Source organism: Arachis ipaensis, chromosome B1, assembly GCF_059453495.1.
Source record: "Arachis ipaensis isolate K30076 ecotype BB chromosome B1, ASM5945349v1, whole genome shotgun sequence".
Classification (NCBI taxonomy): Eukaryota; Viridiplantae; Streptophyta; class Magnoliopsida; order Fabales; family Fabaceae; genus Arachis; species Arachis ipaensis.
Genome location: NC_142436.1, coordinates 19,943,030 through 20,015,118, shown reverse-complemented (window position 1 = coordinate 20,015,118; position 72,089 = coordinate 19,943,030). Strand labels below are relative to the sequence as shown.

General features: G+C 35.2%; 1 protein-coding gene across 3 annotated transcripts; it reads right to left on the bottom strand.

Moving 5' to 3' along the window:
• Positions 1-37,801: 37,801 nt before the first annotated feature.
• Positions 37,802-45,599, bottom strand: LOC107626974 (SEC-C motif-containing protein / OTU-like cysteine protease family protein). Of its 3 annotated transcripts, none has more exons than XM_016329870.3 (12): positions 45,385-45,599; positions 44,388-44,494; positions 43,484-43,559; positions 42,059-42,208; positions 41,537-41,598; positions 40,924-41,008; positions 40,693-40,842; positions 40,283-40,400; positions 39,919-40,043; positions 39,706-39,806; positions 39,211-39,475; positions 37,802-38,031 (listed from the first exon to the last, which is right to left on the bottom strand). In XM_016329870.3, the coding sequence occupies exons 1-11, from the start codon at positions 45,439-45,441 to the stop codon at positions 39,346-39,348; spliced, it is 1,161 nt and encodes a 386-aa protein (XP_016185356.1). In that variant the 5' UTR covers positions 45,442-45,599; the 3' UTR covers positions 37,802-38,031; positions 39,211-39,345. The 3 variants fall into 3 exon arrangements, with proteins under 3 accessions (XP_016185356.1, XP_088357346.1, XP_088357347.1); XM_088501220.1 differs by having other exon boundaries at positions 39,706-39,803; positions 45,385-45,580; XM_088501221.1 differs by lacking the exon at positions 45,385-45,599 and having other exon boundaries at positions 44,404-44,421.
• Positions 45,600-72,089: the final 26,490 nt, after the last annotated feature.

Here is a 72,089-nt window from a genome sequence, read left to right as displayed (position 1 = left end):
TGTTGATTGAGGTTTAATTGTCGGTTTAGATCTATACTTCGATGAAATTATTTTTGTGAAATTCTATAGCGACATTATTCCGCCGTCAAGTTTTTGGCACCATTGCCGGAGAATTACAAATGTGTGCCTTATTATTGGTTATTGTGAATATTGTGAATATGTTTGCCTTTTACTTCTTTGTTAGTTGTTGCTAATTTTAGGAGTTTATTTTCATTATTTCTTGTTAGTATTTGATTTTATTTTCTATTGCTATTATCTATTCTCATCCTTTTGGCTATGAGTGTTGTTCTAACTATGTTGTAGGAGATGGAAATTACAATGAGAACATGCATCAAGGATGGAACAATCAAAGGTGGGAGGAGCCATATGCTTATGATCAACCATCTTGGCAACAACCTCCTCCGATGCACTATGAGCAAGAACCACCCCCTTGATGTATTCCCATCCAATGGCTATGGTGGACCTCCTTATGATTATCAATAACCACCACCATATGCCTATCGACCCCCTCCTCAATATATCCCTCAACCATACTCACAAGCCCCATACCACCAAACACCTTCATATGATCCTAATCCTTACACACCACACCAACCACCATATGAGCCATACTTAGAACCACAATAATTCCAATACCTTTACTCCCAAGAACCACCTCAATATACACCACCTCCATACCCTTATCAAGATGAAACCACCTTCCTATCATGAACCCTTCCTCCCAAGCAATGAACCCTCATATCCACTCCAATCTCCAATAGATGACACCCTTGGTCTTATTCTTTAAGGGCAAAGAGAGATGCAAAGGACGACACTAGAACTCATGGCTACCTTGACCGAGGTAGTAAATAATTTAGCCTCCCTACGCTTCAACACTCAAAGTACCCCCATGGCTGCATGTGGAGAATCTAATGAGGAGCGTAGCATGAAGGAGAGATTAGAAACTCCGATGAAAAATGAGGAATGTGACTTTATATTGGAACAATTGGAGGAAGCCCTAATTGTTAAAGAGAAAGAAGTGGTTGAAGACTTACGAGATGCGAAACCTCCATGCGAATCTAGAGTTGTAGAGTATTCCTCCAAGAAGCTTGAAATTGATATTGATGAGGATAGTGCACAACCTCTAAGGCATGTTCCCTATGAAGAGTTGGACGGAATAGATCAAGAGGCAAGTTCTCTTGGTGATGATGATCATGAATCAAGTCCTCCAAGTGATGAATTTGCATCCGCAAGTGAACTCTTTGAGTTTGAAGAACCTTCTCCGATGAAATTGAAAGCAACGTTGAGGTGGATTTCTGTCAACTTCCGGTTTATGACTTTAGTGACGGAGAAAAGTTGGGGGAACTTAGTGAAAAAATGATTGAAATTGAAGCATTATGTCAAGAGGTGAAAATCCTTCGAAAAGGTTGGACGGGAGTGGAATTAACTGCGTCAAGATCATTGGAGACTTCTCTACCTAGGTCACCATCTACTCCTTCATTTGAGTGGGTAAAACTTGTTTCTCTTAGCTTTATTGTCCCACTTGAGTATGATATGCTTAAAACGGATGGTCAACTTAGGAGGTTTTGTGGAATAAAGCATGAGAGAAGGATATTTAGTAGTTGGCATTGCAAATAAAGACTCATTATGGTTGAGACTTCAAGGATTAGATGCAAGGGTTGGTATAGTTCTCCATTGATTGGGTCTAGGAGGATGTCTTGGTGTTCATATGGGAATTCTATGTGCTTGACACTTAGAGGAAATTATGATGATCAACTTGAAGATGGGTGTAGAAACAAAGTTTGGGATCCCAGCATATGTAATGAGGATCAATTTTGGGAGCTCCGAGCTTGTGGAGAACTTCACTAAGGTTTGGTGCACTTGCATGGAAACTCTCGCAATCATTTGAAGTCCAAGCATTGGTGGAAGTTTGAGGATGAATTCAAGCACAAGAATCCTTAATTAGAGCCCTCCATAAGTCCAACTTAAGGACAATAAATAAAAGTACTAGGTGGGAGACACCCCACCATGGTAACATCCTTTCATTTTTCTTTTTTGTTTAAATTGGCAATAAGTTGAATTCTCATTTTTAGTTAGGTTTATTTAGTTTACGTTGTGATTTAGCTTGTTTATTAACATTTGGCATTGCTTTGGTAGCTTGTTAGTTTCTCATAAAAAAAAAAGGCACCCCACGCATGCGCGTGAGCGACGCGTACGCGTCGCTGGGATGCTGCTGCTGCTTGGTACAAAAACCAGAGAGTTGTGATGGAACCGTGCGAGTGCTGTGCGAGGAGCACGATGCACCTCCACACATACGCGTGACTGACGCGTACGTGTCATCTTCTCTTTTCTGATTCTCACGCGTACGCGTCGACTCCTCATTCTGCTATCCACGCGTGCGCGTGGAAAAACGCTTACGCGTCACTTCTCTTCTCCTGTTTCTTTCTGCTTTCTTCTCTCCTTCTTCTTTCTTTCTACCTTTCTTCTTCTTCATTCCTTTAACTATTCATTTTTATTCCATTTCATTTTCTTTTGTCTATTGCATTTGCATCCTTTCATTCATTCCATTTTAACCTTGTGCTTGTTCTTATTTTCATTTTAAAGTTTTCTATCATTCCATTGGTGTTGAATTTTGTTACTCAACTGTTGAATATTTCTTGCATTGTTTTGGTGCCTCGTGACTTGTTTCATATTGATTGGGTGATAAATTTTTTAGGTCAATGCTTAATCTCTATAGATACTTGTGTTCTTTGTGCATTGATATGAACTCACACTGTCTTTCATGACCCACTCTTTCCTATTTAAAGTTGATGCTTCCGAGTGTTATCTTCATGCCATTTACTTATGCTTAAACTTTACTCTTGCATCAAGTGTTAGTTGATATGCCATTCGTTTATATTGCTTTCTCACTTACATGTTGTAGCCACCACGTAGTTGAGAACCCCACTTTTATTCGGTATTAGCCACCACCCATATTTTATTTGCTTTGATATTTTGGACTTAATCTTCCATCTTTTCTCCCCTTTCAGGCTGGACACCAAGAAAGGAAAGGAAAAGCTTCTGAATGGGGCGACAAACAAGTTCCTCCGCACAATCCTTCGAAGGAGCTCATCAGTTGTAGCAACCCCCCTAATCCACTTTGCTCTTCTTTGCATGCACCGAGGACGATGAAATATTTAAGTGTGGGGAGGTCGAGACCGACTTTCGTGGGTAACTACTTCCTTCTCCAACACCAATTCTTAATCTTCTTTGTTAGTTAGTTGTTGCATTGCATGATATGTTGCGTGATATGTTGCATGTGTAGTTAGTTGCTTGCATTTAAGTACTGTTTGGTTGAAGTGATGATTTCTTTTCCAAGAAACTATTTTAGAGCATCTCACTAATTTGAATTAAAATTTTTGAGCTTGCTTGAAGAAATTTGTTTTGGAACATAGTTTTAGAGCTAGAACACACAAACCTAGTGAGATTTTGAGCCTATTTGATTGGTTGTGTAACACCCTACCATACAAAGTCTTATGCTTAAGTCATAATTCAGAGATGGCAAGGTATTACGACCTCTAAAACAAAAATTTAGTACGTATAGTAGTATGAATAATTGATTATAACTAGGAGCCTTTGTAGAAAAAGGGGTAAACGAAAACCGTAACTCGAACGCGCAACACTCCGATCGATAACGTAACGAGCAAAGGATAAGCTAACGCAAGATCATATATATAAAGAGTGTCAAAAACGGGAATATCAAGACTCAAAATCCGGCTGCGAAGATAACCGGTCCGAGCATAATAATATATACATATAATAAAATAAGGAAACCCCAAAGGAAACCCAAAGGGACACAAATACATACAACCTATTCTCCAAAATCCCCTCTAGAAGGAGTCATCACAGTTTGTATTATTTAATGGAGATAAAAGTATCTAAACAAGATATATAAACCAAAACAGAGTCCCGAGAACAAAGGATCTTCGCTAATCCAGAAGTCTCCAGCATGCCTCAACGAGAAGCCTCGCGTCCTGCATCTGAAAACCACAAAATCCGCATGGGTGAGAACCAGAGGTCCCCAGCACGGTAACAGCTTCCACATATATAATACATAATAATAGAGGAAAGCCAAAGGCAATCCTAGAACTTCCTCCAGATAATATCAAAGCTTATAAACAAGCTAAACTATATAAGGGTATCTGACTAAAGATTCTTCAGTCTAACTAATACTTCCCTTTCCAATTCCTTCAAACCTCCCAACCACCAGCAGGAGTATATTATAGCAAACACAGTTATATCAGACAAAGAATATACAAATAGGAGCAGTTAAGACATTTAGACAATTAGCAAGTAATATGCAGTCAAATAGGCAATCTCAAACAATTCACATAGTATGCATATGATGAATGCCTGTCCCTAGTGGCTGATGATATCATCTGTCGGTTATAGAGCCAACCCGACAAGTCCTGGTAGCTAACCATTGGACTGTCCCTCTGTCGCGCATCCCCAACTCGAGTTATACTCGTTATAAACTTGATCATAAACATGATCCATATCCATCACCCTCACTGGTGAATATTTCGGGGGCGAGCTCATCCGGGTCTTTCACAGTGCCCGGCCACACTTACGACATAGGGTCAACAGAGTCTCGAGCCTCCACCTGGAGCACGTGGTGGCTAGCCACTGCTTCCTCCCAGGGATCTCGTGCCTCTGATAGTGGAAGTGCAAATCTCAATTATCAATAATTCAGCATAAGCATGCATGAATTCTCATCCATGGATCAACATCCATATCAGCCATCCGGCTCACGGTTCAGTCCAGAACCAGCCAATATTCATATTATACACAGCCTTTCCGGCTCACGGTTAAATCCATAACCAGTCGTTTCATTAGCAATTATAGCCTTTCGGCCCATGGCTTAACAAGCACTTCCACCACCATCCTCCGCATCTCACATAATCATCTTGATCCTCATTGATCATTCATTTTTCCCTTGCTTCACTCGCAAGTTACCTCATTCACTAGCCCCTTTTTAATAGCTAGGCATGTCATAATGATTTAAGACATAAATGGTGAGATCGGAGGCTTAGAAGTATGAGATTTGGCTTTTAAAACTCAAAAATCAACTTTGGGATGAAAACAGGGCCACGCGTACGCGCACTCCACGCGCACGCGTGGATGGCGCTTTCTCGAAGAACGGCGCGTACGCACCAAGTGCGCCTATGCGCGAGGGGTCATTCTGCTAAAAATTTTCTAAGTTAAAAGCTGCAGAATTTACAGATTCAAACCCCAATCTTCCGACGGACATAACTTCCTCATTTTAAATCGTTTTTCACTCGTTCTTCGAACGGCATGGACATCCCGGATCCAATTTCATTTCTAAACAGATTTGGCACAAATCAGAGATCCGTAGTCCAAGTTATGTCCCGTCAAAGTATGCCCAAAAACCATGTTTTCATACAAAACCACAAGGTGCCATTTTCAAAACAAGCCACTTTCAACTCTTTTCAAAATCAATCAAGCATGCCAATTTCAATCCTTCTCTTTGAAATCATTCAAAATGTACCAAAATCAACAACAAGCCATCCTCAACTCACACATTGACACTTTACCAAGGTTTCCAAAACCACATCCAACCATTTTAACACTTCTCAATCAAATGGCTAAAGGACAAACACAATATCATGTCATACATCCTTCCTCATCCCAATTTCCAATAATACCATTTCCAATTAACCATCATTATACATAATCAACATCATACTCACCATCAACATGGTACCACCCATCAATTCAACCTCAATCATCCATCAAGCATATATCACAACACGCATTTCTCATATTTCACACAATCAAGGCATCAATATTCATAATCACATATATGAACACATCATATATTTCAACCATTCAACAACACCAACAATTCAATGCCTATCTTAGGGCCTCTAGCCTAAGTATTTCCTACCACATTACATATTAGATACGGGAAACTAAAACCATACCTTAGCCGATTCCCCAAGCTCAACCGGAGCACTTCCAAACCACTTGTCCACAAGCTCTCAAGGTATCAACACCTCCAAGAACAGATTTTATCACACAAAACCCTCTTCCAAGCTTTCCAAAATCACCAATCAAGCTCCAATATTCACATATACACAACCTAAGCCACAATCATCATACCCATACACAACATCTCAAAACCCAAACATCATAGAACAACAAAATCACACTAGGGTTGAGAATCTTACCACACCCAAGGTCCAAGGAGACAACATTAACCTTCTCCTTCAAGAGAGTTGGGTCCTATAACATCAAAGAACCCAAAATCTCAACATTTTACCCATGAAACTCGAAAATAAGGGCTGGAATTTCGAACAGAAACACGTGGCTTACCTCAAGATTAGTTGTATGGGTTTTGTAGAGCTCTCCGCGGTGAACGCGTGGCCGCAAACGGAGCGGCAATCGGAGCTCTAGATCAAAAGTTATGGTGGTTTGAAGATCAAGTGAGAGAAAGAACTTGAGAGAGTGTTCTTCCTCCCCTCTCTTCAATTTCAGCGTGTTTGAGTGTGTTGTGAGGAGAGAGAGTGCTGAAAACTAGGGTTTTGGTTTAGTTATGTTGGGCCAAGGGCCCACTTTGGGTCCGGTTGGCCCGGTTTGGCCCGTTCGGTCCAATCTTGGTCCGATTTCTATAAAATTGGTACCGAAATTCTCGTCTCAATTTCCTCTATCACATTTAGCCATAAAAATAACATTTTTGGCTTTCTAGAATAAATTCTCATTTATGGGTTAATTAGCCGTTAATTAACTGGGTCTTACATTCTACCCACCTAATTGGGAATTTTGCCCACAAAATTCAAATGCAATTACCTGAGAATAAGTGCGGATAATCCGTTCGCATCTCCGACTCAAGTTCCCAAGTGTGTTCCTCAACACCGCCTCGACTCCAAGCCACTTTGACTAATGAAACCTCTTTTCCACGCAACCGTTTGATACTAGTATCATCAATTCTGACTGGAGCCACTGGAAGCGTCAAATCTTCTCTTAACTGAACCGATTCGGGTTCTAACACATGGCTAGCATCAGGAGTGTACTTTCGAAGCTGCGACACGTGAAATACGTCGTGCAGGTTTGAAAGATGGGGTGGTAAAGCCACCCGATACGCCACTGGCCCAATCCTCTCCAAGGTCTGAAATGGACCAATGTATCGAGGATTCAACTTCTTTTCTTTAATCGCTCTACCTACTCCTGTGGTCGGAGTAACTTTCAGGAAAACATGATCTCCTGCCTCAAATTCTAAGGGCTTCCGCCTTTGATCGGCGTAACTCTTTTGACGACTCTGCGCCGTAAGCATCCTATCTCGGATCTTCTTGACTTGTTCAGTGGTCTCAGCTATCATTTCCGGCCCCAACAAGCCTTTCTCTCCAGCTTCATACCAACATAGTGGAGATTGACATTTTCTCCCATACAAAGCCTCATACGGAGCCATTCCGATGCTCGCATGGTAACTATTATTGTATGCAAACTCTACTAACGGCATATACCGATCCCAACTCGCTGGTTGGTCCAAAACACAAGCTCTCAACATATCCTCTAGTGTTTGGATCGTCCTCTCGGATTGACCATCTGTTTGAGGATGGTACGCTGTACTCAAGCTTAATCGAGTTCCAAAAGCTTTCTGAAATGCACCCCAGAACCTCGAAGTGAAACGAGGATCTCTATCAGAGATTATAGTAGCAGGTACACCATGGAGTCTCACAATCTCCTTTATGTATAACCGAGCTAGCTCCTCAAGGGTGTAAGTCATCCGAACGGGTAAAAAGTGAGCTGACTTCGTCAGTCGGTCCAGATCACCCAGATAGCATCAAAACCATCCCTAGTCCTTGGCAATCCCGACACAAAGTCCATTGCAATACTTTCCCACTTCCATTGCGGAACCTCTAAGGGTTGCAACATCCCGGAAGGTCTTTGATGTTCAATCTTTACCTTTTGACAAGTTAAGCACTTTGAAACATATTCCGCCACATCATTCTTCATACCCGGCCACCAAAACATCGCCTTTAAATCATGGTACATCTTAGTACTTCCCGGGTGAATGGAGAATCCGCTTTTATGTGCCTCCTTTAAGATATCTTGCCTCAAAGTGCCAACATCCGGCACCATGATCCTACCCTTGAATCTCCATAACCCATCTTTCTCTTCCGACACTCTCCACTGTTTTCCTTGCTCGATAGCCGGTAACACCTTCCATAACGCTTCATCATTTTCATGAGCCTTTAGGAGTTCGGACTTAAAGTCGCTCGAGATTTCTAATCGGCTCAAACACAAGGTTCCAGATACTTCTCGAGCACCAATTTTTAGACTCTCGAATCCCTTGAGCAACTTCTCCTCTTGAAGCATCATCCAAGATGCATATAACGACTTTCGACTTAACGCATCCGCCACTATATTCGCCTTTCTAGGATGGTAATTTAACTCAAAGTCGTAGTCCTTCAACAATTCCATCCACCTTCTCTGCCTCATATTAAGCTCTTTCTGATCAAAGAGATACTTCAAGCTCTTATGATCAGAGAAAACTTGGAACTTAACCCCATAGAGATAATGCCTCCACACCTTCAAGGCAAACACAACCGCAGCGAGTTCCAAATCGTGCGTAGGGTAACTAACTTCATGAGGTCTCAACTGTCGTGAGGCATACGCCACCACATTATGGTGCTGCATCAGCACGCACCCTAGGCCCTTTAACGATGCATCACAGTACACCTCAAAAGGCTCGTTCGGCTCAGGTAACACTAACACATGTGCAGTGGTCAACTTTTTCTTCAATGTCTGAAAGCTCTCCTCGCACTCAGGAGTCCAAACAAACGGAGTGTCTTTGCGAGTTAACTTTGTCAACGGCAAAGCTAATTGCGAAAAGCCTTTGATGAACCTTCGGTAATAGCCAGCTAAACCCAGAAAACTCCTTATCTCAGTTACTGTGGTTGGTTGCTTCCATTCCATCACAGCCTCCACCTTAGTTGGATCTACGGCTATTCCCCTCTTACTCACCACGTGACCCAAAAACTTTACCTCATCCTTCCAAAACTCACACTTAGACAATTTCGCATAGAGTTTCTTCTCCTTTAAAATTTGCAACACGGTTCGCAAGTGTTCCGCATGCTCTTCTTCGGTCTTGGAGTAAATCAGTATGTCGTCAATGAAGACAACAACGAATTTATCCAGAAACGGACGGAATACTCTATTCATGTAATCCATAAACACTGCAGGAGCATTCGTCAACCCAAAAGACATCATAGTATACTCGTAATGACCATAACGAGTCCTGAAAGCGGTCTTAGGGATATCCTCACCCCTTACCCTTATTTGGTGATAACCGGATCGCAAATCGATCTTAGAGAAAACCCCAGCTCCTTGTAACTGATCCATGAGATCATCAATCCTTGGCAATGGGTACTTATTCTTTATAGTGACCTTGTTCAGCTACCTGTAATCCACACAGAGCTGCATACTTCCATCTTTTTTCTTTACCAGTAACACTGGAGCACCCCACGGGGAAACACTTGGTCGGATAAAGTTCTTACCCAACAATTCCTCTAACTGAGACTTTAGCTCGGCCATCTCTAACGGTGACATCCTATAAGGAGCACTTGAGATTGGTCCCGCCCCAGGCACCAACTCAATAGCAAACTCGACCTCTCGGTTAGGTGGAAATTCCTCAATATCATCGGGAAACACTTCCGGAAACTCACACACCACCGGAATCTGATCCAACTTTTGATCATCACCCGAAACACCAGCGGTTAACAACAGGATACCCTGACATTCGATTCCAGAACAGTTCACCATCATCGAATTCAAGTAATAATTATTCACCACGACCGGCCCTTCTGTATCTTCCGGCATAAAGTACACCAACTTTGTAGAACAATCAAGCAGGACATGGTTCTCAGATAACCAGTCCAATCCCAAGATAAGATCAAGACCGATCATCGGTAAGCAGATTAAATTATGGACAAAATCACGCTGCTTGAACCTGAACGAAACTTTCGGGCATCCTAGCCTAGTTACCATGGCCTCATGGGTAGCATTATACACTTTTAAGTCATAACCTAAGGTTACGATCTTCAATCTTAACTCATGGGCTTTCTCAAATGCAATAAATGAATGTGATGCTCCCGAATCAAATAAAGCATTTAAAGTTTGACCAGCCATTTCACAGTTACCTCGAATGAGTGTCTCGGATCCCTCTGCACCCACAGCTGAGGTGGTGAACACCCGACCCGTCTGTTGTGCTTTCCCAGCACCTTGCTTTTGCTTCTCTGGACAACTTGTGGCTTTATGCCCCGCTTTTCCACAATTGTAGCACAAACCCCATCCGGCTTTGCATGGTGCTCCCGGATGGTGACTTCCACACCTAGTACAAGCTTGATCATTCTGAGGCTGCTTCCCAAACCTTTTCCATTGGGAGTTGTTGTTGTTGGGCCTCCTAAAAGAACCTCCCCTCTTGAAGGGCGGACCTCTAGGTGCAAAGCTCTTCCCTCGATTTTGTGAAAATGATCCTTTGTGACTCCCTTTCTCAGTGGCTGCCCTCTTCACACACTCTTCAGCAACCCTACACTTGTTCACCAACTCGGAGAAAGTCCTAATCTCCATTGACCCCACCGAACCGAAAATATCACTCCGGAGTCCTCCTTCGTACTTAACACACTTCCATTCCTCATATTCCACCGGAGTCCCTTGACACATACGAGAGAATCTGAACAGCTCCTCAAACTTGTCAGTATACTCAGATACGGACATAGTACCCTGCTTCAGCTACAATAATTCAAGCTCCTTGGCCGTCCTAGCAGAAGTCGGAAAGTACTTCTTATAGAACTCCTCTTGGAAGACATCCCAGGTGATATAATCATCACCCTGCTGCAGAAGGCGTCGGATTCCTTGCCACCAATGCGACGCTTCCCCAGTGAGCAAATAGGTAGCGAACTCTACACGCTGCCTTTCAGGCACCACCTGCGCTTGCAATGCTCGTTCCATGGCCTGAAACCATGTATCGGCTTCAGTCGGGCTAGTAGTTCCCTTGAACTTCGGTGGATTAACCTTCAAAAAGTTCGCCAGTGTCATCGGACCCTAAACTCCACCTCCGTCATTACCATGGTTGTTCATCTGTTGACCAAGAGCCTCAGCAGTGGCTTGCATAGCAGCAGCCATGTTCTCTAACGCAGTCATAAAGTTCACCGGATCATTAGGGTTAGTCTCCGACACACGAGTATTAGTACGACCTCTCTCACGACCTCTACCGCGTCCACGAGGCGCCATTTGGTTCCTATACACACCAAACAATCGATATTAAGTTGATCAGTCTCAATATCGGAAGTTCAGTGCTTCAAAGTCCCAAATGCATGCTCATGAACGTTTATGCCAATTATATCAAGCAGATATACTAGTAGCACATAACACACACACAAAGAATGCACAGAAGCATAGTCAGTCCATTCCTCAGGCTCTACAGGAACGAACTGCTCTGATACCATAATGTAACACCCTACCATACAAAGTCTTATGCTTAAGTCATAATTCAGAGATGGCAAGGTATTACGACCTCTAAAACAAAAATTTAGTACGTATAGTAGTATGAATAATTGATTATAACTAGGAGCCTTTGTAGAAAAAGGGGTAAACGAAAACCGTAACTCGAACGCGCAACACTCCGATCGATAACGTAACGAGCAAAGGATAAGCTAACGCAAGATCATATATATAAAGAGTGTCAAAAACGGGAATATCAAGACTCAAAATCCGGCTGCGAAGATAACCGGTCCGAGCATAATAATATATACATATAATAAAATAAGGAAACCCCAAAGGAAACCCAAAGGGACACAAATACATACAACCTATTCTCCAAAATCCCCTCTAGAAGGAGTCATCACAGTTTGTATTATTTAATGGAGATAAAAGTATCTAAACAAGATATATAAACCAAAACAGAGTCCCGAGAACAAAGGATCTTCGCTAATCCAGAAGTCTCCAGCATGCCTCAACGAGAAGCCTCGCGTCCTGCATCTGAAAACCACAAAATCCGCATGGGTGAGAACCAGAGGTCCCCAGCACGGTAACAGCTTCCACATATATAATACATAATAATAGAGGAAAGCCAAAGGCAATCCTAGAACTTCCTCCAGATAATATCAAAGCTTATAAACAAGCTAAACTATATAAGGGTATCTGACTAAAGATTCTTCAGTCTAACTAATACTTCCCTTTCCAATTCCTTCAAACCTCCCAACCACCAGCAGGAGTATATTATAGCAAACACAGTTATATCAGACAAAGAATATACAAATAGGAGCAGTTAAGACATTTAGACAATTAGCAAGTAATATGCAGTCAAATAGGCAATCTCAAACAATTCACATAGTATGCATATGATGAATGCCTGTCCCTAGTGGCTGATGATATCATCTGTCGGTTATAGAGCCAACCCGACAAGTCCTGGTAGCTAACCATTGGACTGTCCCTCTGTCGCGCATCCCCAACTCGAGTTATACTCGTTATAAACTTGATCATAAACATGATCCATATCCATCACCCTCACTGGTGAATATTTCGGGGGCGAGCTCATCCGGGTCTTTCACAGTGCCCGGCCACACTTACGACATAGGGTCAACAGAGTCTCGAGCCTCCACCTGGAGCACGTGGTGGCTAGCCACTGCTTCCTCCCAGGGATCTCGTGCCTCTGATAGTGGAAGTGCAAATCTCAATTATCAATAATTCAGCATAAGCATGCATGAATTCTCATCCATGGATCAACATCCATATCAGCCATCCGGCTCACGGTTCAGTCCAGAACCAGCCAATATTCATATTATACACAGCCTTTCCGGCTCACGGTTAAATCCATAACCAGTCGTTTCATTAGCAATTATAGCCTTTCGGCCCATGGCTTAACAAGCACTTCCACCACCATCCTCCGCATCTCACATAATCATCTTGATCCTCATTGATCATTCATTTTTCCCTTGCTTCACTCGCAAGTTACCTCATTCACTAGCCCCTTTTTAATAGCTAGGCATGTCATAATGATTTAAGACATAAATGGTGAGATCGGAGGCTTAGAAGTATGAGATTTGGCTTTTAAAACTCAAAAATCAACTTTGGGATGAAAACAGGGCCACGCGTACGCGCACTCCACGCGCACGCGTGGATGGCGCTTTCTCGAAGAACGGCGCGTACGCACCAAGTGCGCCTATGCGCGAGGGGTCATTCTGCTAAAAATTTTCTAAGTTAAAAGCTGCAGAATTTACAGATTCAAACCCCAATCTTCCGACGGACATAACTTCCTCATTTTAAATCGTTTTTCACTCGTTCTTCGAACGGCATGGACATCCCGGATCCAATTTCATTTCTAAACAGATTTGGCACAAATCAGAGATCCGTAGTCCAAGTTATGTCCCGTCAAAGTATGCCCAAAAACCATATTTTCATACAAAACCACAAGGTGCCATTTTCAAAACAAGCCACTTTCAACTCTTTTCAAAATCAATCAAACATGCCAATTTCAATCCTTCTCTTTGAAATCATTCAAAATGTACCAAAATCAACAACAAGCCATCCTCAACTCACACATTGACACTTTACCAAGGTTTCCAAAACCACATCCAACCATTTTAACACTTCTCAATCAAATGGCTAAAGGACAAACACAATATCATGTCATACATCCTTCCTCATCCCAATTTCCAATAATACCATTTCCAATTAACCATCATTATACATAATCAACATCATACTCACCATCAACATGGTACCACCCATCAATTCAACCTCAATCATCCATCAAGCATATATCACAACACGCATTTCTCATATTTCACACAATCAAGGCATCAATATTCATAATCACATATATGAACACATCATATATTTCAACCATTCAACAACACCAACAATTCAATGCCTATCTTAGGGCCTCTAGCCTAAGTATTTCCTACCACATTACATATTAGATACGGGAAACTAAAACCATACCTTAGCCGATTCCCCAAGCTCAACCGGAGCACTTCCAAACCACTTGTCCACAAGCTCTCAAGGTATCAACACCTCCAAGAACAGATTTTATCACACAAAACCCTCTTCCAAGCTTTCCAAAATCACCAATCAAGCTCCAATATTCACATATACACAACCTAAGCCACAATCATCATACCCATACACAACATCTCAAAACCCAAACATCATAGAACAACAAAATCACACTAGGGTTGAGAATCTTACCACACCCAAGGTCCAAGGAGACAACATTAACCTTCTCCTTCAAGAGAGTTGGGTCCTATAACATCAAAGAACCCAAAATCTCAACATTTTACCCATGAAACTCGAAAATAAGGGCTGGAATTTCGAACAGAAACACGTGGCTTACCTCAAGATTAGTTGTATGGGTTTTGTAGAGCTCTCCGCGGTGAACGCGTGGCCGCAAACGGAGCGGCAATCGGAGCTCTAGATCAAAAGTTATGGTGGTTTGAAGATCAAGTGAGAGAAAGAACTTGAGAGAGTGTTCTTCCTCCCCTCTCTTCAATTTCAGCGTGTTTGAGTGTGTTGTGAGGAGAGAGAGTGCTGAAAACTAGGGTTTTGGTTTAGTTATGTTGGGCCAAGGGCCCACTTTGGGTCCGGTTGGCCCGGTTTGGCCCGTTCGGTCCAATCTTGGTCCGATTTCTATAAAATTGGTACCGAAATTCTCGTCTCAATTTCCTCTATCACATTTAGCCATAAAAATAACATTTTTGGCTTTCTAGAATAAATTCTCATTTATGGGTTAATTAGCCGTTAATTAACTGGGTCTTACATTCTACCCACCTAATTGGAAATTTTGCCCACAAAATTCAAATGCAATTACCTGAGAATAAGTGCGGATAATCCGTTCGCATCTCCGACTCAAGTTCCCAAGTGTGTTCCTCAACACCGCCTCGACTCCAAGCCACTTTGACTAATGAAACCTCTTTTCCACGCAACCGTTTGATACTAGTATCATCAATTCTGACTGGAGCCACTGGAAGCGTCAAATCTTCTCTTAACTGAACCGATTCGGGTTCTAACACATGGCTAGCATCAGGAGTGTACTTTCGAAGCTGCGACACGTGAAATACGTCGTGCAGGTTTGAAAGATGGGGTGGTAAAGCCACCCGATACGCCACTGGCCCAATCCTCTCCAAGGTCTGAAATGGACCAATGTATCGAGGATTCAACTTCTTTTCTTTAATCGCTCTACCTACTCCTGTGGTCGGAGTAACTTTCAGGAAAACATGATCTCCTGCCTCAAATTCTAAGGGCTTCCGCCTTTGATCGGCGTAACTCTTTTGACGACTCTGCGCCGTAAGCATCCTATCTCGGATCTTCTTGACTTGTTCAGTGGTCTCAGCTATCATTTCCGGCCCCAACAAGCCTTTCTCTCCAGCTTCATACCAACATAGTGGAGATTGACATTTTCTCCCATACAAAGCCTCATACGGAGCCATTCCGATGCTCGCATGGTAACTATTATTTTATGCAAACTCTACTAACGGCATATACCGATCCCAACTCGCTGGTTGGTCCAAAACACAAGCTCTCAACATATCCTCTAGTGTTTGGATCGTCCTCTCGGATTGACCATCTGTTTGAGGATGGTACGCTGTACTCAAGCTTAATCGAGTTCCAAAAGCTTTCTGAAATGCACCCCAGAACCTCGAAGTGAAACGAGGATCTCTATCAGAGATTATAGTAGCAGGTACACCATGGAGTCTCACAATCTCCTTTATGTATAACCGAGCTAGCTCCTCAAGGGTGTAAGTCATCCGAACGGGTAAAAAGTGAGCTGACTTCGTCAGTCGGTCCAGATCACCCAGATAGCATCAAAACCATCCCTAGTCCTTGGCAATCCCGACACAAAGTCCATTGCAATACTTTCCCACTTCCATTGCGGAACCTCTAAGGGTTGCAACATCCCGGAAGGTCTTTGATGTTCAATCTTTACCTTTTGACAAGTTAAGCACTTTGAAACATATTCCGCCACATCATTCTTCATACCCGGCCACCAAAACATCGCCTTTAAATCATGGTACATCTTAGTACTTCCCGGGTGAATGGAGAATCCGCTTTTATGTGCCTCCTTTAAGATATCTTGCCTCAAAGTGCCAACATCCGGCACCATGATCCTACCCTTGAATCTCCATAACCCATCTTTCTCTTCCGACACTCTCCACTGTTTTCCTTGCTCGATAGCCGGTAACACCTTCCATAACGCTTCATCATTTTCATGAGCCTTTAGGAGTTCGGACTTAAAGTCGCTCGAGATTTCTAATCGGCTCAAACACAAGGTTCCAGATACTTCTCGAGCACCAATTTTTAGACTCTCGAATCCCTTGAGCAACTTCTCCTCTTGAAGCATCATCCAAGATGCATATAACGACTTTCGACTTAACGCATCCGCCACTATATTCGCCTTTCCAGGATGGTAATTTAACTCAAAGTCGTAGTCCTTCAACAATTCCATCCACCTTCTCTGCCTCATATTAAGCTCTTTCTGATCAAAGAGATACTTCAAGCTCTTATGATCAGAGAAAACTTGGAACTTAACCCCATAGAGATAATGCCTCCACACCTTCAAGGCAAACACAACCGCAGCGAGTTCCAAATCGTGCGTAGGGTAACTAACTTCATGAGGTCTCAACTGTCGTGAGGCATACGCCACCACATTATGGTGCTGCATCAGCACGCACCCTAGGCCCTTTAACGATGCATCACAGTACACCTCAAAAGGCTCGTTCGGCTCAGGTAACACTAACACATGTGCAGTGGTCAACTTTTTCTTCAATGTCTGAAAGCTCTCCTCGCACTCAGGAGTCCAAACAAACGGAGTGTCTTTGCGAGTTAACTTTGTCAACGGCAAAGCTAATTGCGAAAAGCCTTTGATGAACCTTCGGTAATAGCCAGCTAAACCCAGAAAACTCCTTATCTCAGTTACTGTGGTTGGTTGCTTCCATTCCATCACAGCCTCCACCTTAGTTGGATCTACGGCTATTCCCCTCTTACTCACCACGTGACCCAAAAACTTTACCTCATCCTTCCAAAACTCACACTTAGACAATTTCGCATAGAGTTTCTTCTCCTTTAAAATTTGCAACACGGTTCGCAAGTGTTCCGCATGCTCTTCTTCGGTCTTGGAGTAAATCAGTATGTCGTCAATGAAGACAACAACGAATTTATCCAGAAACGGACGGAATACTCTATTCATGTAATCCATAAACACTGCAGGAGCATTCGTCAACCCAAAAGACATCATAGTATACTCGTAATGACCATAACGAGTCCTGAAAGCGGTCTTAGGGATATCCTCACCCCTTACCCTTATTTGGTGATAACCGGATCGCAAATCGATCTTAGAGAAAACCCCAGCTCCTTGTAACTGATCCATGAGATCATCAATCCTTGGCAATGGGTACTTATTCTTTATAGTGACCTTGTTCAGCTACCTGTAATCCACACAGAGCTGCATACTTCCATCTTTTTTCTTTACCAGTAACACTGGAGCACCCCACGGGGAAACACTTGGTCGGATAAAGTTCTTACCCAACAATTCCTCTAACTGAGACTTTAGCTCGGCCATCTCTAACGGTGACATCCTATAAGGAGCACTTGAGATTGGTCCCGCCCCAGGCACCAACTCAATAGCAAACTCGACCTCTCGGTTAGGTGGAAATTCCTCAATATCATCGGGAAACACTTCCGGAAACTCACACACCACCGGAATCTGATCCAACTTTTGATCATCACCCGAAACACCAGCGGTTAACAACAGGATACCCTGACATTCGATTCCAGAACAGTTCACCATCATCGAATTCAAGTAATAATTATTCACCACGACCGGCCCTTCTGTATCTTCCGGCATAAAGTACACCAACTTTGTAGAACAATCAAGCAGGACATGGTTCTCAGATAACCAGTCCAATCCCAAGATAAGATCAAGACCGATCATCGGTAAGCAGATTAAATTATGGACAAAATCACGCTGCTTGAACCTGAACGAAACTTTCGGGCATCCTAGCCTAGTTACCATGGCCTCATGGGTAGCATTATACACTTTTAAGTCATAACCTAAGGTTACGATCTTCAATCTTAACTCATGGGCTTTCTCAAATGCAATAAATGAATGTGATGCTCCCGAATCAAATAAAGCATTTAAAGTTTGACCAGCCATTTCACAGTTACCTCGAATGAGTGTCTCGGATCCCTCTGCACCCACAGCTGAGGTGGTGAACACCCGACCCGTCTGTTGTGCTTTCCCAGCACCTTGCTTTTGCTTCTCTGGACAACTTGTGGCTTTATGCCCCGCTTTTCCACAATTGTAGCACAAACCCCATCCGGCTTTGCATGGTGCTCCCGGATGGTGACTTCCACACCTAGTACAAGCTTGATCATTCTGAGGCTGCTTCCCAAACCTTTTCCATTGGGAGTTGTTGTTGTTGGGCCTCCTAAAAGAACCTCCCCTCTTAAAGGGCGGACCTCTAGGTGCAAAGCTCTTCCCTCGATTTTGTGAAAATGATCCTTTGTGACTCCCTTTCTCAGTGGCTGCCCTCTTCACACACTCTTCAGCAACCCTACACTTGTTCACCAACTCGGAGAAAGTCCTAATCTCCATTGACCCCACCGAACCGAAAATATCACTCCGGAGTCCTCCTTCGTACTTAACACACTTCCATTCCTCATATTCCACCGGAGTCCCTTGACACATACGAGAGAATCTGAACAGCTCCTCAAACTTGTCAGTATACTCAGATACGGACATAGTACCCTGCTTCAGCTACAATAATTCAAGCTCCTTGGCCGTCCTAGCAGAAGTCGGAAAGTACTTCTTATAGAACTCCTCTTGGAAGACATCCCAGGTGATATAATCATCACCCTGCTGCAGAAGGCGTCGGATTCCTTGCCACCAATGCGACGCTTCCCCAGTGAGCAAATAGGTAGCGAACTCTACACGCTGCCTTTCAGGCACCACCTGCGCTTGCAATGCTCGTTCCATGGCCTGAAACCATGTATCGGCTTCAGTCGGGCTAGTAGTTCCCTTGAACTTCGGTGGATTAACCTTCAAAAAGTTCGCCAGTGTCATCGGACCCTAAACTCCACCTCCGTCATTACCATGGTTGTTCATCTGTTGACCAAGAGCCTCAGCAGTGGCTTGCATAGCAGCAGCCATGTTCTCTAACGCAGTCATAAAGTTCACCGGATCATTAGGGTTAGTCTCCGACACACGAGTATTAGTACGACCTCTCTCACGACCTCTACCGCGTCCACGAGGCGCCATTTGGTTCCTATACACACCAAACAATCGATATTAAGTTGATCAGTCTCAATATCGGAAGTTCAGTGCTTCAAAGTCCCAAATGCATGCTCATGAACGTTTATGCCAATTATATCAAGCAGATATACTAGTAGCACATAACACACACACAAAGAATGCACAGAAGCATAGTCAGTCCATTCCTCAGGCTCTACAGGAACGAACTGCTCTGATACCATAATGTAACACCCTACCATACAAAGTCTTATGCTTAAGTCATAATTCAGAGATGGCAAGGTATTACGACCTCTAAAACAAAAATTTAGTACGTATAGTAGTATGAATAATTGATTATAACTAGGAGCCTTTGTAGAAAAAGGGGTAAACGAAAACCGTAACTCGAACGCGCAACACTCCGATCGATAACGTAACGAGCAAAGGATAAGCTAACGCAAGATCATATATATAAAGAGTGTCAAAAACGGGAATATCAAGACTCAAAATCCGGCTGCGAAGATAACCGGTCCGAGCATAATAATATATACATATAATAAAATAAGGAAACCCCAAAGGAAACCCAAAGGGACACAAATACATACAACCTATTCTCCAAAATCCCCTCTAGAAGGAGTCATCACAGTTTGTATTATTTAATGGAGATAAAAGTATCTAAACAAGATATATAAACCAAAACAGAGTCCCGAGAACAAAGGATCTTCGCTAATCCAGAAGTCTCCAGCATGCCTCAACGAGAAGCCTCGCGTCCTGCATCTGAAAACCACAAAATCCGCATGGGTGAGAACCAGAGGTCCCCAGCACGGTAACAGCTTCCACATATATAATACATAATAATAGAGGAAAGCCAAAGGCAATCCTAGAACTTCCTCCAGATAATATCAAAGCTTATAAACAAGCTAAACTATATAAGGGTATCTGACTAAAGATTCTTCAGTCTAACTAATACTTCCCTTTCCAATTCCTTCAAACCTCCCAACCACCAGCAGGAGTATATTATAGCAAACACAGTTATATCAGACAAAGAATATACAAATAGGAGCAGTTAAGACATTTAGACAATTAGCAAGTAATATGCAGTCAAATAGGCAATCTCAAACAATTCACATAGTATGCATATGATGAATGCCTGTCCCTAGTGGCTGATGATATCATCTGTCGGTTATAGAGCCAACCCGACAAGTCCTGGTAGCTAACCATTGGACTGTCCCTCTGTCGCGCATCCCCAACTCGAGTTATACTCGTTATAAACTTGATCATAAACATGATCCATATCCATCACCCTCACTGGTGAATATTTCGGGGGCGAGCTCATCCGGGTCTTTCACAGTGCCCGGCCACACTTACGACATAGGGTCAACAGAGTCTCGAGCCTCCACCTGGAGCACGTGGTGGCTAGCCACTGCTTCCTCCCAGGGATCTCGTGCCTCTGATAGTGGAAGTGCAAATCTCAATTATCAATAATTCAGCATAAGCATGCATGAATTCTCATCCATGGATCAACATCCATATCAGCCATCCGGCTCACGGTTCAGTCCAGAACCAGCCAATATTCATATTATACACAGCCTTTCCGGCTCACGGTTAAATCCATAACCAGTCGTTTCATTAGCAATTATAGCCTTTCGGCCCATGGCTTAACAAGCACTTCCACCACCATCCTCCGCATCTCACATAATCATCTTGATCCTCATTGATCATTCATTTTTCCCTTGCTTCACTCGCAAGTTACCTCATTCACTAGCCCCTTTTTAATAGCTAGGCATGTCATAATGATTTAAGACATAAATGGTGAGATCGGAGGCTTAGAAGTATGAGATTTGGCTTTTAAAACTCAAAAATCAACTTTGGGATGAAAACAGGGCCACGCGTACGCGCACTCCACGCGCACGCGTGGATGGCGCTTTCTCGAAGAACGGCGCGTACGCACCAAGTGCGCCTATGCGCGAGGGGTCATTCTGCTAAAAATTTTCTAAGTTAAAAGCTGCAGAATTTACAGATTCAAACCCCAATCTTCCGACGGACATAACTTCCTCATTTTAAATCGTTTTTCACTCGTTCTTCGAACGGCATGGACATCCCGGATCCAATTTCATTTCTAAACAGATTTGGCACAAATCAGAGATCCGTAGTCCAAGTTATGTCCCGTCAAAGTATGCCCAAAAACCATGTTTTCATACAAAACCACAAGGTGCCATTTTCAAAACAAGCCACTTTCAACTCTTTTCAAAATCAATCAAACATGCCAATTTCAATCCTTCTCTTTGAAATCATTCAAAATGTACCAAAATCAACAACAAGCCATCCTCAACTCACACATTGACACTTTACCAAGGTTTCCAAAACCACATCCAACCATTTTAACACTTCTCAATCAAATGGCTAAAGGACAAACACAATATCATGTCATACATCCTTCCTCATCCCAATTTCCAATAATACCATTTCCAATTAACCATCATTATACATAATCAACATCATACTCACCATCAACATGGTACCACCCATCAATTCAACCTCAATCATCCATCAAGCATATATCACAACACGCATTTCTCATATTTCACACAATCAAGGCATCAATATTCATAATCACATATATGAACACATCATATATTTCAACCATTCAACAACACCAACAATTCAATGCCTATCTTAGGGCCTCTAGCCTAAGTATTTCCTACCACATTACATATTAGATACGGGAAACTAAAACCATACCTTAGCCGATTCCCCAAGCTCAACCGGAGCACTTCCAAACCACTTGTCCACAAGCTCTCAAGGTATCAACACCTCCAAGAACAGATTTTATCACACAAAACCCTCTTCCAAGCTTTCCAAAATCACCAATCAAGCTCCAATATTCACATATACACAACCTAAGCCACAATCATCATACCCATACACAACATCTCAAAACCCAAACATCATAGAACAACAAAATCACACTAGGGTTGAGAATCTTACCACACCCAAGGTCCAAGGAGACAACATTAACCTTCTCCTTCAAGAGAGTTGGGTCCTATAACATCAAAGAACCCAAAATCTCAACATTTTACCCATGAAACTCGAAAATAAGGGCTGGAATTTCGAACAGAAACACGTGGCTTACCTCAAGATTAGTTGTATGGGTTTTGTAGAGCTCTCCGCGGTGAACGCGTGGCCGCAAACGGAGCGGCAATCGGAGCTCTAGATCAAAAGTTATGGTGGTTTGAAGATCAAGTGAGAGAAAGAACTTGAGAGAGTGTTCTTCCTCCCCTCTCTTCAATTTCAGCGTGTTTGAGTGTGTTGTGAGGAGAGAGAGTGCTGAAAACTAGGGTTTTGGTTTAGTTATGTTGGGCCAAGGGCCCACTTTGGGTCCGGTTGGCCCGGTTTGGCCCGTTCGGTCCAATCTTGGTCCGATTTCTATAAAATTGGTACCGAAATTCTCGTCTCAATTTCCTCTATCACATTTAGCCATAAAAATAACATTTTTGGCTTTCTAGAATAAATTCTCATTTATGGGTTAATTAGCCGTTAATTAACTGGGTCTTACAGGTTGCATCTTATCAACCAATATTTTATTTTGGTGTGTGTTGTTCTCTCTAAGATTGTGATCTTTGTCTTGCTTGATTCTATATGTCCATTGTTTGATGTATTCATGCACTTATGTGATTGAGACCTTTGTTTCACAAAGCTCACATACCCATATGGCCTTACCATTTCATCATCCTTTGCAAACCAATGTTGAGCCTATTTTACCCCATTTGTTCTCTATTTTAGCACATCATTAACTCTAAGCGGAAAATAATAAGTGTCTTTAATTTGAATCCTTGGTTAGCTTGGACTAGTGAGAGTGTGCATAATTTAAGTGTGGGAAAATTGGGTTTGGGAACGTTTAGTTTGGAAATTGGGTATTATATATTTTTGTGAAAATGTGAAAAAGGTAGTTGAGCACATGTTCATGCATTCAATACCTTAATCATATGCATTGAGAAAAACAAAAGAAAAAAAAAAACCAAAAACAAAAGAAAGATAAAAAGAAGAAAGCAATAAAAAGGACAAAATGCCCCAAAGTAAGTGGTGATAGCAATGCATATGTATTATACTCAAATTTGGGATGCATGAATATGTGGCAAAAGATAGTCAATGGGTAGTTAGGTTTTGCTTTGTAATTACATGGAGTGTCATAGGTTAGGTGGGAAGTTTAGGTTAATCAAGGATTTGGATTTTAGTCCACTTAACGAAATACATTCCTACCTTGGCCTTTACCCCATTACAACCCATGAAAAGACCTCTTAATATGTGTATTCATGCATTAAATTTTTGTTGATTAAGAAGAGAAAGGCTTAGAAAGCAAGATTTATAAAGAATTGAAAGAATCAACCCGAAAACACTTGAGCGATTAGAGCGGATACACTTCTAGTGAGGGTTCGATGCTCAATTCTTTGTTCCCAGCTTTCACGAGCTTTCTTCTTGTAAGTATGTTTGTACTTCATTTTGTGATTTGAATTAGTGTAATTATTTAATCATCATATTATTTTAGCCCTACATGTTCATATATGTTCTTGGAGGTTGATTCATTTTTAACCAAGTAGGTAAAAGCATTTTGCATTTAGTTGCATATAGATAGGTTGCATTTAATAAATCCTACCATCCCTCTTCACCCCTTTATAGATTCTCTTGAGCTTAGCATGAGGACATGCTAATGTTTAAGTGTGAGGAGATTGATAAACCACTATTTAATGGTATATTTTGGATTGAATTGAGTGGATTTTATCAACTATTCTCACACTTATTCATGTAAATTGCATGTTTTTAAGTTTTCTTCCTAATTTTGTGCTATGATTGAAAACATGCTTCCTAGGCCTTAAAATTGCTAATTTTTAATCCTCTTTTATTACCATTCGATACTGTGATATGTGCGTTAAGTAATTTCAGGGTTTATAAGGCAGGAATGGCTTAGAGGATGCAAAGGAAGCATGCAAAAGTGGAAGGAACACAAAGAATTGAAGATTTGAGAAGCTAGTACCGACGCGTACGCATGGCTGAGGCGTGCACGTGACCAAGTGCGTCATCTACTATGCGTACGTGTGACCTTGCGTATAGTTAAACGACGCGTACGCGTGACGAGCGTCACGTGCTGCACTAAAGTGAATAGGCTGGGGGCGATTTCAGAGCTCATTTCTGGCCCAGTTTTGAGCCCAGTACGCAGATTACAGGCTGGAAAGTAGAGCTGATTCATTCATTCATACACACTTTAGTTAGATGTAGAATTCTAGAGAGAGAGGCTCTCCCCTCTCTCTAGGTTTTAGGGTTTCTTCTTTCAATTTCTTCTTAGATTTAGATTTAATTCTTGTTTTCATTTACATTTTCTTGCAACCTATTGTTCCTGCACCTTTGTCCTTTAATTCTACTTGTTATTTCCTTCATTTTGTTGCCTTTATGTTATGCACTTTTGCTACTCTTGATCTTTATTAATGCAATTTATATTTTCATGTTATTATTGCTTTTTTTAGTTGTTATTGTTCATTTCTTGCAATTGGTAGCTATTAGATTTTATTATTGTTGCAATTTAACATGTTTTAAAATAGATTTTTGTGTTCTTGGCTTGGATTTAGTAATTCAGAGACTCTTGAATTGTCAAAGTCTCTTGTTGATTGGTGATTGAAATTTGCTAGTTGGCTTGATCTTCACTAAAGCTAATCTTTGGTTAGGATTTGTGAACTTAAGTTGATTTTGCTCACTTGACTTTCCTTCAATAGTTAGAGGTTAACTAAGTGAGAGCAAAAGGCAATTACCATCACAATTGACGATGATAATGAGGATAGGAATTCTAATTCTTAACCCTTGCTAGGACTTTTCTTAATTGTTATTTCATTTTCTCGTTATTTACATTCCTTATTCAACATTCAAAAAATCCCAAAAATATTTTCCCACAACCAATAATAAGTACACTTCCCTGCAATTTCTTTAAGAGACGGCCCGAGATTTAAATACTTCGGTTATTTTTATTGGTTTGCATTGGAAAAACATATTAAACATTGATTGAGGTTTAATTGTCGGTTTAGATCTATACTTTGACGAAATTATTTTTGTCAATTTTATACCGACATTATTCCTCCGTCACTAATCTAGCACAAACACAACCTCAGCTTACCTTTCCATCTGTAGGAGTTCCTAGTCTCGACGATGAAGTGGTGGAAGGTTTGAAAGAGGAGTTCGTTCTTTAAATTAGGGCAATCGACCTCAGTGCCAACTTTATGGTTGCCTAGATCATGTGGTTCAAACCTATTTCCATATATTTGACCCTAATTTTCAAGCCTATGAAACTAGTTTCCCTTCACAACAGCCTGTGTATCCTTACTCTAACAACCAACCACCGCCACCATCATCACAATTTCATCAACGACGAGCTTACTTCTCCAACCCTATCCTAATCAAGAATCTGTGTGGTTCCTAGATTCGGGAGCAAGCCACCATGTGACAAAAGATTCCTTCATTTTACAGAATTCAACCCCTTCAACTCCAAATTTTGATCAATTGTTTGTAGGTAATGGCCAAGGTGCAAAAATTTTTGCTCACAGACAATCTATTTTTTGTGATAAAAATTGTAAAATCAAGTTTTAATTAAACAAATTACTTCATGTTCCTCAAATTATATAGAATTTATTAAGTGGCTCCCAATTTGCTTTAGACAATCAGGTATAGAATTCTGACCTTATGATTGTATTGTCCGTGACCAGAATTTTCGAGAAGTTCTTCTCTAAGGCAAAGCTAAAAATGGAATATACTCCTTTAATAATCTATTTGTTCCTATTTTTGATAGACCTTTAGTACGTAGTTCTTTGAATAATTCAATTCTTTGTAGTACAAATAGTACAGAACCCCCTGCTAAGACAACATTTGTAGCCCAAAACAATAAGAATGTAATCATTGACCTTTGGCATAAATGTTTGGGTCACAGTTCAATGCAAATTGTCATTCTGTTTTGAAAATGTGTGGTATTTCTGCTCTATTTGATTCTAATCTTGTACAAATATGTGAACACTGCACTATGGGTAACATGCATCAATTGTCTTTTGCTAAATCTAAATCTGTTTATACTGCACCTTTAGATTTAGTTTTTGTTGATATTTGGAAACCAGCCGCTTTGCTTTCTAGGAATGGATATAGGTACTATTATATCATTTGCTGATACTCATACGAAATGCATTACTATTTTTTTGCTAAGTCATGAATCACAATCTTTACAAGCCTTGAAAAACTACAAGGTTTTTATGGAAACACAATCTCGACTAAAGCTTAAAGCTCTACAATCTGATGGAGGTATGGAATTTAGGTCCCAATATTTCACTCAATTCTTAATTGAACATGGTATTATGCATAAAATGTTATGTCCTCACACACATCAGCAACAACGCAGTATGGAAAGATGACACAGGCATATCATAGAAATATGACTATCACTATTAACTACTGCTGCATTACCAATGCAGTTTTAGGAATATTCATTCACTTCTACAGTGTTTATTATTAATAGACTACCTAGTTCTACCTTAAAGAATATATCCTCTTTTGAAACTTTATTTGATAAACTACCAGATTACCAGAATTTATAAATTTTTGGGTGTGCTTGTTTGTCCTATTTAAGACTATATAACAAAGTTAAGTTTGATTTTAAATCAGAAACATGCTTATTTCTTGGCTATGACAATAACTATAAGGGATACAAGTGTATGACAAAAGATGGTAAAATTCACTTCTCTCGACATGTTATATTTGATGAAACTGATTTTCTATATCTTTTTCTTTTCAATAATAAAACCACAGCAGCAGATACTGATATTTCTAACACCTCCCCAAGATTCACTTTTAGCACTTTATCCACATTACAACCCCCTCTTCCTGATCATAATAGACCTTCCTATACTATACCTCCTACAGCAATTCAGGACTCTTCCACATCACCTACCACCCTTGAATCACAATCCTTTGATGTTAACTTTGCTAATACCAGTACCAGACAGCATTCTCCTATTCCAATTTCTGGCCTTGAAGTGTATTTACCCTTTGACCATACTACCAGTACTGCTAATACCACATCTATCAATACTCATAAGATGTTGACAAGATCAAAAACCAAAAAATCAAAGACCTCAAGCTCTAGCTACTACCATTGCAGAATCTTATGATTTGATTAATAACACTCCCAAGAATATTAAGCAAGCTCTTTAGTGCTCACACTGGAAGACTGTTATGGATGCTGAAATTCAAGCTTTAACAAGATATAAAACTTGGGATCTAGTTGACTTACCTGTTGACAAAACCATTATAGGTTCCAAATGGGTTTTTGCAATCAAAAGGGACCCTTCAGGTAACATTATCAAGTATAAAGCTAGGGTAATTTCCAAGAGTTTTTTGCAGGTTTAAGGCATCGATTATGGTCAGATATACAGTCCAATGGTGAGATCAATTACAGTAAGGATTCTACTTACTATTGCTTTATCTCTTGGATGGACCTTAAGGCAGTTCGATTTTGATAATGCCTTCCTTAATGGCATTCTTGAGGAAGAGGTATACATGTCTTCACCAGGCTATCCAGTTGGTAACACATCATAGGTTTGCAAACTAAATAAATCAATTTATGGTTTGAAGTAAGCTCCAAGAGCTTGGTTCAATACATTGACTGCAACTCTATCAAAAATTCAGATTTTCTAGGACCAAAAGTGATATTTTCCTTTTTGTGAAACACACTCCTACTTTCACAACCTTTCTTTTGGCATATGTAGATGATATTGTTGTCACGATAGTGACAGTGATAAAGCAGCTAAACTAATTTCTTGTTTAAATAATATCTTTCTACTAAAAGATCTTGGTAAACTTAGCTACTTTCTAAGGTTAGAATTTTTGTATCTAACATATGGATCTATTATAGTCTCTCAACAAAAGTATGCTAGAGACCTGCTCCGAAAAGCTGAGAAGGAAGCTAAAAATTCAATCCCAACCCCAATGGTTTCAACTCTTAAACTCACATCCAGTAGTGCTGATCATTTTCAAAATCTAACCCAGTATAGAGAAATTGTGGAATCTCTGCAATACTTGACTATTTCTAGACCAGACCTTACTTTCTCGGTCAACAAAGTCTCTCAATATATGCATGCACCAATTGAACATTGGAAGGCTGTGAAACAAATTCTAAGATATGTGGCAGGTATAGTATCAACAGGCATTCAATTTCAGAAATGTACTAATTCCAGATTGCTTGCTTTTACAGATTCGGATTGGGAAGGGGATTTAGAAGATAGAAAATCAATTACTGGCTACTATACTTAGGAAGCAATCTTGTGTCATGGAGAAGCAATAAGCAAGCCAAGGTTAGCCGCAGTAGAATACAGGAGCATGGCAGCAACTCAGTCAGAATTGATATCTATCCAACAACTCTTAAAGGAACTTAGAGCTCAACAACCAATAGCACCAACAATATACTGTGATAATCAAAGCGCTTGTTCATTGGCTGCTAATCCAATACTTCACACAAGATGCAAACATATGGAAATTGACCTGCACTGTCTCAAGGAAATGGTGAATTGAAAAGAGCTTTATGTCCTTCATATACCCTCCATAGATCAAATTGGTGACATTTTCACTGAACCACTTTTAGCACCCTTATTCCACAAGTTTAGAGACAAATTTAGAGTGGTTCTTCAACCCACTACTATGTTTGAGGGGGGCTATAATTGAGTATAAATAGAAAGTTATAGAATTAAACTAACCTTTCAATTCTGTTATTCTGTTATTTTTCTATTTCTGTTTCTGCTTCCCTGATTGGTACCTATTACACTGCTAGTACATGTATCCTCTATATATAAGTAATGTTGCATCTCAGTCTAAAAATGTGTACAATACTCTAACTCAGTGAATAAAGTTCTATTCTCTTTTCTCTCTAGTCACAGTTTTTGCACCAATGCATAAACTAATCTTCATGCACCCAGTTCTTGCTTCAAGTTCAATTGTTAACGTAACTACTAAAATGTCACACTGATTTGACTAATTAACTTATTCTTTGAATGGTTTGCTAACTGATTCTCAATTAACTAGATTGAACCGTTAATTCAATCAAATTCTCAAAACCATGCCAAATAAGTTAAATGCAAAAAGTGTTGTAACATAAATAAATAAGAAAGAAAAATAGATATAAAATAAAGAAGCGTAAATAGATAACTTTAGTATGTGTGTGTGTGTGTGCGTGTGTGTGTGTGTGTGTGTGTGTAGCAACTTATTTGTAAAAGAGAAAGAAAGGAACAGTATATGAAGAAAGAGAGAGTGATTTTATTATTACTATTGTGTGTTATTAACGGAGGCCTAACCTCCTATTTATACACATACAAAATGTTATATTTTCAACATTATTAAATTCATTCTCTCTTGAGAATAGACATCCACATAATCAACCTTATCACAGCACTCCTCCTTGGATGTCCATTTAGGATTATGCCTCGTTAAAACCTTACTAAAGAAAAATCCAATGGGAAAAAATTTTAGTGAAGAAAAAAGAGTACAAAATTCTTTGTGATAGGGATTGCCTCATTAAAAACCTTGTCAAGAAAAATCCAATGAAAAAAACCTGACCAAGGGGAAAAGAGTACAGTCTTCCCCTCTTGTCGACATCATTTAATATCTCAAAATCATCGCATCCCAATCTGATGTACCAATTTTTCAGATTATCGCTTTAGCGGATCTGTTGGACATCAATTGTTCTTTGATTTTGAAGATCATGAGTGAAGAAGAATTTGGAAGAAATATGCTTTGTTCTGTCACCTTTGATGTATCTACCCTTAAGTTGAGCAATGCATGCTGTATTATCTTCAAATAAGACAGTTGGAGCTATCTTATGGTCAGTCAGTCCACATGATGACAGAATATATTGGATCAAACTCCTGAGCCAAAAACACTCGCGACTTGCTTCATGTAACGCTAGTATTTCAGCATGATTAGAGGATGTTGCTGCTATCGTCTGTTTCATGGTTTCCATGATATAACTGTACTGCCATATGTGAATAAGTATCCTGTTTGAGATGCCCCTTTTTGTAGATTAGACAAGTATCCTGCATCTGCATAGCCAACTAGTTGTGACTTGGATTCATATGGATAAAGCAATCTCATATCAACTGTTCCATGAAGATATCAAAAGATTTATTTGATTCCATTCCAATGTCTTCTGGTTGGAGAGGAACTATATCTTGCTAGTAAATTCACAGCAAATGATATATCAGGTCGTGTATTATTAGCAAGATACATTAGCGCTCCAATGGCACTAAGATATGGTACTTCATGACCAAGGATATCTTCATTTTCTTCTTTAGGACGGAATTGATCATTTTTCATATCTAAAGATCTTATGATCATTGGGGTACTTAATAGATGTGACTTATCCATATAAAATCTCTTCAAGATCTTTTCTGTGTATGTTGTTTGATGAATAAAGATCCCATTTTTTGTATGCTCAATCTGCAGGCCGAGACAAAATTTAGTCTTTCCAAGATCTTTCATCTCAAACTCTTCTTTTAGAGCTTTTATAATTGTTGGAATCTCTTCAGGGGTTCCAATGATATTTAAATCATCAACATGCACAACAATTATAATGAATCCAAATGCAGATTTCTTTATGAAAGCATATGGACAGATATCATCATTCTTGAATTCGTTTTTTGCTAGATACTTAGTAAAACAATTATACCACATTTGTCCAGATTGTTTTAGACCATATAAAGATCTTTGCAATTTGACTGAGTATAACCCTTGCGAATATTCATTGGATGGTTTAGATAACTTTAGTCCTTCAGGGACTTTCATATAGATATACGATCTAATTATTCGTATAAATAGACTGTTACCACATCCATTAAATGCATATGTATTTTATGGTATGCGGATAAACTGACCAAATAACGCAATGTTATTGCATCCACTATAGGGAAATATGTTTCTTCAAAATCTATACCAGGCCTTTGTGAAAAACCTTGTGCCACAAGTCAAGCTTTGTAGCGTACAACTTCATTTTTCTCATTTTCTTTTCTCACAAATACCCACCTGTATCCAACAGGTTTTACATCTTCTGGTGTATGGACTACAGGTCCAAAGACTTCACGTTTTGCAAGTGAGTCTAACTCAGCCTTCATAGCTTCTTCCTATTTTGGCCAATCATTCCTTTGTCGACATTCTTCGACTGTTCTTGGCTCAAGATCCTTACTTTCATGCATGATATTTAATGTCACATTATATGCAAATATTTCATTGATAATTGTCTTATTTTGGTCCTATTTTTCTCCTATAAACACATAATTTATCGAGATCTCATCATTTTTGCAATTTTCAAGTACCTGAATGTCTTCTGGCATCAAAACTATATCAGAATTTTGGACAATTGCAGGTTTCTTTACTATGTCTTTTTCAATAGAAATAGTATTTATCTCTTTTCTTTTTCGAGGATTTTTGTCTTTGGAACTGACAGGCCTACCACGCTTCTGACGTGAATTTGTTTCGATGGCTATTTGTCCGACAAGGACATCAATTCGAATTTGAGCATTTTCAGCTGGTATATAGAATTTAGTTATCCTTTTTGTATCAAAAAATGTATCACGCAATTCATTTGCTATTCTTTGCAAATGTATAATCTTTTGAACTTCTAGTTTACATTGCCCTGATCGAGGATCTAAATGCATTAAGAATGATGCATTCCAATTAAGTTCCTTTCCAGGAAGCTTATTCTCTCCCCCTAATATTGAAAATTTTGATTCATCAAAATGACAATCTGCAAATCGGGCTTTAAATACATCTCCAGTTTGTATTTTAAGATACCTCACTATAGAGTGAGAATCATATCCAACATATATCCCCAATTTTCTTTGGAGTCCCATTTTGGTTTGAGATGGTGGTACAATGGGAACATATATCGCACACCCGAATATTCTTAAATGAGAAACATTTGGCTGCTGGTCAAAAGCTAATTTCATAGGAGAGAATTGATGGTAACTTGTTGGCCTCAAACGAATAAGTGCTGCGGCATGTAAAATAGCATGCCCCCAAGCCGAGATTGGGAGATTTGTTCTCATAAGTAAAGGTCTAGCAATTAATTGGAGTCGTTTAATAAGTGATTCTGCTATAACCCATTTTGTGTGTGAACATGAGCTACTGGATGTTCAACGCTTATTCCGTTAGCCATACAATAAGCATCAAAGGCTTGGAAAGTAAATTCACCAGCATTATCAAGACAAAATGCTTTGATTGAATTTTCTGAAAACTGTCCTTTTAATCGAATAATTTGAGCAAGTAATTTCGCAAAGGCTAGGTTGCAAGAAGATAATAAGCACAAAAGTGACCATCTCGAAGATGCGTCTATTAGGATCATAAAATATCTAAAAGATCAACGTCGTGGATGAATAGGTTCACATATATCGCCTTGAATCATTTCCAGGAATTCAGGGGACTCAAATCCAATCTTTACTGGTGATGGCCTTAAAATTAACTTTCCTTGAGAACATGCAGCACAATAAAATTCACTAGATTTAAGAATCTCTTGTTCTTTAGTGAATGTCCATGGGAATTTTCAATAATTCTCCACATCATGGTTGTTCCCAGATGACCAAATCGATCATGTCAAGTTATGAATTCATTTGGGCTAGTAACCTTCTGGTTTACAATGGCATGTGATTCAATTGCACTAATTTTTGTATAATATAACCCAGATGAAAGTTAGGATAACTTTTCTAATATAACCTTTTTATTTGAATCATGAGTTGTGATACATAAGTACTCATGATTCCCCTCATTCATTATTTTAATATGATATCCATTTCGGCGAATATCTCTAAAACTCAACAAGTTCCTTAGAGACTTAGTAGACAATAGTGCATTATTTATTATGAATTTTGTTCCTCCAAAAAATAAAATTATAGCTCTTCCGGAGCCTTCTATCACGTTGCCTGAGTCAATAATGGTATTAACATATTCTTCTTTTGGCACAAGATAAGTAAAATATATATTACTTTTGATAATGGTGTGCGAACTTGCACTATCCGCAAGGCAAACATCTTTACTATATATATGTCCTTACCATTTTCTTCAAAGACAAATAATAATAAAATGAGTAGAAATATTTGCATAGTAAAATTATTTTCTTGATTGAAAATATATTTTTAAGAAGTATAGTATATACTAAAAATTTTATTATTATTATCTTGACACATTCAGTCATTTTGAAATTCATAAATATTTTATTAAACATTATTTATATACATCGTACTTGAAATTAAAATGCATAAAAAATAAAACTTAACAAGAAGTTTCTTACATTATTTATTTACATGAGTACTTAACAAATCCACATATTAAACTATTCTATCATTGATCAAATGACCAATATTTCCTTGGATCTTCAAAGAAATCAGATACTTCATAATGAGTGGTGTAATTTTCAGCATCATTTGAAACAAAATTCGTCTCATTTCCTTTGTCGTCCTTTTACAAAGATGCTTGATAAAGATTAGGGGTGTAAGTTACCGAACCGGACCGAAAAATATCGTAAAACCGAACTAAAAATTACAACAACCGATTGAAAAACCGAAAAAATCATTTTTTTTTTGTTTTTTTCGAACTAAACCGAACCGAATAGGATGCTGCATAAAAATGATTCTTTTTACTGATTTACCCTTACTGATTTAACCTAGGTATAAAAGCCTAGACTCTAAATACCCTCACAGCCTCACTCTCTCTTCCTTTCACTCACGCGGCGCAGTCACCCACTCACCCTCAGTGGTGCTCACTGCTCACTCCTCACACAGACACGAGACACCCACTCACCCACAGGCCACAGCTCACTTCCATCTTCCATTCTTCCTCCTCCACGCGGCCATGTCTGGGAGAATGAGAGCTTGAGGGAGCCTGAGAGCGTCGTCCATTCATCTCCGTCGCAGGCTCGCAGGCGTAGCAAAGATCAGCATCGTCGTGTAGCCAGCAGCATCGTCTAGTTCGCGTCCTCGTGCAGTCCGGAGTCCACGCCGTCGTCCAGTCATAAGCCGTCGAAACAAACCCTAAGTCGTGGCAAGAAACCCTAAGCAGAGCAGCACTCCAGTCGCCAAGCCCTCTCCTGCAAAAAGCACCTGAACAATGTCTTCTTCGGAGGTTAGATCTGATTTTCAAATTTTTATAATTGATTTTGTCTCTGAGGGCTCTTACTAGTTTATGCTTAATTTGTCCCTGATTGTTGTTTCTATTACTAATTAAAATTATTGTTGTTGCTAGTTTGTGTTTAATTAGAAAGATGAGTTTCATTGAAATTTTTTTCTGCAGAATTTTATTGTTGTTGCTTAATTATTGTTCTTGCTTTTTATCTTGTTTACCAAACCCTAGTCTCTGTTTTATCCAATAAAAAGTTAATAATGTTTCCCATAAAGAAGAAAATCAAGAATCAGTAAAAATTATGGAACGTACAACAAGCAAATAGGGGAGACTTTCATTAGTTAGTGTTCTGTTTCAATAACAAAAAGTAGTTAGTCTTATAGCTATATATATATATATATAAGGTCTATGGTGTAGTCAATGGATATAATTCTATCCTATCAATTCTAGTCATAAAATATTACTTAATCACTTCTTTTCTGCACTTATATCTCAGCTAGCCCAACATCTTGCTGCAGAATTTATCTTAGTTCTTTACTGCATTAATCTAATCAACTCATATAATTTGTTGTGGCTGCATATAATATGCTTTAATGCATATAATATGTTTTATAATCTGTTTTAATCATCTGAAACCAGATGACCTTTGTTGGAGTTAAATTATTTTGGATTAGAGGCATGATTGACAGACTGTGTCAAACCAGATTACCTTGCTTGTTAACTTTGTGCTCCTACTGGTTTTGTATTTTGAAGCAGAACAATGATTTTTTGTACTGTTTTCTACTTGATAATTTTTTCAAAGAAGTTTTTTCTTTTTATATCTTTTTTCTTTTATTTTTGTTAGAAAATTGCATCAAGGATCAACAAGTCATAAGTATTATTTTCTTCATTATGGCTGCATATTTATGTGTGCCGTTAATTTGTTATCTTGTAATCTTGTTTTATAATTTGTTGTGGCTGCATTATAATATGTTTTAATCCATATAATATCTAGCTGCATATAAATTTGTATAATATATTTTATAATTTGTTGTGCCTGCACACAAAATTGGCTTCGTGCTTCTCCAATGACAACTGATTTTGAGGAGCTTATTGAAGAGTTTGAAAAACTTGAATTAGGTATGCAAAAAAAGAAATTTGTAGTTCCTTTTATGGTTTATATTTATAATTCATAATCTATATTATGTTTATGTTTATAATTCATATTGATTTTTTATTTTATTTTGGTAGAAATTGCACCAACCGGAGAAGATGATGATGAGTCTGGTGTGGATTCATATTAAGCATGGTGGCTGTTTGGCTTTCATTTATTTTAAAGTGATTGTTTCGGTTTAAAGTGTGTTTATTTTTGTTGTTTTACTAGACATTTTTAATTGTATTTGTTTTATGTTTAATTAAGTTGAATTTGTATTGAATTGGGATGTAATATACTCTTGTTATTCTAGTTTATTGACGGTTTTAAAGTTCATTTTATAGTAATTTAAATTCTGATTATTAGGAATTAAAAAACCGAAAAACCGACCGAACCAAACCGTTGTTGGTTCGGTTCAATTCGGTTGTTCAAACAGCAGTCAACCGAATGGTTGGTCTCATTGTAGAATCGATCAGGTCGGTTCGGTTGATTTTCGGTCCAAAACCAAACCAAACCGAACCGATTACACCCCTAATAAAGATCGACTAGGGGCCTTAAGGTACGACAGGTACGCGACTAATGGCCCTTTCCACCACAACAAAAATATTTATCCTCTGTTGATTTATTTTGCCCATTGTTTCTTTCTTTATTCCACTTCTAGTGAAATCCTTTCTTGTGAACATAATTTTTCTTCCTTCCATAATTTTTCTTATTGCCATAACTTTGCAATTTACCTTTTCTGGGATTATGATTTACCGCATTTGCTTCAGGAAATGGGTCGGCGCCAGCTGGACGCGTTTCATATTTTTTAAAAGCAACTCATTGTTGCGTTCAGCAACAAGAAGGCAAGAAATTAACTCGAAATATTTTTTAAATCCTTTTTCTCGATACTGCTGCTGCAGGAGCACATTCGAGGCATGAAAAGTCGAAAAAATTTTCTCTAACATATCATTATCAGTTATCTTTTCCCCACATAATTTCATTCGTGAGGTGATTCGAAACATTGCTGAATTATATTCACTTATGGATTTAAAATCCTGTAGACGCAAGTGCGTCTATTCATATCAAGCTTGAGAAAGTATCACTGTCTTTTGATGATTATACATTTCCTCAGTTTTTTCACAGATCTGCAGGATCTTTTAATGTGAGATATTCATTTTTCAATCCTTCGTCAAGATGACGACGAAGGAAGATCATGACTTTGGCTTTATCCTTCTAGGATGCATTATTTTTAACCTTAATGGTATCTCTAAGATTCATTAATTCAAGATGAGAGAACTTTGACATAATAAAAATTTATTACCTGAGTCTTGCTAAAATTTTGGTCAGAATCTCATACTGATAACGTGTTGTAAAATAAATAAGGGTAAAGTATACTTTTTATCCCTGAAGTTTGGCAAAAGTTTCAAAAATACCCTTAAGTTTTATTTTGTTTCAATTTTGTCCCAGAAGTTTTTTATTTTCATCAAATATACCCCTGACAGCTAAATTTTCAAAAAATTTAAGACCAATCTAACAATAATGCATGAAAATTATGCTTGATTTGCTTGTGTTGAGGGTTGTTCTTATGAAATTATTATTGAATTGGTCTTAAATTTTTTGAAAAATTAGCCGCCAAAGGTATATTTGATGCAAATCGAAAACTTTTGGGACAAAATTGAAACAAAATAAAACTTAAGGATATTTTTAAAATTTTTATCAAACTTTAGGGACAAAAAGTATACTTTACCCAATAAATAAATAAGATAGAGAAAATAGATATAAAATAAAGAAGCGTAAACAGATAACTTCAATATTAATATTCATTAATATAATTATCTCAATATAATAAAGATGGTTTATATATATATATTTACTAATATATGTAACAACTTATTTGTAAAAAAAAAAGGAGAAAAAATATAAGAAGAATAAGAGAGTAATTTTATTATTACTATTGTCTATTATTAATAGAGGCTTAACCTCCCATTTATACACATACAAAATGTTATATTTTCAACCTTATTAAATTCATTCACATAATCAACCTTATCACAACAGAAAGAACCCTTCTCAGCCTGAGCTATTAACTTTACAATGATATTAAAAAGACAATAATTTAAATTATCATATTTAATTTAATATTTATAATTTCATATATATAATATTTATAATGATATATTTATTACATTTAATGTTACCTATTTATTACAGCAGTAATTAATAAATACAAAATATAGTAATTTTAGACAGATTTTCGTTGTCTTCCAACAATTTTGTAACTTTATTAGTATAAATCATTTCGATCATTTTTGTTACCCTTATATTTTAGGCCAAACTGATTCTCACACAAGATATTACAATATAAAAATTGATTCCATGTTGTTCCATTATAAGAAAATAATGCTTTTATAACAATATTCCACCTATTGTCCATCCTTCTGTCCAAAACTAGCCTCTGTCAAAAGGAAACCTATTTACAAAAGGAAAAGAAAAAATTACACGTCATGAAAACTATATATTTTGTGTTGCTAATATTTAATAAAAAATATTATATGGACCACCTTTGTGTACACAGTACAGCTCTTTTGTATATTATCAAATTTTTGTGTTAAAAAGTAATTGATAAAAAAGTAAAGGTAAAAATTTGTCTTTTATAACATGAAAAGAAAGTATACAAAAGCAGTGACAAGTACAAACATTGTTTCTCAATTCTCATAATCTGGAGTGACTTCAGAGTAAACCCTACTAGTAAAAGTTTATAAAGTACGCGTTCAAACTCTCAGTACAGAAAGTACCATAATAATAATAATAATAATAATAATAATAATAATAATAATAATAATCATAAACGAGGGATCTGATTACACCAGAGGTTGGAGTGGTGTTTGTGTTTTGCAGAAACATAAGCATCTCGTTTTGTGCTTTATAAATCAAACATATCATTTGTTTGTATTTGTAGCTTAGGAAAGTTAAGGGCAGTCAAAAGTAACTTATATTTATAAAAATTAAAAAATCTAATATAATATCATATATTAATAATTTAGATTTATCTTTAATTAAATTGATGTCAAATTCCATTGACGATAAAAATTGCCCTCTATTTATGTGTATTATAGTTATTTTAAATTCACCAAATACAATTGTTGTTATTTGTGTTTACTGAAAACCACCGACTCCACCTAGTGGGACAAAGTGTTGTTGTTACTAAAAACCATTTTACATTTGATTTGCAAAAAACAGATGCTACAACTTTTAAAAAGCTATTTTTTCAAAAGTCAATTTTGATAAGCTATCTGCGAAAAGTAAGTTTTACTAAACAAGCCTAAATTAAATTAGCTTATGTCGTCAAATAACTCTGTATGCATGATGAATTTTATAAATGTGACTATTAACTTGATAATCAAGCTAACCAAATTTCGGAAAATTTAATATCAATAGTTATACTACATATATTACTTAAAATGATCATTTAAAAAGATATTCCCTCCCCCCCCCCCTTCCCCTTCTTTTTTTTATAAAAAAAAAAAAAAAAAGAGAGAGAGAACTTTTCAAGTAACTCTTTAGAGAACACATTATACCAGAACTCGTAACATAAATGGCAGAGTTCTCAGTGTAAATCAGCATAGCATACAATGAAAAGCTCACTTACCTGATGTAGTTTTTAATCCTCGGGGGGAACAAGAAATTAGCCACATCTGGAGCGGACAAGAACTCGCGAACCATTATCTTGAAGCAATGAAGAGGTGGTGTATTCCACAATACGAGTCTTACATTTATAATGAACTCAAATACAAAGTGCGCCCATGTCGGGTGTCACCGAATCATAGTCACCAGACACATCCGCTTTTGACGAAACCCCTTTCTTTCCCTGCTTGCTGTCTCTTTTGCTCCTTCTTGATTCGGCTGCTTGGTTACTGAGACAACAATTGAAGTTTTTGTACCACATTATACTCATCTGCTATGCATAACTCATGTTGATCGCATTCTTATAGCAGTAAAAAATCAAAAACCATATCAACAAATTTAAATTCAAGGAACATCACATGAGCACCCTAAATAAAAATTTCTAAGCACACTGCAGACATGATCGAAATTTTGAAACAGAAACAGGAGCACAAGAAAAGGGAGAAAAAAAGATACATACACCACAAACCGTGCAGATTGTCTAGCCAAGGTTGTTCCACAACAAGCTTTGTATTTCTTTTTTGAACCACATGGGCACATTTTGTTTCTAGAAATCTTCTGCTGTTAACATTCAGAAAGAAGTGGCAACAAGATTGTCAAAAGAGATCAAAGAATAAGAGACACAAGCACAGCGCATGCAGACACACTGACAGAGAAAGTAGACAAAGAATACCGTGTCGTTTTGTTGACATGTGCTACGTTCATTGGTCTTCCTGGAGCTTTTACTTGATTCAGCATTTATGCTGTTCTCTACTATATTTTCTTTTTGTTGTTCACTATTCTCATTTTTATCATGACCTGTATATGTTTTGAATTTGGGGCAAGAATTAGCACAAAGTCAAAAGTGTTGTTCTTTTCTACTAATTGAACTGTTTAAACTAAATAGCAATGAATAAACACAAAGATGCATTAACTCTACCAGCATAAGTTTTAGAGATAAAAGAAAAATCTAAACGGGAAAATTTGTACGTTTGTCCTCGGTTATAGAAAAGGTGAAGCGGTTATAGAAAAGGTGAAGCGCATGGACTAGGCATTACCATAGGCATCAGCCTGAATAGGAGAGGAATCACACTTTGTAGACCACTCTTCTTCTCCTTGTTCTGCAATTAGGAACTCTATTGCAGCATCGATGTCTCCGTTTACCTGCTCTAGAATCTGGTACAAGGAAGACATACCCTAAATATATGCCAAATAGTAATTTTCCAGGGAAGATAACAACTTGAAAGAGATCAGGCTGAACCAACATATTATTAAGGGCTGGCAACATTAACCCTATCCGCAGATATCCAACCCGACCCAACCCATTCAGGTAGGGTAGGGTTGAATTTTAGAAAAATTTTAAGCCCGCGGGTAGGGTTCGGGTGGAATCTAAACCCTATCCTACTCTACCCATTGCCAGTTCTAATTATTTATGTCATACATGGAGCATACAAACATGCTATCTCACCTGTTCCACTCTTTCAGTGTTTTCGCATCCGCTTCCAGCCATAACCAACTTTATAGAACCTGGCTGAAATGATTCCCTGCCAGCTTGCGCATGGGCTTTGTTAGCCGTAACTTTTGCTTGATGTGATGTCGCTGAAAGATCAGCATCAGCCTTAAACAAACTAGAATTAATCAGGCAATAGCTACTATTAATATTAATTTGAGAGTCAGGTAACAGAATTCCAATAAGAACCTTAATTACAATTGACCTTGCAGGCCCATCACAAGGATCATCCTTCAACCTCACACTATTATAATGCTCCCCATCATGATAAGACCTGGAAAAACAATCATATAGAATAAAATCATCAATGTTCATGAAGAAAGACAACAAAATTATTTTGAACTAGTTCCTATAGAAGCAATAGGCACAATTTAAATTTTAATTACATGGCAAATATGTATATATAGTGCACAGGACAATGTCGCAAGAGGCATTCTTCCCATAACAATAAATGACATGATCTACTTAATATGAAATCATTAGTTACTAAATACTCCAGCTACATATCAATAAGATCTATAAAAACAAACTAATACATAAAAGGATCCAAACCCATTGCAACACCCACCATGCATACACACACGATTCTAATGTCTTGGAGATACTAATCAAACACCAGAAGCATTTGTCTCAAATCATGAAATGAAGATGCTGGAAGCAAATTGAGGATATGAAGAATTTATTGCTTGTCTACGTCATAGATTTAGCACACCAAAAAGATTATTATAATGCTCTTAGTATCCAGCAATAAAGACAAGACAGTATAAGTTCAAAAGATAACCACAAACTCTATAGTACTTACAAATGGATCATACGAGCTCGACAATCATCAAAATTTCTTACGTACCAACGAGGTGACATGTTCTGCATACAACAACCACTAAGGATGAGAATTTCAATAAGTGAAGTCTAGACCATCTGCAGAAATTGGTGTTTTCAATCTTTACAGAATTAAGTCTAGTTTAGACACATGAAAATATAAGAAAGGTGTAAAGGAAGAAATATAATCTAATGTGAAAACATATAATTAAGGTAAAGACTATATTACCTTTCTAACCAAAATATAATCTAATGTGAAAATATATAACTAGTAATTAGTTGGATTATTTTGGTTACATTACCTTTCTTACCAAAATATAATTGCGGTAAGGGTTAGAAATATAATCTAACCAAAATAAAAGTAAATATAATTGAAAGTAGTCCCCAGTCTTCATCGAGGTAAAGGTATGAAAAATCCAACCAATTACCAACTTCATTCCAAGTTCACAACATTAGAATACAAAGATAATGAAACAATTATTTAGTTTACAACGATATTACTTACCCGGTGAATGCATATATTACTATGTAACACAAGAGAAGCTGCCTGCAATTCCATATGTCCAGCCCATGTACCATCATTTTCCATCGTCTGGCAATATTCATCAAAGGGGACTTCATCTTCAATAAAGGGCTCAAACATTTCCCGATTGTCCTGTTAAATACAGCTTCAAAATGAGATTATGTTAAAGGGTTTCAATGTACAAACTAAAAGACAAACTAACAGACATACACACACAAATATATATACAAGATGTCACTCAGTTTGCAAGAATCTGATAAAGCTAATAACCTTAATATTTATGTAAAGTCACAAACATAAACTATAAGATTGATGGAAAACAAATTGACAAATTCTGTGTGGGAAATAAGCAATCGTAATAATCAACAAGAACAATAATCAAGCATTATCCCAAGGAATGATATGCGAAAAGGATCAAATGATCAAAAAGTGAAAAGATTAATAAAGAAACTCCATCAGATCTATGATCCTTACTGGAGCTTTTACAAGCCTTATTCAAACAAATTAAGCCACTTAAGGATAGAGTCTAAACACTTTTCTACAACAGATGCTACAAGCCTAGAACAACTTTCTCTCTAATACCATCGTATGCAGTGTGTTCATTGACATGTTTCTACAACAGGTTCTGATTCCATAATCTTTCAAATACTCCTACCAATTTTCTAAATTGATATTACTAGTGTGTACAGATTAGCTGATAAGCCCTTCCCCTTTTGTAAGAAACAATTGCATGTTCCACGTGGATAAAAATCGTTGCATAAGTGCATAAACTTGAAGCTCAGATTAATGATGTTAAAGAATTACACGAAGGATATAAAAAGAAAAAGGGGTAAAGTACTAAATTGGTCCCTTACGTTTGGGCGTAATCCTGTTTTGGTCCTTAAGGTTTAAAGTATCCTATCTAAATCCAAAAAAGTTTCATTTAGCTTCAATGTAGTCTCACTGTGAGGTCAAAGTTAAATAATTAACAACATGTCCTACATGACAGCAGTACAAGAACAAGGTCGATAATTTGGAGAATAAGTACAAACTCCAGAGACACAAAATCAATCGTAGATACATCAATATATTTATTTATCATTTTTCTTACAATTTAAATGAAATATTTCTATAGAACTAAGGAGAATGATAAATAAATGTATTGATGCATCCATGGTTGATTGTGTCTTTAGAGCTTGTACTTGTTCTCCAGATTATCGACCTTGTTCTTGTACTGCTGTCATGTAGGACATTTCGTTAATTATTTAACTTTGACCTTACGGTGGGATTATATTGAGGCTAAATGAAACTTTTTTTGATTCAAATAGGACACTTTAAATCTTAAGGACCAAAACAGAATTACACCCAAACGTAGAGGACCAATTTAATACTTTACCCAAAGAAAAAGTGTTTCCAAAAACACCATACCATTATGTGTTTCACCACCATGCTGCGATACTTTTGATGTCCCTCTTCATTACCTTCCAACTGATCAGCAAGGGCTCTGCACAAGAATAGAAGAGTGAAAAGGTTAAAACTAATAATATACTCGGACATAATTGATTCATCTGATTGCAAACACCAATTGCCACTAGACTACCTATCAACAAACAAAAAGAAGTGGAAGGGGCTTTCCAAGTAGGGGTTGGTAACTGGGAAGGATCTTCTTAGAACTGTGGGCCTTATTCCCACCCAAAAGTCAACTCAAGGGAGAAAGATCACCTTTATAATGATAAAAGCTCTCTAAGCCCTTTTCGTGCATAGCCAATGGGGGATGAACTAAAGCACCCACAAACGCAGGGTTATATATTTTGAAGTAGTTCACAGAACTGTGCTTCTCCAAGTAGTCCAATATAAATAATGATACCATCTTAACATTTTCGTGTAATTTCACCCAAAGAACTAGCTCAAGGGAAAGAATTGCCCCAGTGATGATACCCTTCAAGCATTGTGGAATTCAATAAAGCTAAGAGCACTAGAGCAGATAATGCCAAAATCTCATAGGCTTAACCTAACCTCAGATTTAGCATAAGAACAATGAGGGTGGTATTATATTATTTTCTGTACTAGTACCATCTCCAGTTTATTTGATTTCTCACTTTAAGAGATATGCAGAAGAGCAAAGAAACTCAAAATCAAGGCTTATTTATAAAGATTTTTTACTAAAATACTCTTATATAATTTTTAACATCTAATTAGTTCATCCTATTAAGCTCACATTCCTTAGTCAATAACGTGCTTAAAACCATATGATGCGCAAAATTAGAAAACTAATAATAACTTTTTCTTTAATATAAGAGAATCACAGATAAAATCAACTAAGAAGGCTGACCTGAAGAAACAATTACCATCTGCTGTTATGTCAACAATGCGCAGGCCCAGTGCATCCAACTGACTCCGAAATTGTGAAGTATCAGCTGGTTTCCCGGGCTTCTTATTCTGTTAAAAAAAAATGGCAGCACATTGATTCTTAGAAGCATTATGAAATCATAATTGGATTATTTACTTAAACAAGTTAATTGAGGAGGTTACTTAATCAAAAGAACAAAGCATCCATGCGCGCGCGCACAAACATTCTCATCATAACATCGTATGCTTAACCTTCGAAAGTCATTAAGCACCGAAAGATTTGACACATCTTGACAAATACAAACTTGACACTATGGATGTGCTTGTTTTAACTTTCTCTGACAAAACTTTTTCACATATTTGTATAAATTTAGAAAATAACCAGAATGTAAAAAAAATAAAAATCAGTTTTTGAGCTTTTTCCTTCTTTTTGGATTTTGGTAAAAGCTAAACAGGGTAGCTTCTAACTAAAATCAGTTTTCAACATTCTTACAAATTTATTAAAAAAAATTCAAGTTGTAAAATCACTATTTTGAAAATCAGAAACAAATGCACCCCTATATCAGTGGCCAACTATCATAAGTGAATATAGATGTCATCTCAGCATCTTTATGTGAATTTCATCTAATCTTATCTAATTATATTACAAAAAATAGAACATAGATAACCACTGATTACAAGTACTCTAAAATCTAAAAAATTATTCAGTACACTTACACACACTCTAGGAAGCACAAGTTTCATAAGCTAGTCACTTTAAGCAACAGTGCAACTCACCGCTAAACTAAACCCAAAACGAATAAGGAAAACAAATAATAATAATAATAATAATAATAATAATAATAAATTAACAAAAAGAAAATCCAAAAACAAATTGATTAATGTGCATAACTTGTAGTTAAGGTTGATGCAGCAAACGCACGAAAGAAGAACGAAGAATCAAAAAATTTATAGAAGTTGAGGAAGGTGATGGCGGTTACTTGCGGGTGGTGTTGTTTCTTGTGGGATATCTTCCTCTGTTGTTTTGGCTTAACCATATCCTCTCCTCGTACAGAATCGAAAAACCAGAAATTGCTTGGGATGCCGGTGCGAGTACGAACAAGACCCAACCCTGGAACCAGTAATAAAGCAATGTGTACAAAATATTGTTATGGGGCTTTTGGTTTTGTAAATGGTATGGGTTGGGTCCTTTGTTACCAGTTCAATGTTTTATATTAGAGAAAGTATTGGGAACTAAAACTAGTTGTGTACCATGTGTATAATGTGTACAATGTATTAAAAAAAATTATAATAAAAAATTAGATGATTAATTAATTATTTAATTTTAAATTTTAAAATTTGAAAAATTAGGATTAGTATTTAAATTCATTCACACTATGTACGATTATTTTTAATCTTATCGTAACTTTCAATATACGTTCAAAACTCATCACTGAATTTCTCGTCGGCCGACGCCGCCGCATCACACCCTCCTCACCTTCATCGGTCAGCCCGATGCGCCTCGCCCTCCGACGCTCAGCCTAACGCTGCCGCTTTTTCGCGTGCCTCTCTTCCGAACCGGCTTCGCTTTCCCCCATTCCTTCAAGCCTTTTCTCGCCGATGATACTACCATGCTCTTTTTCTTCAGATCCAAGCATGGTTAGCTTCTTTCAGATTTGGGCCCTATGCTTCACAACAGTGCCGCTTTCGTCATGCCTAGTCCTTCAAAACTATGTTTCTTCTTCTTCTATTTTAATGGTCAATTTAGAATGGTCATTTAGTAGGTATGTTGATAGTTATTTTAATTTTTATATAGATGATTATTTTGATTGGATTGGGTTTAATTATATATAATTAAAATATGTTAGATGTTCAGTCACAAAAAAATATATGTTAGATGTTCAATTCATTAGGTATGCGGATGATTATATCCTTAAGTGGATGATTATTTTTACTAAGGGTGAGTGGCATGTGGCAAGCCAAGTAACGACAGTGAAATGGGATGATTATTGATGAAGGTTGGGTGGCCACCGGTTGAAAAAGAAGAGAGTATTTGAGTAAAATACTTTAGTAAATTAGGATTTTAGATGGTTATTTTTTTAAAATAACTAATTGAATTTTTTAAAAATTTAAAATTTAAAATTAAAAAATTTAAAATTTAAAATTTAATATAAAATAATTGAATGAAAGTTTTTAAATTTATTATTTATTTTTATTTGACTAAATAACCAATCCATTGTACATATTATCAAGATTCCTTATTGATTCCGTAGCAAATTTATAAAAGATAATAACATCAAATGGGTTGAGCAAGATTGGATTTAACATTTAAAAAACATTTTTTTGTAATGAAATAAATTAATTAATTATTTTCCAATAGAGTAAATACACAAATATCGTCTTCCTATATTTACATATATAGAGTAAATATTCTTTCAATCCTTAACCATTTCTTTGATGTCTAAACAAAAGATAAAACTAAAATAAACTTAGTCTAAATCAAAACTCATAACTTGTTGAAAAATAACACTACGTTCTAACCTAATCATATGATTAGGATTATTCCTTGTTTAATATTTAGTTATTCAGTCCGTCATTTTATTTGTTTTTTTAGCTTTAGAATCAACTTGAACATACCAAGATTTAGACAAAAGTTTTTAAATTTTGTGAACTAAATCAACAACTTCATACATATACCTACCACTAGAGTTATGCAAAAGGTGTAAGACGTCTAAACAATCCGTTTCACACAATGTTTTTTAAACCGCAGTTTTAAACTAAATCTCCTCTAAACTATAAAAAGCTCACATCTGATGATAGACCAGAGAAGAGAACTATTGGAGCAGCCCGAGATCCAACTCCTATTAGAATCTCTAATAATATAGTCAAAACCAGTCACAATTAACTTTAAAGTTGTTACCTACAGGAGGTTCCAATACCATTGATCCTTGAAGGTGCTGAATGAAAAATATCGGTGTATATAAAATCTCTGGTCCATGACAGTGCTTCTAATGAGGGCAACCACCTTGTGATTCATTCAATGATTCTCAATATTAAAAACATCATTACATCTGTGTCTCTACAACCACCACACTTCGATCCCAAAAAGAACTTTATTACCAGGCACGACCTTTCTCACGCCTCAATGGAAGTGCCTTCAAACAAGTCAATAAAGCGAGTGTCTAACATTTGACAAAGACTCTTGGATTTAACATAATTCCGCAAATAATGTTCGACTATCTTTGGAGCAGCATTGCATCTCTGGCATAAATTTAAACTAGCTAGATACCTCCTGAAATGGAAAGTTTCCGTCGGGAGAACGTTATGAAGCCCAAGCCACATAGTGAATTTGATCTTCTCCAAAAGATTTAAATGCCACAGCCAACTCCAATCACTATTACCATTCCAATTCAGTTTATGCTTCAACAACCAACTATGGCCCTCTCTTGTACTGTATCCTTTTGTCCTTGCAGACTACCAACTCTATCCTATATCCAGGTTAGCCGAATTTAGATTGGTAAGACCGAAAATAAATTACTTAACTACAAGAGGAATTGTCGTAGCAAGCATATCCACGATTAAGATTTATCATGCCACAAATCAGTCACTATAAATTCCGATTTAGATATATGAATATAAAAAATAAGATTACAAAATCTTTCAAACGAAATCCACTCATTATATCACAAAAATTACTGCACACCCCTACATTCTACCTAAATTCATTCTTAAGTCCTTAACCATTTACTCAAAAAATAAAATGTTTTTTAATTATTTTAAAATATTATATTGGTTCTCATTCATCAAAATTATTGATCAAATTACTCTTTTTAATTGGTTGTCAAACAACAACTTACTAACATGTCAGGTCTAAGTGCCCATAGAAATAATTTAGTCAAAATAAGGACTAATAAGCTTCTAATTACTTTAAAAAATTAAAGAATAATAAGTCTTCCAAAATAATTAAAATATCTTTTTCTTTAATTTCTGCCTTGAGCTCCTTCTTCTTCCTCTTTCTTTTATTATTTTCCATCAAACCCAATAGAAAAAAAAATCAAAATCTAAACCCTAAACCAATTCCAATTCCAATTCCAATTCCACTACCATATGTTCTGTTTCCACTTCACATATCACAGTATCACACCTCTGTCTGCTTGGTTTTCACACCATGGTCCAAGAATCATGTTTATAAATTTTCTGAGATAGTTTGTTAATTAATTATACATTTTGAGATGTTTGTACATTAAATATGCCTTTTCATGTCTTGTTCATTGGTAGTTTGCAATAAATTATTTGAATAAATATTTTTTACTATTTCAAAAAATAAACAAATCATATGAATCAATAAAATTTTTAAATTGTATTTATTATTTATTAATCATCAAAATTCAATCTAAGAGCATTTCTAACAAAATATTTTGAGTATCATTTTTTATATTTTTAATAAATTAATTAATTTAAAATTAAAATTTATATTAAAATTAATTGATGAAATAAAATTGATATTATTTTAGAAATATAATATTATTTTGATGGAAAACTAATAAAATTTTGCTATTTGTATAATTATGTGAAAAATTAAAAATAATATAAAATTCTAACTAAATTAAGCGTAAATATTAAAAGAAAAAAATTTTATTTTTAATTTTAAATCATTATTTATGACATATGATCCCATAAATATTTATATATTATTTTATAAAATTCAAAATAAAATTAAAATTAAATATAATATTAGAGATGCTCTAAAATATAAAATTAACAACCCTCTACCTATCTAAAATGAATATGTTTATCCATTGTATATCATTATAATACAAACTGAAAAATTTAGAATAATGATTAAGTTATCTTTATGTGATTTTAAAGTCATGGATTTAAGTCATAAAAATCGCTAATTCGCTATTGATATAATTATCATGTTAAAAAAGTACGTAATTAAATTTTTTGGATGTGGCTGTTCTTCAGATCCAATATCAATGCAAAATGTTTTATATATCGAAGTGTCTTTTTTTTCTATCATTATAATACGAGAATAAATTTTTTCATTTTTTTTTCTAAAATAGTATTATTAAGTGTGATCTTTTATTATATATATTTTAAATAGGACTAAAAAAATATATTAAAAATATTATATAATAAAAAATCAAACTTAACAGCACCATTTAAGAGAAAAATAAATAAATTAAAAGGAAACATTATCCTACATTCCTTAGTCTGCCAAAACTAGCTAAGAGAGTGGAACAAAATCGAGCAAAGCCTTTTATTCGGTGTAGGTGGGATCCTAAAACCATCAACCACCGAATTTGAGGCAGAAAAACGGGACCACAAGTCAAAACTTTGTTAATCAATTACTGTCATCCAAGTCGGCATCATTTGATTAATTAAAGGCTAAGATAGAGTTGAGCAAAAGATGGCCAGAGTAAAGGCCATGGATTAAGTCGTAACTAATTAAAGTGAAGCAATGCATGTTGATCTACTATTTGTAGTTTGTACTCGTTTATGAAGGACAGACACTTCGCTGAGTTATTGTATTCGTGTGTAACATATTTTTAACACGATATTTATTGATATTCATTCGACATACGTATGTTATGTCTAACTGTGTCTTAATAAAAAATAAAATTTTTTTTCCAGACACATTTAGACACACCTAAATACTATCACGTATCAGCATGTCCAGTCTTATTCTTAATATATATTCTTGAAATAAATTTAAATATAATATATATTATTATTTATTAAAATAAAAAAATTATTTTAAATACTTCATATAATTAAAATAAGATATTAAAAATAATTAAAAAATTAATTTATATTTTAATATCAATAAAATATTAAAATATCATTATAATTTATTCAAAAAATACTTTATATTTTATATATATACGTGTCTCCATATCTTATAAGATTTTAAAATTCACGTATCAATGTATTCCATATCGTGTTATATCCCATAAACATATCAGTGTCCATACATCATAGATACTAATTATTAATCCTTAAAAGGAAAGACACACTCCTTGTTTGCTTTATTGTGGCTGCTGCTTGCTAATCTCACTAGGACTGCACATGGATCGGATAATATCCGCATATCCACGGTAATTATCCGCATTCGATTCGAATTTTGCGGATATTATCCGATCCGCAGAGCCATCGGATCGGATCCGCACTATGGTCGGATCGGATTGCGGATTCGGCAGTGATATTCGCGGATCCGATCCGCAAATCCACATATCCGCACATAACATATAAATAGCATAGTTTAAGAAAGTAAACCCTATTGTGATATGAATTTTAGTGTGTTATTTTATGAATTTTATGATATTTTGTTTTTAATTTTTTATGTTGTACTTCAACTTAGAATAATTAAACTTAAATCTTGTGTTATTATTTTGTTTTTGTTATTCAAGAGAACTATTATTGATAATATTTTATGAGTAAATAGGCTTAAACAGATAAAAAATAAATTTTCTGGATATTTTTTTCTAAAAACAGCCAAATAGAATCTTAAAATAGTTTTTTTTTAATTATGCGAATATACTCGATATCCGATCTGATCCGATCCGCAAGTATACAGATCGGATCCGACCTAAAAAAAATGCGGATATCGTATTCGATACGATCCAATGAATACAGTACAAATCGAATAGAATTTTAGGCTATATCCGATCCGATCTGATTCGTATGCAACCCTAAATTTCACTTTTTTCCATTTCCAATGCCACAAGTGTATTAACTATTAAGACAAGATTTTGCTAATCCGGTAATAATGTTCAAAGAACTGTATTGAGATTAAATGATTTTTAAATTTAATATATATCCAAAAATGCTAAATAAAAATATTAATGAGATATAGTTTAAAGGAAGGTATTACTTCTAAAATTTTTTATTTATTTATTTTTTAAGATAAAAATTTAGTTAATATGTGTTTTAAGAGTAAAATTTAGTATGCAGGTCATGATTCATAAATTAACTCGTTTAATTTGTAATCGTACCATTTAAATTTGTAATTTTAATAGATTTTTTAATCTACACCATTTAACTTATGGGTTAAATAAATTGAACCTGCAGTTTAGTGGATCAATTCATTAACCCGCTTTAAATATATATAATATTAATAAAAATATATTTATATGACTAAAAACTAACAATCTATTTAAAACTTTTTTTTACCTCAATATTTAGTATTTAACTTTTTAATTAAATCTAAAATTAATATAAATATTAATTTATTATTGTGCAAGATTTGTGCCTTCTTTTATGGTCTATTTTCTTGTCAATTCTTTAATCATAATTCATAAATTTAATAATAGCAATGCGGAATAAAAAAAAAAAAGAGAAAGACAAAAAAAAAAAAATTTGCGGTTTAAATTGGCTCGTAAAACCATGGACTAACATAGTGCATACATAGACCTCTCTCAAAGCAACCTATATATTGTATATTAGTCTGGTTCAATCTTTTAATATTTAGTCCATTATGATCTAGGTTAAACGGATCGAACTGGTCTGTATATCTACTTCTACCTAAAGACAAATGATAAATTTATCATTAATAAAAAATTTTAAATATTTTTATTTAATGAATACAAAATAAATATATTAAAAATTTAAATTTTTTATATTTTGAACGAAAATATTTTTTAATATCTATGTATAATTTGAATTTGGTTTTGTAACATTTATTATTCTATAGCTATATTTGGTGTGCAATAATTAAACTAAAACATCTTTTCCAATTTGTCACATGTGACCATCGTTCCTAGAGAGTGAGTTATGCTCTTTGATAGAATTTGTTCTGTCTTAAAATTATTGGTTTAAAATCATTTCAGTAGGCGCCTTTCCAAAAATCATTAACTTTTCAGAACTCCATCAACATAAGATTGAATGTCAACAAACTAAATATACCAAGTTTAAAAAAAATGATTTTGCTCAAAAATGACATTTGAGGGCTGAGAACCAATCAAAATAAAATTCGGATTTATGTAGAATTTTTTGCATGATCCTAATTTCACAAAATCACCAACTCCAACTCCCACGATCAGTCCTAAGCATTTTTAAAGGTTCAAATCCGATTTGTCACACTTCTTATAAGCTATTATAGACCCGATTTTATATAAATATCGTTCAATAGTAATTATATATGCAGTGATGGATTACCATGTGTTCATAACACGCAGCGGAAGAAAAAAAAATAATTTTTAAAGATCTATTTTGTGTTTAAATTTTATTCTAGAAATAATACATAGATCATATCTAAATACCTTTAGACGCTTTAGTAAAAATCACTTTCTCATTCGATTGTACGAAGGCGCTATGCGTATCCACACCGAGACCAATCTTTGCTGTCAACTCCTTGACCAATGGATATCTGATCTAAATTGAGAAACCTCTTGCAACTCTTTACATGCCATAAAATTCTTCTCCAAGAATTATACTCACATACGTTTATGTGTGTAGAGGTAAAGGAATAAAAATCCTTGTTATTCTCTCTCCTTTCCTATACTCTTGAGGTACATATATATAGTATGAGATTTGTTATTGATTTTAAATTTGAATCTCAATTTAAATTTAAATCATATCTTGAAATTCCAAATCTGAATCTTTTAGATTTATGAATCATATCATAAATCAATTTGAAAAAGAATCAATTAGGATCTCATCCAAATTTAGAATTCAAGTTTACAAATAGAATAATTAATTATTCTCAAATCTCATTTACTATTCTCAATAATCATACTATTATTATATTCTTGGTGCTAGCAAAGAATATAATAATATTCCATTTGAATCAATATAATTATTTATTTGATCAAATCAAAATAATAATTAAATAATTCTACAGCAAAGATTAGAACACTCGTTAGTGTGTGACCCCATAGGTTCAATACTAAGCGAGTAGTAAATTAGTCATACTAAATTTACTAATCAAGGTTGGCGTCTAGCAACACTCCTCAACGACCCGATAGTATGAAGTAATATATTTTTACTAAGAACTTTAGAAGAACAAAGTATAATTCCTTCCATCTTTCCAGCTCTTGGTTAACCTTTAGAGTATGGTTTAATTGTCAAACTCTAACTTGTTACTATTATTATAATGAACTGTGAATGACCTAAGAAACTCATTTCTTCATTCATTCAATTTCCTTGGCCAAGGTTTTATTCATCTCAGTCATTATAATCATAGAGCTCAAACTCTTTACTGAGAGTTGACGAATTCCTTATTCACTAATCATTAATTCTACAAGTATTTAAATCATACCCAATATGTATTAGGTGTCCGGAATCAAAGTATAATAAATACATTGTTAATTACTATAATAGTCGCAGGTCAAAGAAAACTCTATTACTATGTTCATCTTGAGAATATCATATTGACAAATATACGGTAATTATAACCATTAAGAATTCTCAAAGTGAGTCAGTTCAATGGTCATATCTCTATATGCACCATCTATATATATAATTTAATAAATGAGATCTATTAATCTTCATCCAATGAAGACCATATATATATATATATTGATCTTTTCGGATTATTAATGTCATTTTTAATAATTCTATGATCAAGAACAATTTAGATTAAATTATAAAAGATTTATCTCTTAATATTATGATCACTATCACAATGATAAATCTCTAAATTTAATCAAAGACCTTATTATATTAACATTTTAATATAATAACAATAACAAATTATTTAATACATGATTGATTAGATTGTGGTTATACTCCTTATTCCCAACATGCATATATTTTTTTAGTCGATTCAAATTACAATATTAATATAGAATATGTATGTGATGTAATAACTAATATTTAGGTAATTCATCTAAACAAATGAAATGGAATGCGATATTACATGAATATCCTAAAACTAAACAGCTTATATATACAGTGACGGATCCAGAAAATTTTGTGAGTGGGGCAAAATATACATAATATGATAATAATTTTTATAATTATACTTTGTTATTATAAAATATAATTAGTCTTTAAATTATCTAATCAATAAATTAAAATACTAAAATAATAATTTAAATAATAATATATAATTTAAAATTTCATTTTTTTAGGTTTTATATTTTAAAAAGATTAAATAATTTTTTTATTGTCAATACAATCAAATGTCTTTCTTTATGTCTTTAAATAATCATTTAAAAATTCATCTCTCATATGATTACGAAATCGATTCTTTATAATATTCATATTTAAAAAAAAATTTTCAACTGATGTTATCCAACAAAAATTAAAGTTAACTTAAAAAAAACACTAACGAATAAATAGTATTATTTTGATTTCTAATTTTATTATTATTATTATTATTATTATTATTATTATTATTATTATTATTATTATTTTTTAACCATTTTTATTTAATAGTTAATATAAGATTAATATTTTTATTAGTCATTTTTAATTTAATATTAAAATTAGTTTAATTAGATAATCTATTTAATTTGAAATTAATTTAACAGAATAATTTTATATATTTATAATCAAATCTAATAAAATATTAGGCTAAATTCTATTGACTATCAAATATTTAGATTAAATAGATATGTCATTTGTTAAATATTAAAAGATTTTTTTGTGACTTTTAATAAATATAATATTTATTAGTTATTTTTATCACAATTTTCAAATTATTTAACGATTATTTTGTTTGCGTCTGAATCTTTTAGATATCAAATTGGTAGTTACCTCTATTTTAAAAAATAATCAAATATATATAATATATATACATGATACAACAGTGATATTCACTAAGTATATAAACATATTTTTTCAAATTTTAAATTTATTTATTAGTCACAATTTAAAATAACAAATCTATAATTATTTCACTCTTTTTTTTTAAATGTTATTGTAACAAATTCATTTGAATTTCGAATTGTTATTTGTTTTTTTATCGTTGAAGTTAATGAGTGAAGTTCACTTATAGTGGAGTCAAATTTAATTATATAATGGGAACAAATAATTTTTTTACTATGTATTAGTTAACAAATTTTTAAATTCCACTGGAGGCACTTGCCTCCATTCCTTTCAACATGAATTCGTCCCTGACTTATATATATGTTTGATTTTAGATTTTACTCTATGTAAATTGAAGTTATTAAATTCGATTTAAAGTTTCTATATGTAATCGAATGAAATATATTCGATTTACATGCATAAGTAGTAAATTGAATGAAACAGATTCAATTTACTAGAAAGGAGCTTTAGTGAAGTAATTCGAAACTAATTGTTTCGATTTATTCTATATTATTAGACCAAGTAAATCGAGTTTAATAAATTTGATTTACTTAACACAATGAGGCAAAACAAATTGAATTCAATTAATTCGATTTAGAATACAATTTTAAAGTATATAAATACAAGCAGAACATTAAATCTTCATTAGAGTGGCACTCACAATGCCTATTGAGGATAGTTTTTTAGTTCTTATACACTACAGAAGGACGAATAAGAAAAAAATGTGAAAGGGAATAAAATTTATTGATAAGGATCCATTGAGTATTTTTGTCAAACCTTCTACGAGTTTTGTTGAGTTTTAAAGTACTATAATTCAAAAACTAGGACTACATGGCATGAAATGGGTGGAGAAGTTATTTTATAAAATTTCAACTTCTGTTGTTCGAGATGATGTGAAGTACGACTCCTTTGTATTAGACAATGACAAAGATTTGCAAGTTTTGTTTCACTGTTGTCGTCAGTTTCCCGAGATGAGGACTCATGAGCTATTGGCTAAACTTGGAGATGTGGTCTATAGCTCAGGAGGATCGAATCGGAATTCTCAATTTGTAACAATACTAAAAGTCTCTAGTTTAATGCCAGTTAGTGCCTCTTCATTTGTGTTTGTCATTGCACCTGAGGTAGTTTTGGTAGCATCTTCGTTCTTTGCAGCTGATCTAAACCGCGATGGCGATGAAGAAATAGGTGATAATTGATCTTTCGGTTAGCTTGCTATTGTAATGGCGGGTACTCCTATATACGTACTCATATATGTCTGGCTGCTGCCTCCTGCTGCATAAGTACTCGAGCCTCCAACAAAATACATACCCCACCATGGCCACCGCCATCAACAGTACCACCACCACCACTATCAGCAGCACCACCACCTCTACTTCGACGACCGCCTCTACCTCCACGTCCACCTCTACCTCCATGCCTACCATGACCCCTACCTTGTCTAGGGGGTCGATCCCTTCCCTCCATCGCAACAATTCATCCTCGATCTACCTCTACTCATGATCAGTTGCTTGTGTACCAATGCAGCTTCGCTGCTCAACACGATGTCTGTTTGGGACATCAGGGACCTAGTCCATAGGAGGTGCTTGTTCTAGACCTATCTCTGTAGCCTTTGCCGAAATCAAAATAGCTCGGGGGTCACCTAGGAAGAGCTCTGGTGACAAGAACCTCCATCCATGCTCATACCACCATTCCAAGTATAACTGTGATGGACCTGGGTTCGGGACGACATCAAACCGGAGAACATGCTGGGCTCTATTAGCCCAGTGGAGGTGCCAAGACTGTAAGGTGCTAGGAAATCAATGATCACCCCCTGCCATCCTTCGCCATCAAGAAATTTATGTTCAAACCTGTACGAGGTCGATGTTGTACTCCTCCAACTGTGGTAGCACCCTATCCACCTGATGCCACTTTATTACCACAAAGTATATCAATGTAGTCACTGCTCTCCATAACATTGTATGTCGAGGCTCTAATATCTCAAGATGCACTACCTGAACAACTTCAAGTGAGCTATAGATCATCCATATAAACTGTAAAAGAGAAATTGTGTCAAAGGTCATAACTTAACAATGAAAACCTCAAAGGTAAAAACTCTCTATTGAAACCACATTAACACTTACATCCCCTACCTACATTAAGTCTATCCTCAGCCTCCAATACGCCACTCTAGGTCCTTTCTCACTCAATGTCGGCTGGTATCCCGACCAGCTGCCACCCAATGGCCAATACATTAGTTTAATAATAGCAAAGTAACCGAACAATTATTAATCGACATAAAAAACATAAGTATCTCGAGGCCAACGGTCAATGAAATGCATCAAACCCACCAGGCCTGAAACTTGGAAGACGCCAAAAGATTCATGACTGAAGTAGTTGCAATGGGTCATCCAACTTAACAACGTTCCTATTAGCAACACGGCACATACATCGATATAACCATGAAAGCACAACAAGCCCCAATTGTATCTACCTAAGTCATCTAGCCTATCTACGTAAGGCAGCCACCGGATGTGAAAACGTGTCCCAAGCTTGTCCCCAAATAACTGAGTTGACAACAACATTATGATGTACACCCTCGCATACCTCCTCACAGTCTCTTCATCTGCACCCTCAGGCAGCTCATTGAATGTAACATCCTTACTACCAGAATGTCACGCTTTTGCCTGCGCCACTCTGATAGTGAGGAGTATTACGACGACTTTCATATGCTTAATAAAATATGAGCCTTTGTAAAACTCGAGACCGTATAAACTATTCTTTTAAAAATCGAAAATACTTTTTGTTTGAAAAATGCACATAATATGTACAAATCAATCACAACCACTTAATATATATATATATATATATACACACACACACACAATAACTAAGTTCTTTATACAATAACTTACAAACATAATCATCAAAACTCCTAAACCCTCTTTACTAGATACAATATTAATGGCAAGGGATAAATAAATAACAACTAAACTAATATAACAACAATATCGTATAAGCAAAACGCGATTAAACTCTTCGTAAGCTTCTTCATCCGATTCCTGAAAAGGTAAAACTGTAGGAGGGTGAGAACCTAACCACATAGTCTCACCACGGATTTTTCAGAATTGTCATAAGAAGATATTTAATAAGAAAACTATTTTCGACCTCAGTGATTATCGTTGTCTTATGAATCTTTTTGGAAATCGACGGTTTAACCATCCAAAAATTCAAAACCTTTTAAAAAGAAATCAGTTAATTATCCAGAAATCCAAAACTCACTTTTCTTATAAAAGAATCTTAAAAGTTTCCTAATAGTATGAATGACCAACCTGTTTCAAACATAGGTTCATTAAGTCTATGCTGAACCAGTTTGATATTTCATACTTTACTAAATCTTAATCAGAAACCAATCACGGCCTCCAACCCATCACATATTCAACCAAGGCGTTCGGTTCAAGCAATTCAATCAAATCAATAATCAAACATCACATTCGGAAACAACCCTCAGCTTCACCACCACTAGCATGTGGGATCTCTCAGTTGTTCAAACACATACAATGCAAACAAAGAAAACACAATTAAGAAGCAGATACAGCAAATAGCTCAAATAGCAGTTAATAACAGATAAGCAATTAGGCAAACCAAAACAAATCAAACTCAAATAAAGCATGCAAATGCATATGATGCATGTCTGTCCTATGGCTGATGATATCATCTGTCGATTATATAGCCAAATCTGACATGTCCGATAGCGAACCCTAGACAAAATACCACAACCCGGAATATGTATTACTTGTCTATCCATGCCGGTGTTTCACCCAACCCAGAGTAGGCATTACTCATCTACTCAGGTAGGTGCCTCAACCATAACCCGAATAGGGATTACTTGTCCATCCTCAGGCCATGACTCGGATAGGAATTAGTCGTCTACCCACAAATAGGAATTTCTCGTCTATTTTCAAAGTTATAACTCAGATAGGAATTACTCATCTATCCCATAACTATTACTCGAATATATCATTCTTCCCATTCCATTCATCAATAATTTCAAACTCAAAACATAATTCATTCTTTTTTAAATAAAGCAAAGTCAAAATGTAATCTTTTTTTTAATAACTCAAAATCAAATTATGAAATCCTTAAAAATCCAAATCTTTCTAATAAGCACTTCAAACAAAACTTTCAACTTTTATAAAAATTTTGACAGCATCTCCTCTAAAATTCGGACTCTGCCACCCTTTTCGAGTCCCATCCAAACATTCCTCAAACCCTTCTCAACCATTTTCAAATAGCAAATCATTTTCAATAATCAAACTTTTTTCAAATATATATCAAATCCTTTCCAAATTTATTTTAAACCAAATTTTGATATTAGATCTCTTCCAAACCAAACCAATTCCAACATTAAATCTTTTCTAAAATCAACTCTTTTCTAAAATCAAACCAAATTCTAACATTAAATCTTTTCAAAAGTCAACTCATTTCCAACAATAAAATATTTCCAAATCTTAAGAAAACCAATTCGACAACTGCCAATTTACCAAAATCAATAACTCAAAATATTCAACCTTCTCAAATAGTCAAAAATTTCACCAGACAAACAATTACACTCATCCAGAGTAACCCAATTCAATCCATAAGACTCACGAAATCATAAAATAAAATATATTTTTCTCATCAATATCTATTTATAACAATTCTGCGATATAAAATAAGTTTTAAGAAAAACTCCTACCTCGAATAGTCGAACCCATAACCAAACGCGTCAAAGAAACCCTATTCCCTAGGTCCGCAATCAGTGGCATCAAATCCAACTATTTTCCACAGCAGCAACAACCACAAAAGCATCACTCGGCGACAGTAACTTAACCATGAGATGTTAATGTCACGAGAACCTTAGCAATATATAACAGAACAGTGACTACAGAGGCTCGAAACGAGGAACAACTTACTGTACTTACGAATAAGCAAGAGAAAAAGGCAACAGCGGCCCCCAGTGACGACGCAGCAACTTGATGTCGCATGCAACAACCATAACTCTCAGTATGCAAGAACCGAAACTCAACACTACATTATCAACATCTCAGAATCACTAACAGATATAACAAAATATCAATTTCAAAGATTTTGGAACGAAATGCTTACTAAGAAGACAGGGGTTCTATGGCGGCTTCCGACAACGACTACAGCGGACATGAATGGCGGCACTGACAGGATGTGATGGCAAGGAGCACAACGGCAGTGTCGGGTTCCACGGACGGTAATGGTGGCAGCTGGCGTGATGGCAACAACACTTCTCATCTCTCTTTAACTCGTGTGTCTCTTTCCCTCTCTTCGCGGCCAGCGACGGCGACGGATCTGTCAGCGATGGAGGCACGAATAACGACGCTCCTCTCTTCCACGAGTGATGGTGACGAGGTTGGCTCCACAACACTACAGCTCAGTGACGGCAACGCGGTGGCAGCTCGCGAGGATGACAACGATAGGGGCTCCTCGTGGCGGTCGCACTCCTCCTCCCCTCGGCGGTGTCAATGGCGATGGCGAGCCCTAGTGCTGCCGGTGCAGGCTCCCTCTCCCTCATCTTCTTCCTTCTCTTTTCCGTTCCCTCACTCTTCTCTTTTCTTTTTCGCTTTTCTGCTACTGCTATGTGTGTGCAAAGAAGGGAGTGGCGGCTGTGATGTCAGGTAGCATTTGGAAGAGAGATAGATACTGAGAGACTAAGACTGAGAGACAGAGACTGAGAGATAGATACTGAAATAAATCTCAATATTGTGTTTGGTGTAAAGTAGGAGACACAAATTGAAATAAGAATGAAGCTCTAATTTAATTTGTACAAAGAGTAAATTTGGAATTATTTAATTGAAATGAGGGAATTTTAGGTATAAAATGTTATTAAAGTTTCAGTCTCTGTTCCCAAAAATTTCAGTCCTCTGAGTCCCCACTTTTTGGAGGTACTGAAATACTAAAATTTTGGAGATAGAGACTGAAATTTTAGTACCAGTCTCTAAACCAACAAACATGATACTGAGTCTCAGTCTCCCAATTTTCGTCCCAGCACCTCAAAACAAACGCTACCTTAGGGTTGTGGGTGAGAGTGTGCTTTAATTAGGACTGGGGTTTGGGTAGAGTAAAGTTAGGGTTTGGGATAGTTTTAGGTATTTTTATTAAATATAGGAGTAATGTAATAATTAAAAAAACTCATTTTTAATCCAACTATAACTATATATATAAAAAATACTATTTATTCATCAATTTACAACTTATTTTTAAATAAATATTAATTTAATAAAAACTGAAGATAATTAAATTAATTCTCCTTTATTTATAAAATAAGATTCAAAAGCTTAATATTAAAATTAAAGCACATAAAATTTTCATTATTTTTCAATTATTAAAGTTCTAAATTATAAATAAAAAATTTTCTGATTTTTCTATACAAAAATCTCTAAAATATAATTTTGAATAAATATAATAAATCATAAATAATTTATTAATTAATTTTCAAAAATTCAGAGTCTTACATTGAATGTCTCCTGCATCCACGTGCACTTCACAACGAACTTGTCAATACAATCTGTTGGAGGTAACACACTAGTAGCTCCTCGAACCAAGTCCATGGAGGTCATCCGCCCTCAATATAGGTCTCAAATTCTGTCAGATATCCACTAACGTACTCACCATCAGTTAGAAGGCCTTGCTGGTATGCCACATCTTGTAATGTTATGGTGCACTCTTCGAATGGCACATGAAAAGTATGCGTTTCCGGATGCCATCTCTCTATGAAAGCACTAACTAACGGCTCATCCTGCCTAAACCAGTTGTCGTTAAGTCTCGCAAGATGATATATCCGACAATCTGCAGGTATGGTATGATCATCTCGTCAAGGAACATATCATGTTGCCTCCTCATGCTAGTAATACATCGGATCGACTGTAATTATGGTAAAAAAAAGTTAACAAAATCATAATCTTATATTATATTAAGAACTTCTTAACAAAATTGATGACAACATTATCCCAATGACATACATATTAAGGCCCGATCTAAAAACATACATCTTACTCTAATCTAATCTTATTAATAGAAATAAAATTCTCACTAAATCTACGTTCAACTAACACTAACATGCATTTCTAATTCATAAAATATTCTTAGGTCACTACTATTACCAACATTTCTAATTTAAGATTTCTAACAAAATTTATAATCACTACAAGATCTAACATTTATAGTCAAACAATGCTCACTAAATATTACTAACATTTTTAATCTAACTTGAAAGAAAAATTCATTTACTTACATCTTTGTTTATGCTACTAGTAATATGGACAACTTCGTCCAAGCAATAGATACGATCTGAGTCATTCTCCATATTCCAAGTTTTCAAGATTTTCTTAGAGAATTCTCTCTATACGTGGGGTGATTGAAGAGTAGAATTGTATCTATAATTCATATCTATCAAATGCGAATTCTTTTATAAAACTTTCCAACACTAATTCGAAACAACTAGCTTCAATTTATCTTAGGTCGCACCTTATTCAAATCGAATTTGACGGATTCGATTTACTATGAGCATCAAATCCATAAAATCGAAACTACTTCATGTGATTTACCATAGGCTGGATCTAACCAACGCTACTCCTCTAGTAAATCGAATCCATTCACTTTGATTTACTACTATTTATCCTAAATCCAATCTATTTCATTCAATTTACTATTGTTTCAGGTAAATTGAATATATTTCATTCGATTTCATGAAATGAGTTTAAATCAAGCTTAATAGCTTCGATTTATATAGAGTAAAAATAAAAATCGGACATCTATATAAGCTATTTAGTTTTAACTAGGGCATTCATGTAATATTGTTGATATCAGTTCTGTTTGTTTAGGTGAATTACCCTAATATTTATTTTTAATATTTTGCCACATAATATAAATATTCTAATTTTTCTACAAAAGTTATATTTTAAATATTTTTATAGGGTAAAATATTAAATTGGTCCCTTACATTGGGCATAATTCTGTTTTGGTCCTTAAGGTTTAAAGTATCTTATTTGAATACAAAAAAATTTCATTTAACTTCAATTTAGTCCCACTCTGAGGTCAAAGTTAAATAATTAATGGAATGTCCTACATGACAGTACAAGAACAAGGTTGATAATTTGGAGAGCAAGTACAAGCTCCAAAAGAACAAAATCAATCGTAAATGCATCAATACATTTATTTATCATTCTCCTTAGTTCTATAGAAAATATTTCATTTAAATTATAAGAAAAATAATAAATAAATATATTGATACATTCACGGTTAATTTTGTACCTCTATAACTTGTACTTGTTTTACATATTAAACTCAATAAAAAATTGCAATGCTTTTATGTATTTATGTTTAATATTAAAAAAATTTAGTTAAAAGATACACATTTTAAAAGTATAATAATAACAAAAAAAAACTTAGTTTTTCAATGTATAATGTATAAAAATATAAATGCTTATTTTATAATAATTTAATAAAATCTTTATTTTTTGATATATATTATTAACTAAAAATATTATTTATATACTAAAATTAGTCATTATATATTTATATATAAATATATGCATTGTTTAATTATTTTCAACGTATATTTTATATTCTAATATATATTTTATATTAATAACTAATTTTAATAGTTAATTTTAGTGTATACTTAACATAATTGAGTTTTAACTAATAGTCTTAGAACTCACATTATCAAGAGTTCAAGACTCTTGAAAAACAAAACCATCAGACATATGGAACCACCATCAAACACTATCGGAAGTCTGAACTAGGAATCTGCAGCTGTTAAGCGCGTGAGGATAGTGGAAACGGATAAAAGAAACCAGGGATTCTTCTAGGATCCGTCGAATGAAAGCAAACTCAGCTGTTAATCCTGTTTAATCCAACATGATCCAGTTAAGCCATTAACGACACTCGACAACGCACATTGCCCTGGCACATGCCAGTGGACACAACTGGAGTAGTATTAGTGTATTAGAGAATCTTGAACTTAGTTATTATTGGCAACAACTCATGATAATTTGATTTGAAATTTTTTCTTTTTAAAAGTAGAATTATATAATTAAATTTGACTTAATTTTTGAGAAAGTACAGGTGACCATAAATTTTGAGCTAAAAATATTTTACGAATACTAAAAATTATTTATTAAATTAATTATTATATATATATATATATATATATATATATATATATATGTTTTATATATTTTTTCAACAAAGTAATTAGACATTAAAATAATCAAAATTTTTATATTAGAATAATCAAATGTCTTATGAAATTATATTTATTCGTATTTTACTTATAAAAATATATCTAGTTTAATTATAAGTGTGAATTAAGTTTGATTAAATCCAAGACTTTTTAGCTAGAAAACAATATATATACTTACCATATTGACTAATCTTGAATTTATTATTTTTACGTTTTAGTTGGTGCTTATTTATAAACCAATTATTTACAAAAGTTTGATTATAAATATGATCAAACATTTATTCTGTATTTTAATATGTATATTTATATAAATGACTAATTGTTAAACTAAATGTTTAAATGTTCGTATAATATGATTATTTTAGCTAATAATGTGCAACTAATAACACACTTCTTCCTTTACAAAAAGGAGAAAAATTAGAACATACTTGGTTAGTTGATTTTCTTGTCTTTCCTTAAGTTGGCCATGTAACACGATTAGAAGAGAAGGAAATTTAAGAACCCATCATATCAAGGCCAGCTAGTCTTCAAAATTGAGAATTAGAGTAATATCAAGATTACTTTTCTTGCCTATGGTGATCCTTTCAAATTGGGTGCAGTGTTCCATTCTTTTCCACATGTTTCGTATACAAAGAAAGGAGAACGGATATATCCTATTAAAAAAAATTGGCAATTGGAAGGTTGTTTTTGAATGAAGTAGATAGTTACATTTATTTATTAATTAAGGAATAACTATCTATAACAGAATAATTAATATAATAATCTTTATTTTTCATATTATCTAAAATAATTAACTTCTTCCATATAAATGTGGAGACATTACAAAAAAATGTTACCTAAATTATTTCTTTATCAATAATAGATTTACCATTGTAATTATTTTTTAGTGAGAGTACATAAAAAGTACATAGTATATAAGGTGTAATAACTCAACAAATATTTTCTAAGGAGATTTTTCATTCTCTCTAATAATGAGAAGAACTTATTTCTCTCCCTCTCTCAATCCCTTCTAGTTCATCAAATCATCAACATCACAGCTTGAGCAGTTTAGGGCATGAGATTTTCTTCATGGTGTGGTGAGCGTGGAGAGAAACCAAACTGTGAATCAAATTATTAAAAAAAAAAAGTTGTGAATTGAGATCAATCCAATTTTGCCATTTTCTTTCTATCCTTAATTCTTCTTTCGACATTTTCTTTCCCCCATTCTTACCTCTTCTTTCAAACTCATCCAATAGAGTTTGATGAGAGGCTATTTCGCAAGATTCTTTCTTGGTGAACATAGCTGTTCCGATCAACGAGTTGGAAGGAAGAAGATCTGAATCCCTATTACTCTGTGATTCATTGATTTCTCAAAATGGGAAACATGGCAAACAGATCCTCCCATTGTAGAGGTCGTGGAGCTACATTGGCTTGCTCTCATTGCAACAAGCAAGGCCACACAGAAGATGTATGCTATAAGAAGCATGAGTACTCCTCACATTTCTATCAATGGCAGCAACATAACACCACCATCAATCACGTGATCACTGAGGGGCATGATGATATACTCAGTGACAAACAATTCCAGCTCAATTGTCTCCAAGAGAACACTGGAATATCAAGATCTGGATTCACTCCAGAGCAAAGATTTGCCTTGTTAGAGTTGATCAAAGACAAAAGTGTGCAGCAACAACGTCATAATGCAAATCAAATTTTGACTAATTCCATTCAAACTTCTACTCCAGGTAAAACCATTGCATTATATTTTAATGCGAGAATTATGAGCATTATCACTCCAAAATCTGTACTATGGGTTATTGATTCCGGTGCAACAGATCATGTGACTTTTGACTTAAAAGATTTCGCAAGTTTTCAAAATATTGATCCAATCAATGTGATATTGCCAAATGGGACCAAAACTGCTAGCACCATCATTGGCACAATCACATTCTCTAAAAAATTTTTTCTCAAAAATGTTTTATACATTCCTTCTTTTGATTTTAAACTGATATGTGTGTCAAAGTTAACCTCAAACTTATATTGTCAACTGTTAATCAATGATAAGTGTTGTGAGATACAAGTTAGATCCACATCAAAAATGATTGGCATTGCTGAGTGTATAGAAGGGTTATATACAACAAGTAGAGAACCAGAATTCTCTCACTTTCCCCCTCTTCCAACAGAGCAAGCTTCATTGGCGGTAAATACGACTACTACTCATCCCACCACACCATCACACAGTGAGCACAACAACATTTGACATCTTAGATTAGGACACATACCCATGCATAAATTGATTTTTCTGAAGAAGTATTATCCTTTTATAGATTGTATTGCTTCAAAATTTTCTTGTGATTCATGTCATTTTGCAAAACAAAAGAAATTATCTTTTAATCTTAGTACAACTAAAATAAAAGATTGTTTTGACTTAGTTCATATGGATATCTGGGGTCCTATTTCTGTCCCTTCCAATGAAGGACATAGGTATTTGTTTACTGTGGTGGATGGTAAGAGCAAATTCACTTGGATTTTTTTTATGAAAACCAAATCTGAAGCATCACAATTAGTTATTAATTTTGTGAATTTTGTCAGAGTACAATTTGAAAAACAAGTTAAGTGTATAAGGACCGACAATGGGCAAGAGTTCACTCTAAAATCTTTTTTTGCATCAACTGAAATTTTACACCAAACTTCTTATGTAGAAACACTAGAGCAAAACGGGATTGTAGAGAGAAAACACCAGCATATTTTAGGTGTTGCTAGAGCACTGCTATTTCAATCAGGAATTCCACATTGTTTTTGGCAATACGCAGTTGCTCACGCCATTCACCTAATTAATAGGCTGCCCATCACTAACCTGGATAATGCTAGTCCTTATAAGCTTTTGTATGGTAACTTACCTGACCTTTCATATTTAAGAGTATTTGGTTCTCTTGCACATGCCTCCACATTAACAAATTCAAGAACAAAATTAGACCCAAGAGCCAGAAAAACAGCTTTTCTTGGTTTTAAATTAGGAACAAAGGATTTTCGACTTATTGATTTAAAATCAAAGGAAATTTTCATATCCAGAAATGTAATTTTTTATGAAACTCATTTTTCATTTTTACATTCCACTAGCACTGACATTTCTGTGGTACCCATTCGTACTCCACAATGCATTGATCTTTTTTAATATGATACACCATCCACACATCATTTGCAATCACCCACACATACCACACTCATAGATTCAAATGAACATTTCTCAAGCTCAATGCACTCACCAATTTCCTCACACACCATTGCACCCATTATCACACCACATACTAACAATGCACATGCATCACAATACTCTGACATCACACATGACTGCATTACTAGAAAGTCTGAAAGAGTCAAGAAACCGCCTGCTTATTTGAAGGACTATCATTGTATGACAACCCACACAGCTCACTCTAGCAATGTTGCCAACTCTAACTCTTTATATCCTATTTCACAACACTTGTCATATGATAAACTAACCCCAAAATATAAGTCACTTTCTCTAGCCATCACCTCAAATCAAGAACCTAGCACTTATGAGGAAGCGGTTGCACATGAATGTTGGAGAAAGGCAATACAAGATGAATTGACAGCTCTAGATCAGAACAGAACTTGGTGTCTCACTGAACTCCCAAAAGACAAGAAGGCTGTGGGTTGCAAATGGGTTTTTCGGGTAAAATTCAATCCCGATGGCACCATAGAGAGGCACAAAGCGAGGCTAGTTGCAAAAGGATTCACTCAAGTACAAGGAGTAGATTATGGTGATACTTTTAGTCCAGTTGTCAAAATGACTACCCTACGAGTAATGTTAGCATTAGCAGCGGCAAAGAAATGGCATTTGAAACAGCTGGACGTCAACACTGCCTTCCTTCATGGAGATTTGGACAAGGAAGTTTATATGAAGATACCACCCGGTTTGGCTGTGTCACAACCAGGTTTGGTTTGTAAATTGCAAAAATCTCTATATAGGCTTAAGCAAGCAAGCAGGCAATGGAACATTAAGCTCACTCAGACTCTTGTGGATGCTGGTTATAAGCAGTTTTTTGATGATCATTCACTCTTCATCAAGAAACAATCTGCAAACTTCACTGCCATTCTAGTATATGTTGATGACTTGATTTTAACCGGGAATGACATTGGTGAAATCAATTCCATCAAGTAAGATTTGGATGACAAATTCAAAATAAAGGATCTTGGTGATCTCAAATACTTCTTGGGAATAGAAGTAGCACGCTCTAACTCTGGAATTCACATTTATCAGCGGAAGTATACCATGGACCTTCTCAGAGATTTTGGTTATCTAGATTGCAAGCCTCTCCCTACTCCATTTGATTATAGTCAGAAACTCTCAAAGGAATCAGGTACCATTTTAACAGATAATACTATTTACAGACAGCTCATCGGCCGACTCCTTTACCTCACAAACACTAGACCCGATATCTCTTATGCTGTGGGACGTTTGAGCCAATTTTTGGACTGTGCAACCACTTCTCACCTACAGGCTGCTTTTCGTGTACTTCGATATTTAAAAGGCTGACCTGCAACTGGTCTCTTCTTCTCCTCTACTTCTAATCTGCATCTCACTAGATTTGCCGACGCTGACTGGGCTACCTGTGCCGATACTCGTCGCTCCGTTTCCGGTTATTGCTTCATGCTTGGGAACTCGCTCATTAGCTGGAAGAGTAAGAAGCAAACCACAGTTGCCAAGTCCTCTGCAGAAGCTGAATACAGGTCTCTTGCTATTGCCACTTGTGAAGCTAGTTGGTTATCTTTCTTAATGGATTTCATTGGCTTGCCGCTTCAAAAGTCTATCACTCTATTTTGTGACAACCAGTCAGCCATTCACATTACCAATAATCCCATCTTTCATGAAAGAACTAAACACATTGAAGTGACTGCCACATTGTTCGTGAAAAGTATTTGTCTGGTCTCATTCATCTTATGCCAGTTCGTTCCAAGGATCAACTTGCTGATTTTCTTACCAAAGCTCTGCCATCGGGTCCTTTTCTTGCTAATGTTTCCAAGCTAGGATTGTTAGATTTACTCAATTCTAGCTTGCGGGAGGGTGTTACCTAGATTATTTCTTTATCAATAATAGGTTTACCATTGTAATTATTTTTTAGTGAGAGTACATAAAAAATACATAATATATAAGGTGTAATAACTCAACAAATATTTTCTAAGGGGATTTTTCATTCTCTCCAATAATGAGAAGAACTTATTTCTCTCCCTCTCTCAATCCCTTCTGGTTCATCAAATCATCAACATCACAGCTTGAACAGCTTATGGCATGAGATTTTCTTCAAAAAAGTTGCAGGATATCGTCGACGGATTTATCAAACTAAAAATTTGTCAGTAACTTGTTTATCGTCGAATTTAGCAGCGAAATAAATCTATTGGTATAAATTTTGTCGATAACTATTTACAAGCAGATTTTTTTGTTCGTCGTTAATTGGCGAAATTCTGCAACTTGTTACCGTCAAATTTTTTTCTGGACAAATCACTGAACTAAGTCGATGGGAGCTCAAAATTACACAAATAAGCCAAATACAAAAATGATTCATGAATCAACCAGAGACACATATCTATATAATTCGAATTAGGATAATTCGAACTTCATCTCCATGTAATTCGAATCATACTGATTCGAATTACCTACACACACCCACTAATTCGAATCAACCTGATTTGAATTAGTAATTTGAATCAAGGTGATTCGAATTACACTCATACACGCTGCACATAGTAATTCGAATTGGCCAGATTCGAATTACTCATGATTTAATTCTACCCATTCTTTTATTAAAAAATTAATAATTGATTAAAAAAAAGTAATAATTTAAAAATTTAAAAATATATTTTTTTCATGCATTAAAAAAGAGCTAACAAAATATTTAATTACGAGACTTCTTTAAAATATTAATGAGCTATCAATTCGAATTTCATACAATACTCTTTTGCCCATTTTTAATATGAATATTTTTTAATAAATTTATTTAAATTATACCACAAAAAATATTTTATTCTATACAAACTAATTAAAAAAAATGGCTTAAAAGATGTTAGGAGTACAATAAAAATTTGTAATATCCTAATGACTTAAAGACATTAAAGAAATACTCTACATAGTCAATAATAATTTAGAAATTAAAAAAATATAGTTATAACCAGTATTTACCTAAATTACTAGAATATTACAAATTTTTATAGTACTCCTAACATTTTTAAGCCATTTTTTTAAAATTATTTTACATAGAATAAAGGGCATTTTAAGCTATTTTAAGCCATTTTAAGCAATTTTCTTTGCAAAACAATTTAAAAAAAATGGCTTTAAAAATATTAGAAGTACTATAAAAATTTGTAATATTCTAGTAATTTAGGTAAATACTGGTTATAACTATATTTTTTTTAATTTCTAAATTATTATTGACTATGTAGAGTATTTCTTTAATGTCTTAAGTCATTAGGACATTACAAATTTTTATAGTACTCCTAACATCCTTTAAGCTATTTTTTTTAATTATTTTGTATAGAATAAAATATTTTTTTGTGGTATAATTTAAATAAATTTATTAAAAAATTTTATAAAAAAATATTCATGAGCTATTAAAAATTGGTAAAAGAGTAATGTATGAAATTCGAATTGATAGCTCATTAATATTTTAAAGAAGTCTCATAATTAAATATTTTGTTAGCTTTTTTTTTAATACATGAAATAAAATATATATTTTTTTAAATTTTTAATTATTAATTTTTTAATCAATTATTAAGTTTTTAATAAAAGATTTGGCAGAATTAAATCATGAGTAATTCGAATCTGGCCAATTTGAATTACTATGTGCAGCGTGTGTAATTCGAATCACCCTGATTCGAATTACTTTGGGTGTAATTCGAATCAGGTTGATTCGAATTAGTGTGTGTGCATGTGTAGGTAGTTCGAATCAGTATGATTCGAATTACATTGAAGGTGTAATTCAAATTAGGCTAATTCGAATTACATAAAAATGTCCTCTTAGTTAAACTCTGTAATAATTATTGGTTTGGTTGAATCACGTAAATTTTTTTCCAACTTAGTTTATATAGGTGATTTGCCCTTTTTTTCCTAGGTAAATCTAATGGTAATATATTATTTATTCTTAATAATTAAATTAATAATTATCGGTGAATTTAACCGACAATAAACTTATATTTTTATTTTTTTAAATTTATTTAAAAATTCAGTATATAATTTTAAATATTTAAATTTAATAATTCTACACTAACAAAATTTAAAATTTTATAACTTTTTATAATAATTTATCTATAATTTTTTAGTTAAAAGTCATAATAGATCCAGATACTAGGGGTGTTCGCGGTGCGGTTTGGTTCGGTTTTTGAGAGAAAAGTCATCCGATCCAATCGTTTAATTAAAGTGCGGTTCGGTTTGGTTCGGTTTTTTTCTCAAAGCCATCCGAACCAAACCAAACCAATTAAATTCGGTTTGGTTTGGTTCGGTTTTTTCAATAATTCAAAAAAAATATTACCATACTATTTTACAAAGTCATAACATTGAAATTGACAAACACAAATACACAATAATAATAATAATAATAATAATAATAATAATAATAATAATAATAATAATAATAATAATAATAATAATAATAATAATAATAATATAGCACTAGTAGAAAATCATTCTAATCTAATTATACATTCTAATAGTTATACATTCTA

What these genes read in the sequence shown, in the direction of transcription:
- LOC107626974 (XM_016329870.3), bottom strand. Translation starts at nt 45,441, where the DNA reads ATGGTTAAGCCAAAACAACAGAGGAAGATATCCCACAAGAAACAACAC. An exon ending in GTAATATATGCATTCACCGG is followed by an intron (nt 41,599 to 42,058) that starts GTAAGTAATATC and finishes TGTTGTATGCAG; the next exon opens with AACATGTCACCTCGTTGGTA. An exon ending in TATTCAGGCTGATGCCTATG is followed by an intron (nt 40,044 to 40,282) that starts GTAATGCCTAGT and finishes AAACATATACAG; the next exon opens with GTCATGATAAAAATGAGAAT.